General features: G+C 59.9%; 9 non-coding genes across 9 annotated transcripts; all 9 read left to right on the forward strand.

Annotated features, from left to right (window-relative positions):
- Window positions 1–28,369: 28,369 nt before the first annotated feature.
- Window positions 28,370–28,443, forward strand: TRNAN-GUU (transfer RNA asparagine (anticodon GUU)). Its single transcript has one exon. It is a non-coding gene; the product is annotated as a tRNA-Asn (tRNA).
- A 3,185-nt stretch (window positions 28,444–31,628) lies between these two features.
- TRNAN-GUU (transfer RNA asparagine (anticodon GUU)) lies at window positions 31,629–31,702 on the forward strand. Its single transcript has one exon. It is a non-coding gene; the product is annotated as a tRNA-Asn (tRNA).
- A 1,565-nt stretch (window positions 31,703–33,267) lies between these two features.
- TRNAN-GUU (transfer RNA asparagine (anticodon GUU)) lies at window positions 33,268–33,341 on the forward strand. The gene has a single exon. It is a non-coding gene; the product is annotated as a tRNA-Asn (tRNA).
- A 4,806-nt stretch (window positions 33,342–38,147) lies between these two features.
- TRNAN-GUU (transfer RNA asparagine (anticodon GUU)) lies at window positions 38,148–38,221 on the forward strand. Its single transcript has one exon. It is a non-coding gene; the product is annotated as a tRNA-Asn (tRNA).
- A 1,551-nt stretch (window positions 38,222–39,772) lies between these two features.
- On the forward strand, window positions 39,773–39,846 carry TRNAN-GUU (transfer RNA asparagine (anticodon GUU)). Its single transcript has one exon. It is a non-coding gene; the product is annotated as a tRNA-Asn (tRNA).
- Window positions 39,847–43,022: 3,176 nt separating this feature from the next.
- Window positions 43,023–43,096, forward strand: TRNAN-GUU (transfer RNA asparagine (anticodon GUU)). The gene has a single exon. It is a non-coding gene; the product is annotated as a tRNA-Asn (tRNA).
- A 1,560-nt stretch (window positions 43,097–44,656) lies between these two features.
- Window positions 44,657–44,730, forward strand: TRNAN-GUU (transfer RNA asparagine (anticodon GUU)). Its single transcript has one exon. It is a non-coding gene; the product is annotated as a tRNA-Asn (tRNA).
- A 1,551-nt stretch (window positions 44,731–46,281) lies between these two features.
- Window positions 46,282–46,355, forward strand: TRNAN-GUU (transfer RNA asparagine (anticodon GUU)). The gene has a single exon. It is a non-coding gene; the product is annotated as a tRNA-Asn (tRNA).
- A 19,480-nt stretch (window positions 46,356–65,835) lies between these two features.
- Window positions 65,836–65,909, forward strand: TRNAN-GUU (transfer RNA asparagine (anticodon GUU)). The gene has a single exon. It is a non-coding gene; the product is annotated as a tRNA-Asn (tRNA).
- Window positions 65,910–67,626: the final 1,717 nt, after the last annotated feature.

A 67,626-nucleotide genomic window follows, 5' to 3' on the forward strand; every position in this document is an offset into this window, starting at 1 on the left:
ATTCTATTTATTAAAGGATCTATTGCATTTTCCTCCCAATAAACTTATAAAAGCTCTTATTTCCCCTAACTTCTTTGCCTGTATCACCCACACCTGGTCATTACTGCCCTCTGTCTCCCTCTAGAGGTCATTAGACCACCTGTGACGATGCTCAGGTTACTCAGAGTTCTAAGGCATCTCGTTAATGCCTGCTATTACCATGAGGAATCTTCTCTCTGCCTGCTAGGGGTCAGCTGGCTGATCCTATCAGCCACAGGCAACCCATGTGGGCTCCAGTGTTTCTCAGAGAGGCAAGTGCCAGGCAAACTCCAAACCTGAGTACTCTGAGTGGGGCCCCTGTGACATTCAGCATCTTAACCACTTACAGAATTACCAGATCCCAAAGGCCCAGTACCCAGCAGCTTATAGTTACACCTGAGAACACAGCTCAGCATTGTACACAGCACTTAGTTCACGGGAAAAGCACCTGTGAGCTTATTTATCAAAGGAGAGAGATTCAATGGCAGCCGACAGAAATGCTGGAAAAAAGGGTTACATGTCCATCAAAACCAGCCAAAGTCCTTCTCACTGCATTTTAACCAAGATAGAAACTACACCCACTGGCACTTTGTCCCCTTCCCCTGGTAAAGGACCTTAGAGCATCTTTCTGCATTCCTAGATATCTCAGTCGAGTACTTCATTCTTCACCTGTAAAGCAGCCACCCCACCCCCGCTTTTAACATCATTCTCATAATTATCCCCCTGCCTTCTCTCCATGCACAGGTGACTCACTATGCGAATAGAGTACTACTGTAAGACACACGATGGTCAGCAAGGGAAAGAAGCATCTCCCACCTCCTTGCCTTGAGCTACAAGGTCTAAAGAACACAACTTCCAATAGACACATACCTCCTTCCGTATTCTCTGCACAGACATTTAGAGAAGATTATGAGGACCGGTGTGACACACACTTTCATGTGACACTGTTTGGCGAACTAGAAGGTAAACACCAGTCCCATGGGACCCCCGTAACTTTTATACCCCCGTGCCCTCTGCAGACGGCTGCAAGAGCCCATGGGTTACACCACCCTCCTGGTTAATAAATCTACTTTCCACTAGCTGAGGCTACACAAACTCCCAGTTTTAGATCCAGAAGTTCTATAGACAATCCCGACTGCAGGCAATTTCCTGAGGGATTGCACCCACGTTTTAGCCTTTGCCCATATAGCTCTTCTGCAGCCTTCACAGACTCATTTACACACTAACGTATGTGCCCTTTTTCCACAGGGCTCACAGCCCAGCGGAGACACAGCGGTGACCTGCACAACAGTAGGTCCTTGCACAGACCAGACAGCAGGTCTTTCGCCAGCTGGGGAAACAGATGACTTGCATCCTTATGGCACTGGTGAGCTCACCTGGCAAGTACGAACCCCTTTGAGGAGGGACCTAGGTCACACAGCTTAGGTTGGAGTTAAAGCTTCCCCAAAGTGCAGAGGCATTTGCATTTGACATTCTGGTTTGGACCCATCTTGGAGATGCTGTTTTAATCTATGTAGGTTCTTATCCCACCCACCCCATGACAGTACCCGTGCATTTTCCAGTAGCGCATTAAGCAAGACGACTAATGTCTGTCCCGTGGGGTTCATTCTCTCGTCTGGCTGGGGAAATGGATTTTCTGCCCCCAAAAACATTCAGAGCTTATCCAAGAATTTCACCCAGAAATCAGGACACGCGACCTACAATTTTGAATATTTTCCATGAGACAAAATGAAGAAAAGAATGTGGGGGGTGAAATGAAAACTTTTATTTTGATTAAACAAGAGGGCTTTGCACCCTGCTCGCTACACTAACCAAGCTCCATCACTGTGGGTAGGCAGCCCCAGCTCTCCCGCTGGGCCACTGGAGGCTTATGTCAAGGCTGACCCGGCTCTTTTCCTCCATCCACCAGGGCGTTGGCCTGGGCCAAGGCTACCTGGCTCTCTCCCTCTGGCTGCGAGGGATGAGGGTGTATGACTTCCAGATCACCCCACGTGATGTGGGAGGGAATGTGGCTCTGCCCCTCCTTCCCCCAGGAGGGTGCACAGGTCCCAGGCCCCTCCCCTGTGAAGGGGGAGGGCATGTGGATCCTGGCCCACCCCCACAAGGGGAAGGCCTCTGGTTCCCTTCTGGGAGGATACATGGCTCCTGGAGGCTCCAGGAATGGGGAGGGGAAAGGTTACATGGCTCCGGCCCGCCAGAGCACTAGGGAGGGCAGGAGGAGGTAGGGCAGCTGAGGGCAGAGGAGGGGCTGTGGGATACAGTGTCATCACATCACTCTGTCATCCCATAGGAAATTTTTTTTATATAGAGAGAGAGATTAAACTGTTTCCTTTTGATTTAGACCTTTTTTGGAGGGGGGGGGGGGGGGAGATTTTAATATAAAAGGAAGGACCTTTCCAAACAAAAATGTATTTGGAAGTGAAAAAAATTAAAACTTTTCTTTCCCAAAATATTGAAATAGAATTTTTCCCACGTTTTCTCATATTTTTTCTAATTTTTAAACAAAACTTCATCAACATTAAAACACGTGGAGTTAATCAGGAATACTGTTCTGGAAGGACTCCCCATGTGAAGAAGCTATAAGAGCAGAAGCTGGTCAAATGTTTTTGCAATAATACACATACTGAGAATAAAACCATTCCCCCCGTAACGTGTTTTATTCACATGAATATTCTCAATGCATTCAGTAGGGCTGCTTGTGAGAGCATGATCAGAATACCACCTGCAACCAGGTAGATGTAGAGATGACTGAGGAAGTGATTTTTGGATTCAGTGGCCAAATCAAAAAATCTGGGGAAAAATATGAGTTTAGCTCATGACCAAAACGGATTTTGTTGTTTTTTCTTGTGAAATATTTGGGTTGAATACATAGCTCATGTATTTGTGACTTCACGCATGAATGTCAGTTCAAATGAAAAGGCCAACATGAAATATTTTGATACTTCCCTCAAAAGAATCTGTGGGATGTATTTTGAAATATATGTAGGCACTTCCATTCAGGTTATCTCTGGTTCTAACATGTGATCTAGTCTGATGTTCTGCATGGCACAGGCCAGAGAACGGCCACAGAATAATTCCTACAACAGTGCTTAAAAAAACATTCAGTTTTGGCCTACCCCTCTGATGTTGCCATGACTATGAAATGAGCTAGGGTTTTTGTTAACAACCCTATATTCCCTCTGGATTTCAGGTAGTTCTCTTGAGTTGCTGTGAATGTTAATTTCTATGATGTTTCTCTCTCACACCTTTTTCAGATTTTGGCCTCTAACATGGATTCTCTGAGAACACTAGCCCAGGGCTCCACTGTTGCAAACTCTTTGGATTTGTTTTCCTTTTTGTGTATCTGATTTTTTTTTCTTTTGGGAACATATTCCAGCCCTGAGTGACAGATCTGCTTCAGAAGAGTAAGCAATCTGTTCCCAAGCCTCCACTAATTCAGATCATTCAACCACTAGCTATGCCTTTTTTGGAGCAAATGGTACATGAAGAACACAGATTTCAAGTAGATCAGAATTTCCATCTTTCCTGTTTAACATTCTATCAAACTGTTAATGCGGTGGGGGCTGGAGAGTGTCTACACTGGCATGTGCTTTTGCACAAGAGATGTGCTTTTGCACAAGAGCATCCATGCCAGTGTAAATGTTCTCTCTGAGCAAGAAAGCTCTGATGGCCATTTTAGCCTTTGGGCTTTCTTGCGCAAGAAATTCATGTTGCCTGATTCCACTGGCCTCTTGCGCAAGAACAGTTGCACAAAAGGGCTTATTCCTGAGCGGGAGCATCATAGCTCTTGCGCAAGAAGCCCCGATTTCTCACATTAGAACGTCAGTGTTCTTGCGCAAGAACTCCCCGGCAGTGTAGACAGGCAGCATGTTTTTGCGCAATGCCAATGTAGACACAGCTCTTGAGCTCAGCTCAGGCTGTAGAGCTCCCTTCTTCTTATCGCATGCTGTACGTGGTCCAAGTGCCAGGACATGGGACAGTGACCACACCCATTAGCTGTGTGGGTTACACTTGCAGATCTAAGGAGGAGAAGCTCTAGATAAAAGCCATCAGACCGGCTGACCTGGCAGTAACAGAGGCCCTGGGGTCTGGCAATTTAAAGGGGCAGGGCTTCCAGTCACCACTGCTTTTGTGGCAGTAGCCATGGCTAGAGCCCCAGCTCCTTTAATTCCCTGACAGAGCCCCGCACGGCGCCGTAGAGCCCTGGGCAATGTGCCTCAGATGGTGCCCGAGGCGCCGCAATCTGGGAGATGCTGAAGGCCGTTTTCCTCATCTCTGCCATCTATTGCTATGACTGATGGCCAGACGCTGCAGCCCTTCCTGCTAAGGGTGGCCTGCAACCCTCACTACTAACGCAGTCCCCTTGGAATCAGTGGGGCTTCTTGGAAGAAGATGCTGTGAAATGGGTGCATTCACTTCCTGCTGTGCGAGGCCTGTCCGTCACTAAACAGGGAGTATGAGGCACATAAGCAGTGAAGGCCCACAGCGCGTGAAGGGACACATCTTGTGAAGGCCCACAGCATGTGCAAGCATACACTGTGTGAAGGCAGACAGCCTGTGAAAGTACACAGCGTGGGAAGGCAGACAGCCTGTGAAAGTACACAGCGTGGGAAGGCAGACAGCCTGTGAAAGCACACAGCGTGGGAAGGCAGACAGCCTGTGAAAGTACACAGCGTGGGAAGGCAGACAGCCTGTGAAAGTACACAGCGTGGGAAGGCAGACAGCCTGTGAAAGCACACAGCGTGGGAAGGCAGACAGCCTGTGAAAGTACACAGCGTGGGAAGGCAGACAGCCTGTGAAGGTACACAGCGTGGGAAGGCAGACAGCCTGTGAAAGCACACAGCGTGGGAAGGCAGACAGCCTGTGAAAGCACACAGCGTGGGAAGGCAGACAGCCTGTGAAAGTACACAGCGTGGGAAGGCAGACAGCCTGTGAAAGTACACAGCGTGGGAAGGCAGACAGCCTGTGAAAGTACACAGCGTGGGAAGGCAGACAGCCTGTGAAAGTACACAGCGTGGGAAGGCAGACAGCCTGTGAAAGCACACAGCGTGTGAAGGCAGACAGCCTGTGAAAGTACACAGCGTGGGAAGGCAGACAGCCTGTGAAAGCACACAGCGTGGGAAGGCAGACAGCCTGTGAAAGCACACAGCGTGGGAAGGCAGACAGCCTGTGAAAGCACACAGCGTGGGAAGGCAGACAGCCTGTGAAAGTACACAGCGTGGGAAGGCAGACAGCCTGTGAAAGCACACAGCGTGTGAAGGCAGACAGCCTGTGAAAGCACACAGCGTGGGAAGGCAGACAGCCTGTGAAAGCACACAGCGTGGGAAGGCAGACAGCCTGTGAAAGTACACAGCGTGGGAAGGCAGACAGCCTGTGAAAGCACACAGCGTGGGAAGGCAGACAGCCTGTGAAAGCACACAGCGTGGGAAGGCAGACAGCCTGTGAAAGCACACAGCGTGGGAAGGCAGACAGCCTGTGAAAGTACACAGCGTGGGAAGGCAGACAGCCTGTGAAAGTACACAGCGTGGGAAGGCAGACAGCCTGTGAAAGTACACAGCGTGGGAAGGCAGACAGCCTGTGAAAGTACACAGCGTGGGAAGGCAGACAGCCTGTGAAAGCACACAGCGTGGGAAGGCAGACAGCATGTGAAAGTACACAGCGTGGGAAGGCAGACAGCCTGTGAAAGTACACAGCGTGGGAAGGCAGACAGCCTGTGAAAGTACACAGCGTGGGAAGGCAGACAGCATGTGAAAGTACACAGCGTGGGAAGGCAGACAGCCTGTGAAAGCACACAGCGTGGGAAGGCAGACAGCATGTGAAAGTACACAGCGTGGGAAGGCAGACAGCCTGTGAAAGTACACAGCGTGGGAAGGCAGACAGCATGTGAAAGTACACAGCGTGGGAAGGCAGACAGCCTGTGAAAGTACACAGCGTGGGAAGGCAGACAGCCTGTGAAAGTACACAGCGTGGGAAGGCAGACAGCCTGTGAAAGCACACAGCGTGGGAAGGCAGACAGCCTGTGAAGGTACACAGCGTGGGAAGGCAGACAGCCTGTGAAAGTACACAGCGTGGGAAGGCAGACAGCCTGTGAAGGTACACAGCGTGGGAAGGCAGACAGCCTGTGAAAGTACCCAGCGTGGGAAGGCAGACAGCCTGTGAAAGTACACAGCGTGGGAAGGCAGACAGCCTGTGAAAGTACCCAGCGTGGGAAGGCAGACAGCCTGTGAAAGTACACAGCGTGGGAAGGCAGACATTTCATCTCTTCCCCCAGTACACAGTAGCTTGCCAGCCTGCACTTTCATTTCCCTTTGTGTCTATTGCAGAGTGGATGATTTGGCCACTTGACTCCTCTGAAGGAGGGGCTATCCTCAGGCCAATACCCGCGTGAGGCACCACGTTGCAAGCTGCCACGTGCTGTTTGATGCTGCAGAAATGTCTCCACGAGTTGCAATGCAGCCATTTTGACTCTTCTTTTGCCCTTTGCATAATCATAGCCAGGGCCCGTTCATGGATGAGGCAGTTCTGCTGCGTAGGGCGCATGTGAACCACCCCAAATGGTCACGAGAGACGAGGGTAGTAAAAAGCTCATTTAATGTATAACCCATTTCAAGGGGTTCTTTGGATTAGGGATGTGAAAGGTTAACCAGTTAACCAGTAAGCAACCAGTTAACCAGGGGCCATGGGCAGGGGAGCTACTGCAGTCCCATGGGACCTGCCACAGACAGGGGCTTCTCCAGCCATCTCCTGCCACAGACAGGGGCTTCTCCTGCCACAGACAGGGGATCAGTGTCCTGCGATCCCAGGGACACTGACCAGCCCCAGTCCCTGTGTCCCATCCTCACTCCAGGGAATTGGCTCAGCCCATGGTGTATAGACACCCTGTCTAACTAGCCACAGATTCCGGCTTTCTCACACCCTCCCTGCCCCTGAGTGTCTTTGTTCCACAGATGCCCTCGTGGGCCAAGGGAAACTGCAAGATGTCTTTGTAAGTGCCCCCCAAAACTCCCCAGCTCTGTGCCTTGCCTCACCCCACACCAATGCACCATGCACCCCCTCACTGCATAGGAATACCCCCTGCTGTCTGGGATCAGGACTGTCTGGTGTGTGGCTCTGTGTGTTTGTGTGCTGGTTTTGACTCACACACATAGTGACTCTCTTCCCTCCCTACCCCAGGAGCCCAACCCCCGCGCTGAGGGACTCACCTATGCCGAACTGGACCCCCCAGCGCTGCAGACTAAGCGGGGGGCCCTGTCCCCAAACCCATCCTGTATGCCGCAGTCAGCACCTGTCCTCTGCCCCCATAGAGGAAGTCACTAGATCAATGGGGCGGGGAGGATGGTCCCCAGAGAGTGATGCAGTGACACCCCCCAGAGAACAGGCTCAGCTTATGGTCTCTCCTGAATCCCTTCCCCCGCCCGCATCTGGTACTGCCCCACCCAGTCATGCCTCACCCTCAGTCCCATGGGTACATGCGCTGGTCTCAGATTCCCTCCCCTCTCCCTGTGGGCCCCCCCCTGGTCTCAGACCCACCCCCATGGGCCCACCCCCTGGTCTCAGACCCACCCCCATGGGCCCACCCCCTGGTCTCAGACCCACCCCCATGGGCCCACCCCCTGGTCTCAGACCTACCCCAATGGGCCCACCCCCTGGTCTCAGACCCATCCCCATGGGCCCACCCCCTGGTCTCAGACCCACCCCCATGGGCCCACCCCCTGGTCTCAGACCCATCCCCATGGGCCCACCCCCTGGTCTCAGACCCACCCCCATGGGCCCACCCCCTGGTCTCAGACCCACCCCCATGGGCCCACCCCCTGGTCTCAGACCCACCCCCATGGGCCCACCCCCTGGTCTCAGACCCACCCCCATGGGCCCACCCCCTGGTCTCAGACCCACCCCAATGGGCCCACCCCCTGGTCTCAGACCCACCCCCATGGGCCCACCCCCTGGTCTCAGACCTACCCCAATGGGCCCACCCCCTGGTCTCAGACCCACCCCAATGGGCGCACCCCCTGGTCTCAGACCCACCCCAATGAGCCCACCCCCTGGTCTCAGACCCACCCTCATGGGCCCACCCCCTGGTCTCAGACCCACCCCCATGGGCCCACCCCCTGGTCTCAGACCCATCCCCATGGGCCCACCCCCTGGTCTCAGACCCACCCCCATGAGCCCATCCCCTGGTCTCAGACCCATCCCCATGGGCCCACCCCCTGGTCTCAGATCCGCCCCATTGAAACATGCCCTGGTCTCAGATCCCCCCTGTCCACTCCTGTCTATCTGCAATACTCACTGAGGAAGGCGATGGTGAGAGCAGATGCCATAATGGGCCAGTGAGGGGCACCAGCCACACCCCTTTTCCCAGCTCCACCCAGCCTCAAATAAGGAGTTCCACTGCATCCACCACCCCTTGTTTCTCATCTGCAGGCAAAATCTCATGTGGTCACAGTTACCAGAGGTCTCTGCAAAACCGAGGAAACCCTGAAATCATCAGCCTGGCCAAATGTCCAGCAGCCCCAGCTTGTCCATGTCTCTGTGGGGAGGGAGGAGGGAGGTCGTCTTCTTTGGGGAGGGTACACTAGGCTGGGAGCCGGGTTGTCATAATCAGCAGTGCTGACCAGTGTCTGGTGACTAAGGGGTTAACCCTGTAGCTAGCCAAGTATCAGGTGGTAAGTCAATAACAATGCAGGTAGAAAATTCAAACTGAAAAACAGGGGTTTTCTCTCTCTCTTCTGTGTTTGAGAGGTAGAGTAGTCTCCTCCAAGACTGAGGGAAATGGGAGAACGGGAAGCGACTGTCTAGGAAGGAGTACGGCAGAAAGGGATCTAGGGATTATAGTGGACCACAAGCTGAATATGAGTCAGCAGTGTGATGCTGTTGCAAAGAAAGCAAATATGATTCTGAGATGCATTAACAGGTGTGTTGTGAGCAAGACATGAGAAGTCATTCTTCTGCTCTACTCTGCGCTGGTTAGGCCTCAGTTGGAGTATTGTGTCCTGTTCTGGGCACCGCATTTCAAGAAAGATGTGAAGAAATTGGAGAGGGTCCAGAGAAGAGCAACAAGACTCATTAAAGGTCTAGAGAACAGGACCTATGAAGGAAGGCTGAAAGAATTGGGTTTGTTTAGTTTAGAAAAGAGAAGATTGAGAGGAGACATGATAGTCGTTTTCAGGTATCTGAAAGTGTGTCATAAGGGGGAGGGAGAAAACTTGTTCATCTTGGCCTCTGGGGATAGAACAAGAAGCAATGGGCTTAAACTGCAGCAAGGGAGGTTTAGGTTGGACATTAGGAAAAAGTTCCTAACTGTCAGAGTTGTCAAACACTGGAATAAATTGCCCAGGGAGGTTATGGAATCCCCATCTCTGGAGATATTTAAGAGTAGGTTAGATAAATGTCTATCAGGGATGGTCTAGACAGTATTTGGTCCTGCCAAGGGGGCAGGGGACAGGACTCGATGACCTCTCGGGGTCCCTTCCAGCCCTAGTATTCTATGATTCTATGATTCTCTCTCCAAGAACGGATTTCTTAGAATGTGTAAGTAGGGAAAAGTTTAGCTAGTCCGTCAGGATTTGTTGTTTTCCTTGTTTGGGGATTTGGAAATAATGTCTAAGCTGTTAATTGTGTTTTTCTTTTTTCTTTGTAACCAAGTTTTAGCCCATGAGGTTTCCCTGAGTATGTTTATCAATTAGGTGGCTCTTTCCATCTAACCACTTTACTGTGCTTGCTACTGTAGTTTTATTTTGATAATAAAGAATTGTTGTATCTTGTAATTAACCGGGATTGGTTGATTGTTGTGTCCTTAGGACTCAGTGCCTACTTACAAGGGCAGAGTTCATTGTTGTCTGTGAATCTCCTGTTTTCCCAACTCCAAGTAAAACAGAGCTTGGGGCATGGGGAGAGTTTTACCTTAGGTAGGAGGTTTCCCAAGTGATCTCTTCCCTGGTTTTCTTGGATTTACTTGGGTGATGGCAGCGGATTCCCCAAAATCTGGGTATTAGGATTTTTTTAGGGGGAGGTGTTGTACCAGAGCCTGCAGAGGCAAGATTCTGGAGTGCTTTTGAGGGACCCACTTCTGCATTCATCATGCCAGAGTTGGGGACAGCCTTGACACAGATGTGTACAGGATCTGAAATTCAGTCTTTGACTGACCATTTAAAGGAAGGTGTCATAAGGCATGTGCATGAGGGGGCAGAGTTAAGGGTGTTTGGGAAACAGTAAGTGGCATTTCTTGGTTCCGGAGAGTTTGACTTTTCAAAGCCTACTGCTTAGCCTGCAATCCTGCCCATGTGCAACATGAGCCCTGGCACCATGAGAAGAACAGGTGTGATGGGGAGAAAAGCAGGTGTGATGGGTTTGCTGCTCTTTCCTGCATAGCTGAGTGGGGATGGCAACTTTGCAGCTTTACACTCTTGCGCAATGCCGTTATTCCTGAAAATAATCGGCGTAACAGCATCGCGCAAGAGGGTTTTTCTTGCACAGAAAGGGGCCGTGCAGACAGCTCCTTCTGGCGCAAGAGCCTCTTCTGCAAAAATGGTGGCTCATTAGGTGATATTCCACGCTTAGCCTCATTTGCATATTTCTCAGGCAAGAAGCGGCGAGTGCAGACATAGCCTGACTCAGCCAGCCGCGAGTGCAACAGGGCCTCATTTATCCCATCAAATGCAGAGGGGCCAGATCAGAGCAGCACAAATCCAGATTCTCTGGGGAATGGGGCAGTGCAAGGCTGCAGCGCCACCTAGCGGCCACAGGAGGAATTGCCGGCCCTTGTCCCTGTGTGTGCTGGTTGGGAGGTTCCCATGGAAAGCAGCACAGTAGAAGGTTGGAAATAAAGGGCTCTAGTGCCCCCCAGGAGTGTGTGGCCCCAAGGACCATACGAGAAGGGGCTGTCGCCCTGAAGCGGGTTCCCCCAGGGCCAACGGGCCAAGTGTGGATGTGACCTGTGGGCCCATGAGAAGGGGAATGATGTTGGTCTCCAAGGGAGGGGAACACCTGGCCTGGGGCAAGTCCCTTCAGCTGAGCCTGCCCAGAGATGCTCTCAGCATCCGTATCGTTCTGCAGATGGCGGGGGGGGGGGGAGAGGGGGAGGGAAGGGGCTGTCTGTGTGTTGCTGGGGGAGGCTTATGAGCCTGGCTCCCCACAGCAGGTCTAAGGGCTGCCCAGGCCCAACCAGGATCTGCAAACAGAAAGGGCTTGGTCCTTAGCTGTTACATGGGAGTCCTAGTTCCCAACCTCCTCCTCTAACCCTTAGTCCCCACTCCCCTCCCAGAGCTGGGACCAGGGCCAAATGTGCCTGACTACTAGCTTACTCCTGCCAGGTAGCCAGCAGCTGCACAAACACAGCTTATGTCCCTCTCTAGGGGCCTAGCCACACACCCACTGGCAGCTCAGTGGGCAAGGTTTATGTGGCACATGCGAAAGTCCCTGAGTCTCTCCTGGTTGGTGACCCATTGGGTTGAATGGAATTTCTCTTGCTCCCATTTTCTTTTGAACCTGGCTGATTTAATTCACAGGCTGACTAAAGACCCTTAGAACCAAGCACTACAGTGTAAAGCCGCCAACACCGCTCAGCTATGGTGCAAGGGGCAGTGAACCCAGGTGTTCCCCTTCATGCCCATTCCTCGCATGGTGCCAGGGCCTGTGTTGCACGTGGGCAGGTTTGCAAGCTGAGCAGGAGGCTTTAAAGAATCAAAGCCTCCAAAGCCAGGAAATGCCACTTACTGTTCCCTAAACACCCTTAACTCTGTCCCTTCACTAACAGGCCTCACAACAGCTTCCTTTAATTGCATGATCACTTCCTGATTTTATTTACATGAGTCACCAACCACTTGGATCTAGAAACAAAGAAAGGGGGAGGGGAATCGTCATGGAAATAATGGTCAGTCAATGATTGAATTTCAGAACCTGTGGTCTCCTGGCTCCCCACAGACAGAGGAGACTTCCCTTTCTCCCCACAGGGATACGGACAAGCTGGAGCTGCAGGACACTGAGCCAGGCTGATCATTTCCTCGGTTTTGCAAAGACCTCTAATTAACTGTGATTGCACGAGATGTCGCCTGCCGATAAGAGGCAAGGGATACCAGAAGAGATGAAATATTATTGACTTCCTGTAGCTGCAACCACCAGCTGAGTACCTTATTTGAGGAGGGGTGGAGCTGTGCATTAGGGGATCGGTGGTACCCTTCACTGTCCCATTATGGGATCTGCTCTCACCATCCTTTTCCTCGGTGAGTATTGCAGAGAGCCAGGGGCATGCGCCTGTGGGGAGATCTGAGACCAGGGCATGTGCCCATTGGAGGGAAACTGAGGCATGTGTCCAATGGGGAGGGTATGGGTCTGAGCGGCTGGATGCGGCAGAACCAGCTGCAGGAGGGTTATGGGGAGACCATAAGCCGAGCCTATTCTCCCATGACAACATGCTTTACTTAAGAACCTTGGGTGAGGGACCTTGTCAGAGGCTTTCTGGAAATCTAAATGCACTATCTCCACTGGATCCCCCTTGACCACATGATAGTTGACTCCCTCAAAGAACTCTGGCTATTAGTAAGGCATGATTTCCCTTTACAGACACCATGTTGACTTTCCCCAACAAATTATGTTCATCCATATGTCTGACAATTTTATAATTGTCACAGACTGGCCTGACTGCATCCAAGCACACCGAGGTGGGGCAGAGTCCCTGGTCCCATGGTGCAGTGGGGGGAAACTGAGGCACAGAACAAGGCAGGGTCACCCAAAAGGTGCAGAGTGAGCCAAGGGTGAACCCCACATTAACATGCCCATCCCAGGACCCCACTCCTCTACCCTCTCCTCTGCTCCCAGTGGACATGCCTAACGTACACATTGCGGCTGCAGTGCGGGCATTTTGCCCAAGAACAACTGTTCTTGTGCAAAAACTTGTGGCGCGTCTACACTGCACGTGAATTCTTGTGCAAGTAAATTTGCAGTAAAGCATCAGAAAAGAGGGCTTCTTGCACAGGAGTTATTCCTCTCCCCACGAGGAATAAGCCCCTTTTGTGCAAGAGCTGTTGTGCAAGAAGGCAGCGTGGACGGGCACCAGGGGCTTCTTGAGCAAGACACTTTTATGGCTAAAATGGTCATCAGAGCTTTCTTGCACGAGAAAGCGTTCACAGTGCCATGGACACTCTTGTGCAAAAGCACATGGCAGGGTGGAGGTGCTCTTGCACGAGACTTTTTGCGCAAGAACTCCGGTGTGAAACAGTTCTTGTGCAAGAAGCCTGCAGTGTAGGGCAGGGAGCAGCCTATGGGGCTACTGGAGCTGCTGGCTGCAGGATGCCCAGTCAGGGAGTGGGGGGGACCCCTAGGAATGGCTCCAACTTCCCAGAGGGGTGGCCAGAGGCAGGACATTTGCCTGGCAGGGTGAGGTGGGGGGGGCAGTGACCTCACAGGGGCTTTGGGCAGCCCTCAGCAGATCAGGCAAAGGGCAGGTGGGGAGGTGGTGACCTCACAGAGGAGCCCACATCTCAGGCTGAGAAAAGGGGGGGGCGGGCCCAGGGGACTTTGGAGACCCCCGGTTGCTTTAGCTCTGGTGCGTCTCCTGCTCACAGTTGCTTTGTCCTCTGTGAGTTCCACATCCGGACAGCGTTTTGCAGAAGGTAAGAGCCCCCAGGGGTTTGGATCCCGCCCGGGGCCGGCTGGGTTCCAGGCAGGCCCAGCCCTCGGTCAAGGGCCAGAAGGTGATTCCTCACCTGGGCTGTGTTCTTAGCGCCACTGGGGCTTTCTCCTGGTTGGTTTCCCTTTTCCTCCATCCCGCCCACATTTCTGCTCTGTTCTTGCCTCTTCTGTGACCTTCCCCTGCTGCCCCCCCAGCTTGTGACCCAACAGACTAGCTGAAGGAGGGGGGGTGGTTTGCAGGAGCCGTGGGGCGGGGGATGCAGCCCCCATTGTGGGGACTGGGGAGGTGGGGCTGGACCAGGTCTATGCCGGTGTCTTTGGGGAGAAGGCTCCACCCCCCCCCCACACCTTAGACTCTCCCCTGATTGGCCGAGCAGGGGCTGTTGATGGGCAGGAGACTCAGGTCCTTGCAGTGCCTGTGCAAGACCGAGCCGATAAGCAAGGGGCCATTTGGGGGCTGGGGGCAGTCGCTCTGGGGAGCTGGAACCCCTGGATTTCGCTCTGCAGGCTGCGCCCCAAGCTCCCCTTTGCTCCCCTCATTTGCAGCATGGCCAAACACATCAGGCTGTGGTTCCGGAAAGCCCTGAAGATGGCCCCAGGGCCGGTGGGAAGCAGCTCCTCCGTCCCCGCGGGCGGGGAAGCTGAATCCCACCAGCTCGGGGCGACTCGCCCACCGGCCAGGCCCCTCCGGACCTGGCTCCAGAGGCGGCTGGGAAGGCGGGACCCAGCCCAGCGGGGCAGCCGGGTAGGGTGGCTCTGGGGCCTCCTCTGTGGAGAGAAACACCTGCCCCAGGAGCCCAGCCCCCATTACCACCAGGGGGCATCGCCCTGCCCGGCCCCCGGGGACCTGCCAGTCTCCGGGAGCCCCCAGCCTCTCCGCACCAGCCCCTGCAGCTGTGGGTCCAGCTCAGTGAGCAGCAGCGCCTGGGCCTCCAGCTGCAGCCGGGCCACCTCCTGCAGCCGCTCAGACCCAGGTGAGGGGCCGTGAACATGCTGGGCCCAGGGGCTCACCCAGTACACGGGCGGGCAGCCCCAGTGTCTGCCCCGCAGCCAGGGCAATGGATGGGGGCGGGAGCTGCTGCTTGGCTCTCTTGTTCCTGGCGGGGGCTCTGCTGAGGGCGTTGGCAGATGTGAGGGTGGAAGGGGGATGGGTCCCTGCGAGGGGCGTGTGGGGCCCAACCTGCCCTGGGTCCCTGACATGGGGGCGCGTGACCCCTGCTGGCCGCTGGAGTCACCCTGGTCCCTTCCCTCCCGCACAGAGCCCCCCTGCGCCTCGGCGGAGCTCTGCCAGGAGCGGATGGACTCCCGGGTGGAGGAAGGGGCCATCTATGATATTGAAGAGCAGCTCCACACCCGGGACACGGTAGGAACCTTCTCCACACGGGGGGGACCCGAGATTGTCCGGCCCCTTCCCAGCACGTCCCCCCCTCCGGGAGGGGCTTGTCCCTGGGGATCCCCCTGGGGCCCCTTCTCCTGCATGACCTGGGCCCCCCAAGCTGAGGTCTCTTGTCATGCACCAGCTGGGCCCCCACAAGCCTGAGGAAGCAGTTGGGGGGGGAGTGTGGGTGCTTGGACAACCGGCAGCTCCCACCTCCACTCCTGGGAGGCCTGAGCCCTGCAGCTGTCCGTGGGGGGCAGGCAGGCCCCAGGCTCACAGACTCTCTCTGGGGTGCAGAGCCCAGCCGCCCTGCAGCGGTTCCTCCTGGCCGTCCCCCCCGCCTGCCTCGCCGCCCTCCAAAGGGGCAAGGACACCCTGGCGCCGCGCTGCTGCAAGGACACCATGATGGCCAGGATCGTGGTGAGCGAGTCGCGGCGGCCGGGAGGAGGGGAGGGGATACGTGGGGTGGACAGGGGTCTGCCTGGGCCATGGCGGCGGGTGGGGGTGCTGGAAATGGGATGGGTGGGGCCAGGAGTGCTGGAGGGGGAGGGGGAGGTGGACATGGGGAGGGTGGGTGGGGATGCTGGAGGAGGGAGGGACACAGAAATGGGGCAGCTCTGGGGTGCTGGACAGGGAGGGGGATTCGGAACAGGGAGGGGTCTCCCCGGGCCATGGGGGGGGGAGCTGGAAGGTTAGCAGAGCGGGCTGCTGAGGATGCGCCTGGGGAGCAGGGATGAGGAGCTTCAGAGGCTGGTCACCAGGGCAGTGAGGGGCAGGAGACGGCCTGGGGACAAGGATTGAGCTGGTCCCGGTTTGGGAGGGGGGTGCTGGGAGGGGCCCTGTGCCGGGCAGGGGGGCTACAGGCCAGCGGGAGGCAGTGGGGTTGGATCCTGCTGGGTGGGGGCGCTGGCCGTGTGAGCGTCTCTTGGGGGCCCCAGCCTCACACGCCCCTTTGTCTCCTTGGGTCTCACAGGAGATCATGGAGGACTCCCCCCCCCCACTGGTCTTGGCCGACTGCCTCAACGCCGCCTGCAGCCTCAGGTACCGACCCCCCCCCGCCGACTCCCCCCCAGAGCAGATCCCCTGACCAGGGAGTGGGAAAGTCTCTGTCTCCTGGGCTATGTCTAGACTGCAAGCCTCTTTCGAAAGAGAGCACCCAGTGAGTCTGGATGCTCTCTTTGGAAGAAGCCCTAGTTCCATTCAAGAACGCCTTCGTTCGAAAGAAGCACTTTCCAAAGAAGGCGTTCTTCCTCGTGAAATGAGGTTTACCGCCGTGGAAAGAAAAGCCGCGTTCTTTCGATTTAATTTCGAAAGAACGCGACTGCAGTCTAGACGCAGGTGATGTTTTTTCGGAAAAAGGCTACTTTTCCCGAAAAACCCCCTGAGTCTGGACACAGCCCTGCTGCTGAATGAACAGTCTCTGCCCCTCTCTCCTGCCAGCACCTTGCAGCCTCCCCTACAGGCCCAGCTCCTGAGCCCCCTGCTGAGGGCGGCCGTGGGACAGACTGTGTCTGGGGACTGGCAGCAGGAGCCCATCCACACACAGGTACGTCCCTCCGGGCCCTGCTCCCGGGCTGGGCTGGAGCTCCAGAGAGGAGTGGGGGTGGGGGCAGAGGGAGAGAAGAAGCTGCAGGTTTGGATCCTTCCCTCCAGGTTTCCCGTTGCTCTCCCTGGGGGCCCGTCCCTTCCATGCCCAGCCTGGGCTCCTCCCTGCTCTGCGAGGCAGCTCAGACCCTGCTCAAGGCTGCACCCCGGGGCCAGCGGGTGGCCTGGATTCCCCAACCCCCCTCTGACCCAGGGCTCCCCCTTGTCTTGCAGTAGTTCATCCGGGCCCCTCCCGTCGACCTCCAGGCCCTACTGGCAAGCCTCCTCGCCGAGTCCCCAGACACCGCCAGGCTGCAGCTGATCATGGAGGTGAGCCCCGTGGGGGGGACGGGGCCATTGGCCCTGCTTCCTCGGGGGGCCGAGAGAGGAGCTGTGTCAGTGGCTGGGGGGGGGGCACAGTCTGAGAGGAGCCCCAGGCTCTGCCCAGAACCGGCGCCTCCCTACGGGTCCTGACCTGCCTCTTTCCCCCCCAGCACCTGAGCCCGTGGCTGGAGTCCCGCCTGCCCCAGGAGCGAGCCAGGGCCCTTGGCAGCACCACGGCCCTGCTGGGAGTCGCCACCACCCTCCCGGGGTTTGAGGTAAGTGACCTCGGAGCCGGGGGGTCTGGGGCTGCAGGGCGCGGGGCTGGGAGCGTCCCCGGGAGGCAGAGCTGGGAATGGGCCGGGAATGGGCCGCGTTCTCCTTTCCCCGGGGAGGGGCGACCCTGGGCCTTTCCGGGGGGCACCTGGGCCCCAGACTGGGGAGTGGCCGTCAGTGGATCCCCTTGTTCCACCCCCGGAGTGACCCTTCAGTCGGGGCCATTGCTCAGGTTTGTCTCCTCGCAAGGCCGGCCCCGCCCCGCCCCGCCCCGCCCCGCCCCGCCCCGCCCCGCCCCGCCCCGCCCCGCCCCGGGAGGTGTCTCTGTCCGTCCCCGAGCTCAGAACCGCCTCGGCGGCCGTTAGCATGGGACGTGCAGCCCCAGGATGCTGAGGGACCCCCCCTCTTCTCTCCCCTCAGAACTCCGCCGACTGGCCGAGGATGGGTCACCACGTGGCCCAGCTGGGCCTTTTTATTTCGGACCCATCCGAAGACGTCAGCCGGCTGGCCCGGAAGGGGGTGCACAGCCTGTACCGACTCCTCCTGCACCACAGGGGTAAGGAACCCAGCCGGGACCTGGGCCCCAGGGACACCCTGAGGGTGCCGGCGGCGGGGGGAGGGGACCCAGCCCTTTTCCCCCAGACTGGCCCAAGGGGGGATGCGTCCCTCTGTGTTCCCCTTCTGCCCCCTGTGCCCCTCCATTTGCCCAGGGATGCCTGCAGGGACCCGTGGGAGGGGAAGGGCTCAGACCTGCCAGCAGAATCACCCTGGTTTGTCTCTTGCAGGCCTCAACATCCACCAGGCAGAGGACCTGTGGTGCAGGCACTACTATAAGGAGAGATGGGTCCTGGCGCACAGCAACACCGTGCGGGTGGGAGAGGTAAGGACGCGCTGCCAGGGCAGGGCAGGGCTCGGGGGTGGGGCTGGCTGGGGCCCTCGTGCGGGTAGGACGCGGGGTGGGAGCGGGGAGTCGCTGATCGAATGGTCGATGCATTTTCCCTCGACTATTCGAGCCGTGGACAGGGCGGCGCTGCCCCTTTGTGACGCTGTCCCGGCGTTTCAAAGGGGCGGCGCTTCCTAGGGGCAGCGCCGCACCTTGCCCCGGATCTCCCGTAGGAGGGGAAGCAGGGCGGGGGGGGGCAACACTTTTTGATGGAGGTCGCTCCAAGATGTTGGCCAGTGGCCTAGGGCTGCTCTGTTGTGCGGAGGGGGGTGAGGTCTGGGAGGGTCTTGGGGGCAGGAGGAAGGTGTGACCTGGGGCAGGGGTTAGGGTGCAGGGTGAGGAGAGCGTCTGGGTGCAGGGTCTGGAAGGGAGTTTGCAGAAGGAGGAAGCTGTTTTAGCCCCAGGAGTTGGGGCCGGGCTCTGGGCCGTCAGCTGAAACCTCCCGTGCTCTTGATTTCAGGTCTTTGGGCAGCTCTTCACGCCAGAGCAGGAGAACTGCTTTTTAGACAAGGCTCTGCTCGCTGCCCGCTCCCCCCTGAGGCGCCCCAGCCAGGCCGGGCTGGTCCTGGCCCACGCCCTGCATGGGCAGGCCCATCAGCTCCTGGGATACATGGTGAGCAGCCGGAGCAGATGCAGGAGAGCGGGGCAGGGCCAGGGTCTCCTTCCCATCCCCTCAGGGAGTCCCCCGCCCCTTTCCTCATGCTGCCCCCACCCCACGTCCCTGCTGGGTGGGTCAGAAGCTCACCCTGCGGGCCTGACGGGGGGTGACCAGAGAGCAGAACAAGTCTCAGCGCAGGGGGGAGGAGGGTGGAAATGCTGGGGGGGCCCAGTACCCCTGAGTCCCCAGGGATGAATGTGACGGATTCTGCTTCCCTTGCAGCAGGAAGACAGCCAGTGAGAGCACAAGGAGCTGAGGAGCCAGCAGCTGCGTCCCCCTCCCCCCAACCCTCCCAATTGTATAGAATGTATTTAAATTCGGATTAAATAACGTTTCAAAAAACATTTGGATCAGGCTTTGTCAATAATTTTTAATGGGGGGGGGCATTTTGGCAAGTGGTCAAGGGCCACATTTCTACCGAGGAGTTTGGGGTCTGGGACGGGGCGGTTGGGTGCAGAAGAGAGCTGAGGGGAGGAGCCTGGGTGCGCACCGTCCATTGCATCATCACGCGGCGCCATTGTGCTACTGCTGGAGCTTGGGTGACTGGTTTAATTTGAATGTTTACACAGATTAGGTGTTTTAACTTTAGGAAACTTCATTTTCAATAAGGTCAAATGTTAATTTCTGTCTACCACAAAGGGTTTCAAAGTTTTCTTTCTTAAAGGCAGGGATGAGGAACCTTTTTTGTCTCCAGGGCCACTGACCCCCAGAAAAACCAGTTGGGGACCACACACGAGAAAAGCAAAATACAAAAACCCTTCTTCCAAAACCCACAAGCCTCACTGAGGTGAGGGGAAGGGACAGGGAGGACTGAGGTTCGGGGATCCCTCATTTTTGGCCCCCCCTCAGATTGAGAGGGACCCGCAAATGCCACTCTCCCTGGAACCCAGGAGAGTTAATCTGTGCTGGGGCTGGAGTGCCAGGGGAGTGAGATGTCTCAGTCGGGGCCACATTCGTGAGGCTTGGGGGGGTTGGAGGCGCCAGGGACGCATTCAGATAGAGCAGGGGAGCCGGCAGGGACCCTGAGAGGAGAAGTGGGAGTGAGAGCCCAGCCGGGGAGACACAAGGAAACCAGAGTCAGTCTAGTATCTCTCAGGCAGCTGGGGTAGACACCCCCCACCCCAAACCCCAGCCTCCTGTTGGATCCTCCTCCCACAGTTAACTGCCTCTGAGTCTGCACCCAAACTCCCATCGCTGCCCTGAACCTGTCCCAGAGCCTGCAACCCGCAGCCTCTCCCGCGCCCCACTCCCCAGCCATCCTGCACCGTAAACCCAGCCTCAGGCCAGCGAACCTGAGTGAGGGTGGGGGAGCCCAAGCAGCAGAGGGAGGGGGGAGTGGAATGAGTGGGGGCGTGGCCTCAGAACAGGGGCAGGGGTAGGTGCGGGGAAGGGGGCGGAGCAATGGTAGTGGCCTCTAATGCCCACACCCCTCCCTTCGGCATCGCTTATGTCCCATGTCCGCCCCCTCCTGAGCCCACAGCCGGTGCCAAGGCCTCGTGCCCAGGGCGGGGTCGCCCCTGCGAGCTGCCAGCCATACTGGGGAGAGGCGAGAGGGTCTGGGCTGCTGTGTCCGTTGCTGGCTCCTGTCAGGCCTTTGCACCAAGTCCTGGTGCAGCCTGAGCAAACCTGGGTCCTTCCCTGCTCCTCCAACACCACCTGGGCAAAGGGAGGAGAGTCCCCAACAGCCTCTGTCACTTCGGCCTCCTGTCGGGGGAACATGCCCCCTGCAGCATGATCCCCTGTAGATCTAGCCCTCTGGGCACTCACCCAAGGTCTCTACACGGCAGCTGCTCTGTGCCTAGTGCTGGCACTGCAGAGCCATTTGCCACTTTGCACCCGACTGTCACCAGGTCCTTTCCATTTGCAGGGCCGGCCACATCTCCTGCCCGCTAGGCCATTGGCTGCACCCTCGTCTCGCTCCTCCTGGTGTCTGTATCCGTCATCACCTTGGTGCTGGAGAGATGGGGCCTGCCCCAGCCTGCCGGGCTGCAAGGGACTCCTGTTGGGAGCAGCTGCATGGGAACCAGAGGCCCAAGAATGGGAGAACCCTATTGACCTGCTGTGAGCAGGAGACGGGGGTGGGGAGGGGGCTGGGGAGGTACCTGTACTCAGCTCTGAATGGGGGCTGGGGAGACACAGACACTGCTGATGATTGCTGCACTGTGGGCCCCTGGGTTACAGTCTATGCCCAGGCAGCTCCTCCAGTCACTGCCTGTCACATTACTGGATCTTGAGGGGAGCAGCCAGATCACTGCTGCACCCATAGGTGGGGGTGTTGGCCCCAGAAAATGGTAGAAAAGGGGGCCATGTGGGGTGCTGAATAGAAGCTTATTATCTGATAGTCCTATGTAAGCTATTTATGTGGTTGTATAACGTCTGTGTGTGTAGTTAGGAATCTGTAGTCTGTGTGGATCCTGAATATTTCTCTGCATGTGGTTGAGCATTGGGCAGAGCCCGGCCTGTGGACATGCTAATTAGCGAGGCCCTGTGGGACAATGGCACTGAATGGGCCAAGGACACACCTAAAGCATGAGGGCGGACACCTAAGAGCGGCCAGCAGAGAGAGGCTGAGGACCAGGTGATCTCCTGCAGCCAAGAAGAGGCCAGGAAGGAGGGATAAATAGGCCATGTGGTCGATGCCATCTTGGTTCTCAGCTCAGCACTTCATCCCAGAGGCAGCATTGCAGGGATCGAAGAGCCCGAGAGACCTGTGAACCCATCCTGACCCTAGGATGTGCAACAAGAACTCTTAAACCAGCAGCTGTAACATCTCTGCTAGAGGCTGCATCGAGAACTGGGAGATTCGGTGCATGTAATATACTATTCCTTTAACAACCTTACTCTCATGCTTTTCTTTATTGTAATAATAAACCTTTAGGTGTTAGATGCTAAAGGATTGGCTCAGCATGATTTGTGGGTAAGATCCAGAGGGTAAATTGACCAGGGATCTGTGGCTGGTTTCTTGGGACCAGACAGAACTTGTTCGGGGTAGGTGGGATTGGGTGCTAGGACCCCCACCGGTGTATGAGGCCCGGGGCCATCGGGGGCATGGATATTGCTGGGGTGCCGGAGGGGTTTTGCTCGTGAGGCTTCAGGCAGGCAGCTGAAGCGCTCTGTGAGACTGGTTTGTGGCCTGTTTGGAGAGGTAACCAGTCTGGGGACTGTAAGGAGCCCCGAAGTTGAGCAATTCGCCCTGAGCGGAAGCCCTCAGCTGTGCCCAGACACGGCCCAGTCCGTCACACTGCCCCTCAGCCTGCAGGCCTCTCCTCGCTCTCAGCCAGGCCAAGGGCTGAGCCCTGCTGTGGCCTGCCCCACCCAGCCAGCCAGCCAGCCCGGCTCCTCCTCCTGCACAAACAGTCCCGCCTGCTCCTTTAGCAAAGCAGAGCGGGCTGGTTGTGGAACTTCTGGGAGACTGAGGTTCAAGTCCCAGGTCTGCTGCAGAGCCCTTGGCCCTGCCACTCCCCTGAGTGGGCCTCAGCTCCCGTCTGTGAAACGGGGACACTGATTCTAACTCGTCTAAGGGGAGCATTTTCAAAGCCCTAAGGGAGTTGGGAGCACAAGTGTGTGACTGTGCTTTGTGCCCACTGCTTGGTGCTCCTAAATCCCCCAGGTGCTTAGCTTGGGAGCTTTTCCGGGCAGGGGCTGCGGCTAGGGTTGCCAGGTGTCCCGTTTGAACCGGACAGTCCAGTATTTGAGCTTTCTGTCCAGGAGATAAATTGAGAAAATATCTCAGTTTTCTAAATAAGATGTACTCTAGGTTGTGATGCAATGGCAAGTATGTCTGGTATTTTTATTGACCATCTGGCAACCCTGGCTGCGGCTGCCTCTCACTACTCTGGTGTGGACAAAGCACTGCAGTCATCCGGGGACAACGCCCCCAGAGACGCTCTCCCTCTGGGGCAGGGTCCTTTAATGCTTTTCACACTGACATAGGCTACGGGACAGCCCCTTGGACACGGGCATGAGTGTCCCCGCGGGGCGGTATCCCCCGGACGCTGCGCAATGCAGAGAAGAGGGGTGAGTCCTGGGGGATTGGTGGGACAAGAGACGTTCCGTTATTTTAACCCCACCCGCTATAAAGCAGCAAAACCCTGGGTCCAGGTACTCAAAAGTGCAGGGCTCTGCTTCTGCGGGATTAGCCGCCCCTTCTCGGCTGGGAACACGCAGGCGAAGCATCAAAGGGCTCCCACCCCACTGAGATGGTGACTGCATGTCTCGGGAAGGGAAGAATCCAGCCATGGGGGGGGGGGGGATCCCCTCTGGCACTGACAGAGAGGCCCAGAGACATGCAGAAGGAAAGTTCGGGAGGGAGGGGGCAGAGATACCAGGTAGGGAGTAGGACGGAGGTGCAGCTAACTCTGGTACTCGTGACACCCAGACCCCATCTCTCCCCACCTCCTTGGACCCAGGCAGCACCTGCTCCTTTTTGTCTCCTCTCCCATTGACTGCCGCCCTCCTCACCACCAGGTCTCCCAAAGGTTCCTCTCCCCAAATGTTTCCCACTCCCCTCCCACTGTTCCTCGCTCCCAAATCCCTGGGGTCCTGTCAAACAAACGTCTCTTCCTCCCTCCTGTGGCTGGCACCTCCATGTCCTGTAGCCTGGCCCCCCTCCCTTTACTCCATCCTTCACCAACCCTTCCAGCTCCTTGAGTTCCATTTCTTCCAGCCTCCACCCCAACTCCCTACATCTGCATCTTCACCCCAGCCCTGCCTCCCAGCCCCGCCTCTTAGCCCCCGGCCCCAAACCTTCCCTTCCCTGGTTCTTCCCTCCCCAAACTGCCTGTTCTGCTTATTTCTAGGCCAGGGGTGAAGCAGGAGCCATTCTGCTGGGCACTCTGCAAACACAGAACAAGGACAGTCCCAGCCCCACGCGTCTGGCCCTTGAAGAACAAACCCAGAGGCAGAGGGACCTGGACAGACGGGATGGTGAGGGGCAATTTCCCTCAGCAGCTTGGGCCGTCCTGGCAGAATGGTGTCTCAGTCTCCCAGGAGATCACGGTAGTGGGAACCAACTGTCCATGTTGTGCTAGACAAGGGCGATAGGAAGCCGCTCTGGGGTGCCCCACTAAGCCTGGCGGGCTGGGGGCGGGGCTTTGGGTGCTGTCAGCACGCTGGGCTGCACAGCCACAGTGTACTCCAGGGATCTGGTGGCCAAGTAGTGTAGTGGCTGCACTCCCAGTCCCCTGCCCTGAGCCTCCAAACACCCCCCCCCCCACCTACCCCTGACTCCTGCACCACAATCCCTGCACTACGCCCCCCCTCACTCCTGGACTCCCTGCCCTGAGCTCCCCACACCCATACACTCCCCAGCCCCCTGTCCTGAGCTCCACCATACCCCTTCCCTGAGCTCCCCATCCTCCCACACTCCCCACCCCCTGCCCTGAGCTCCCCCACATCCTCACACTCCTCATCCCCCGCCCTGAGCTCCCCATACTCCCACATTCCCCATCCCACTGTTCACCAGGTCCTGATGAAATGCATCCCAGGATACTCAAGGAGCTGATAGAGGAGCTATCTGAGCCTTTAGCTATGATTTTTGAAAAATCATGGCAGACAGGGGAGATTCCAGAAGACTGGAAAAGGGCAAATATTGTGCCCATCTATAAAAAGGGGAATAAGAACAACCCAGGAAACTACAGACCGGTCAGTTTAACGTCTGTCCCAGGGAAGATAATGGAGCAGGTAATTAAGGAAATCATATGCAAACACTTGGAAGGTAATAAAGTGATAGGGAATAGCCAGCATGGGTTTGTGAAGAACAAGTCATGCCAAACTAATCTGATAGCTTTCTTTGATAGGATAACGAGCCTTGTGGATAAGGGAGAAGCGGTGGATGTCATATACCTAGACTTTAGTAAGGCATTTGATACGGTCTCGCATGATATTCTTATTGATAAACTAGGCAAATATAACTTAGATAGGGCCACGATAAGGTGGGTGCATAATTGGCTGGATAACCGTAGTCAGAGAGTTGTTGTTAACGGTTCTAAATCCTGCTGGAAAGGGATAACAAGTGGAGTTCCTCAAGGGTCTGTTTTGGGACCCGTACTGTTCAATATCTTCATCAATGATGTAGATATTGGGATAGAGAGTACGCTTATTAAGTTTGCAGATGATACCAAACTGGGTGGGGTTGCAACTTCTTTGGAGGAGAGGGACATAATTCAAAATGACCTTAGCAAGTTAGTGAAATGGTCAGAGGAAAACAGGATGAGGTTTAATAAAGAGAAATGCAAAGTGCTCCACTTAGGAAGGAACAATCAGTTCCATACATACAAGATGGGATGCGACTGTCTAGGAAGGAGCATGGTGGAAAGGGATCTAGGGGTCACAGTGGACCACAAGTTGAATATGAGTCAACAGTGTGATGCTGTTGCAAAAAAAGCAAATATGATCCTAGGTTGTATCAACAGGTGTGTTGTAAGCAAAACTCGTGAAGTTGTGGTACCGCCCCAGGGTCAGGAGCATGTCAGGTCTCTTCAGACATGCATGTGCCTATTGGGCCACGGCCCCTGGGTGTCACGCAGCTGGAGCGTGGCATGGCATGTGCTTGCACGTGCACAGGTGTCTGTGTGATCCGTGGGAGGCATGGCCCACGTGCGCGGTCCCTGGTCTCCCTCCCGCCTCCTCCCCCGAACTACTTAATTCGAACTACTTCCCCGGTACGGTCTCCCTGGATGACCCTGCCGACTCCAGTGCTGGAACTCCTTGTGGTGGCCCCTCCGGTGTGCCCAGGTCAGGGCCCTCCAGTCCCGGCTCGCTGCCTCCCGGGCTGGCACGGACCGCCCCGCCCCCCAAGAGTCGGTCGAGGGCAGGGAAGTAGGGGCAGGTGGCACCCCTGCTGCGGCGCCGCCCCTGGTGGCCATGGCGTACGCCTGCCGCAGCTGTTTTACTTTCAGGTGCTCCCACGGCAGAAGATGCAAAAGGCCCTGGAAGGAAAGCCCTCCTGCTTTTTTACCTCGGGAGGATGTGGGCTACCAACCGAAGCTCTGAGCCAAGGACTGAAGGACCCGTCCAAGCCGTGGCCGTACTCCCGAGACTTGACCGAAGCCAGCTCTCTCTTCCATGACTGCTGCAAGCCTCAACCGAGAACGTGGCGAGTGCTGCCCGTGCTCCCACAATTCCCTCTCCCCCTTTCCATTGAGGATTCTGAAGGACCGTCAGCTGGTGATTTTTGGCTCTGACTGTAAGGGATGAATTGAGCCGGGAACGTAGCTGGTCCTCTTGGGCTGGGCAGAAGCTTTTGATGGGATGAGATGGGTTTTGGTCAGCCGGCGTGTGCCTAAAGAGCGTGGGTGGTGGCGATGCGGGAGAAGCGGCGCGTCGGAGGGAATTGCTCGTGTGTCCTGTTGTTGAGCAGTATGGCGAAGGCAGAAGTTCTCTTTGTGAGGGGTTTGGCGTGCCTGGGAGTAGTAGAGCAAGGCCAGTGTTGATGCTGTGGCAGCTCTTTGTCTAGGCGTTTTGTCTAGACCTGAATGAAGGCTCTGGGTAGCGTGGTCCAGAAGTGCTTTGTTCCACGAGCGTCTGGAGAGCCTCCCTGGCGCGCTCCCTGAGCGGGTCCCGGCGGCCCTTGTGGGTGGGAAAAGGGCAGGAGGAAGCCCTGTTGCCTGAGGACAGAAGAGGAGGCCTCCGTGCCTCCCACACAGGAAGCGGGGGGCTGCCGAGAGCTTCCCCGCAGGCGGCATCCTGGCCTGGCCTTTAGCTACTTGCAGCCTGGAGTGAAGGCGCGGAGTCAAAAGAGGCCGGCCCACACGTAGCAGAGGATGGTTTCGATCCATCGACCTCTGGGTTATGGGCCCAGCACGCTTCCGCTGCGCCACTCTGCTCCCTTTGGGCTAGATTGCCCGCAATCCACTCTATCACCTGGGCTGCACTGGCACGGCCAGGCAGAGGAGCAGGCTGCTAGGCAGCGTTTCGAAAAGCCCTTCGAGGTCTCTGTGGCGCAATGGGTCAGCGCGTAGAGCTGTTAACCAAAAGGATGGTGGTTCGAGCCCACCCAGGGACGTGGCTACGCTCGGCCTCCTGGCGCTTGCTAGCGGGCTCCCTTTTGCCACCTCCAAGCCATCCCTCTCGGCCTCGGTGAGGTCACCTTGTGGCCGGCAAGGTTCAGGGGCCGTGCCGTGCCACAGGAGCCCGTCTCCCAGCAACCGCGCCGGGGCCTCGGCCTCGGGGCTTAAGCCCCGAGCCCAAGCGCGAAAGCTCCAGCCGGGCAGGTGTCGTTCCCCTCCCGCCTCTACGCCAGCTGAGAGGGAGAAACGCACGAGCCGCGCGGGTTCTTAGCCGCCTCCCTCCTGCGGGCCTGTTTGCTGCGCAGACCTCTGGGCCTGTCTCATGCCTCCCCTGGGAAGCGTGGCCGCGCGAACTGAGCCCCAGTCGCAGCTCCTGAGGTTTCCTGTGCAGCCTTGGACTTGCATGGCTGCCATGGTTTCTCTTTGGAAGGGACTCGGTCCCGCTTGGACAGGCGACTCGCCCGTGTGACTCCAAACGCCATCTTGTGGCTGTCTTTTTCCCCCACAGCCAGAACACCAGGATTCGCCTCCCACGGCAGAAGATGCAAAAGGCCCTGGAAGGAAAGCCCTCCTGCTTTTTTACCTCGGGAGGATGTGGGCTACCAACCGAAGCTCTGAGCCAAGGACTGAAGGACCCGTCCAAGCCGTGGCCGTACTCCCGAGACTTGACCGAAGCCAGCTCTCTCTTCCATGACTGCTGCAAGCCTCAACCGAGAACGTGGCGAGTGCTGCCCGTGCTCCCACAATTCCCTCTCCCCCTTTCCATTGAGGATTCTGAAGGACCGTCAGCTGGTGATTTTTGGCTCTGACTGTAAGGGATGAATTGAGCCGGGAACGTAGCTGGTCCTCTTGGGCTGGGCAGAAGCTTTTGATGGGATGAGATGGGTTTTGGTCAGCCGGCGTGTGCCTAAAGAGCGTGGGTGGTGGCGATGCGGGAGAAGCGGCGCGTCGGAGGGAATTGCTCGCGTGTCCTGTTGTTGAGCAGTATGGCGAAGGCAGAAGTTCTCTTTGTGAGGGGTTTGGCGTGCCTGGGAGTAGTAGAGCAAGGCCAGTGTTGATGCTGTGGCAGCTCTTTGTCTAGGCGTTTTGTCTAGGCCTGAATGAAGGCTCTGGGTAGCGTGGTCCAGAAGTGCTTTGTTCCACGAGCGTCTGGAGAGCCTCCCTGGCGCGCTCCCTGAGCGGGTCCCGGCGGCCCTTGTGGGTGGGAAAAGGGCAGGAGGAAGCCCTGTTGCCTGAGGACAGAAGAGGAGGCCTCCGTGCCTCCCACACAGGAAGCGGGGGGCTGCCGAGAGCTTCCCCGCAGGCGGCATCCTGGCCTGGCCTTTAGCTACTTGCAGCCTGGAGTGAAGGCGCGGAGTCAAAAGAGGCCGGTCCACACGTAGCAGAGGATGGTTTCGATCCATCGACCTCTGGGTTATGGACCCAGCACGCTTCCGCTGCGCCACTCTGCTCCTTTTGGGCTAGACTGCCCGCAATCCACTCTAGCACCTGGGCTGCACTGGCACGGCCAGGCAGAGGAGCAGGCTGCTAGGCAGCGTTTCGGAAAGGCCTTCGAGGTCTCTGTGGCGCAATGGGTCAGCGCGTTCGGCTGTTAACCGAAAGGATGGTGGTTCGAGCCCACCCAGGGACGTGGCTACGCTCGGCCTCCTGGCGCTTGCTAGCGGGCTCCCTTTTGCCACCTCCAAGCCATCCCTCTCGGCCTCGGTGAGGTCACCTTGTGGCCGGCAAGGTTCAGGGGCCGTGCCGTGCCACGGGAGCCCGTCTCCCAGCAACCGCGCCGGGGCCTCGGCCTCAGGGCTTAAGCCCCGAGCCCAAGCGCGAAAGCTCCAGCCGGGCAGGTGTCGCTCCCCTCCCGCCTCTACGCCAGCTGAGAGGGAGAAACGCACGAGCCGCGCGGGTTCTTAGCCGCCTCCCTCCTGCGGGCCTGTTTGCTGCGCAGACCTCTGGGCCTGTCTCATGCCTCCCCTGGGAAGCGTGGCCGCGCGAACTGAGCCCCAGTCGCAGCTCCTGAGGTTTCCTGTGCAGCCTTGGACTTGCATGGCTGCCATGGTTTCTCTTTGGAAGGGACTCGGACCCGCTTGGACAGGCGACTCGCCCGTGTGACTCCAAACGCCATCTTGTGGCTGTCTTTTTCCCCCACAGCCAGAACACCAGGATTCGCCTCCCACGGCAGAAGATGCAAAATGCCCTGGAAGGAAAGCCCTCCTGCTTTTTTACCTCGGGAGGATGTGGGCTACCAACCGAAGCTCTGAGCCAAGGACTGAAGGACCCGTCCAAGCCGTGGCCGTACTCCCGAGACTTGACCGAAGCCAGCTCTCTCTTCCATGACTGCTGCAAGCCTCAACCGAGAACGTGGCGAGTGCTCCCACAATTCCCTCTCCCCCTTTCCATTGAGGATTCTGAAGGACCGTCAGCTGGTGATTTTTGGCTCTGACTGTAAGGGATGAATTGAGCCGGGAACGTAGCTGGTCCTCTTGGGCTGGGCAGAAGCTTTTGATGGGATGAGATGGGTTTTGGTCAGCCGGCGTGTGCCTAAAGAGCGTGGGTGGTGGCGATGCGGGAGAAGCGGCGCGTCGGAGGGAATTGCTCGCGTGTCCTGTTGTTGAGCAGTATGGCGAAGGCAGAAGTTCTCTTTGTGAGGGGTTTGGCGTGCCTGGGAGTAGTAGAGCAAGGCCAGTGTTGATGCTGTGGCAGCTCTTTGTCTAGGCGTTTTGTCTAGGCCTGAATGAAGGCTCTGGGTAGCGTGGTCCAGAAGTGCTTTGTTCCACGAGCGTCTGGAGAGCCTCCCTGGCGCGCTCCCTGAGCGGGTCCCGGCGGCCCTTGTGGGTGGGAAAAGGGCAGGAGGAAGCCCTGTTGCCTGAGGACAGAAGAGGAGGCCTCCGTGCCTCCCACACAGGAAGCGGGGGGCTGCCGAGAGCTTCCCCGCAGGCGGCATCCTGGCCTGGCCTTTAGCTACTTGCAGCCTGGAGTGAAGGCGCGGAGTCAAAAGAGGCCGGTCCACACGTAGCAGAGGATGGTTTCGATCCATCGACCTCTGGGTTATGGGCCCAGCACGCTTCCGCTGCGCCACTCTGCTCCCTTGGGGCTAGACTGCCCGCAATCCACTCTAGCACCTGGGCTGCACTGGCACGGCCAGGCAGAGGAGCAGGCTGCTAGGCAGCGTTTCAGAAAGCCCTTCGAGGTCTCTGTGGCGCAATGGGTCAGCGCGTACGGCTGTTAACCGAAAGGATGGTGGTTCGAGCCCACCCGGGGACGTGGCTACGCTCGGCCTCCTGGCGCTTGCTAGCGGGCTCCCTTTTGCCACCTCCAAGCCATCCCTCTCGGCCTCGGTGAGGTCACCTTGTGGCCGGCAAGGTTCAGGGGCCGTGCCGTGCCACAGGAGCCCGTCTCCCAGCAACCGCGCCGGGGCCTCGGCCTCAGGGCTTAAGCCCGGAGCCAAAGCGCGAAAGCTCCAGCCGGGCAGGTGTCGTTCCCCTCCCGCCTCTACGCCAGCTGAGAGGGAGAAACGCACGAGCCGCGCGGGTTCTTAGCCGCCTCCCTCCTGCGGGCCTGTTTGCTGCGCAGACCTCTGGGCCTGTCTCATGCCTCCCCTGGGAAGCGTGGCCGCGCGAACTGAGCCCCAGTCGCAGCTCCTGAGGTTTCCTGTGCAGCCTTGGACTTGCATGGCTGCCATGGTTTCTCTTTGGAAGGGACTCGGTCCCGCTTGGACAGGCGACTCGCCCGTGTGACTCCAAACGCCATCTTGTGGCTGTCTTTTTCCCCCACAGCCAGAACACCAGGATTCGCCTCCCACGGCAGAAGATGCAAAAGGCCCTGGAAGGAAAGCCCTCCTGCTTTTTTACCTCGGGAGGATGTGGGCTACCAACCGAAGCTCTGAGCCAAGGACTGAAGGACCCGTCCAAGCCGTGGCCGTACTCCCGAGACTTGACCGAAGCCAGCTCTCTCTTCCATGACTGCTGCAAGCCTCAACCGAGACCGTGGCGAGTGCTGCCCGTGCTCCCACAATTCCCTCTCCCCCTTTCCATTGAGGATTCTGAAGGACCGTCAGCTGGTGATTTTTGGCTCTGACTGTAAGGGATGAATTGAGCCGGGAACGTAGCTGGTCCTCTTGGGCTGGGCAGAAGCTTTTGATGGGATGAGATGGGTTTTGGTCAGCCGGCGTGTGCCTAAAGAGCGTGGGTGGTGGCGATGCGGGAGAAGCGGCGCGTCGGAGGGAATTGCTCGCGTGTCCTGTTGTTGAGCAGTATGGCGAAGGCAGAAGTTCTCTTTGTGAGGGGTTTGGCGTGCCTGGGAGTAGTAGAGCAAGGCCAGTGTTGATGCTGTGGCAGCTCTTTGTCTAGGCGTTTTGTCTAGGCCTGAATGAAGGCTCTGGGTAGCGTGGTCCAGAAGTGCTTTGTTCCACGAGCGTCTGGAGAGCCTCCCTGGCGCGCTCCCTGAGCGGGTCCCGGCGGCCCTTGTGGGTGGGAAAAGGGCAGGAGGAAGCCCTGTTGCCTGAGGACAGAAGAGGAGGCCTCCGTGCCTCCCTCACAGGAAGCGGGGGGCTGCCGAGAGCTTCCCCGCAGGCGGCATCCTGGCCTGGCCTTTAGCTACTTGCAGCCTGGAGTGAAGGCGCGGAGTCAAAAGAGGCCAGCCCACACGTAGCAGAGGATGGTTTCGATCCATCGACCTCTGGGTTATGGGACCAGCACGCTTCCGCTGCGCCACTCTGCTCCCTTGGGGCTAGACTGCCCGCAATCCACTCTAGCACCTGGGCTGCACTGGCACGGCCAGGCAGAGGAGCAGGCTGCTAGGCAGCGTTTCGGAAGCCCCTTCGAGGTCTCTGTGGCGCAATGGGTCAGCGCGTTCGGCTGTTAACCGAAAGGATGGTGGTTCGAGCCCACCCAGGGACGTGGCTACGCTCGGCCTCCTGGCGCTTGCTAGCGGGCTCCCTTTTGCCACCTCCAAGCCATCCCTCTCGGCCTCGGTGAGGTCACCTTGTGGCCGGCAAGGTTCAGGGGCCGTGCCGTGCCGTGCCACAGGAGCCCGTCTCCCAGCAACCGCGCCGGGGCCTCGGCCTCGGGGCTTAAGCCCCGAGCCCAAGCGCGAAAGCTCCAGCCGGGCAGGTGTCGTTCCCCTCCCGCCTCTACGCCAGCTGAGAGGGAGAAACGCACGAGCCGCGCGGGTTCTTAGCCGCCTCCCTCCTGCGGGCCTGTTTGCTGCGCAGACCTCTGGGCCTGTCTCATGCCTCCCCTGGGAAGCGTGGCCGCGCGAACTGAGCCCCAGTCGCAGCTCCTGAGGTTTCCTGTGCAGCCTTGGACTTGCATGGCTGCCATGGTTTCTCTTTGGAAGGGACTCGGTCCCGCTTGGACAGGCGACTCGCCCGTGTGACTCCAAACGCCATCTTGTGGCTGTCTTTTTCCCCCACAGCCAGAACACCAGGATTCGCCTCCCACGGCAGAAGATGCAAAAGGCCCTGGAAGGAAAGCCCTCCTGCTTTTTTACCTCGGGAGGATGTGGGCTACCAACCGAAGCTCTGAGCCAAGGACTGAAGGACCCGTCCAAGCCGTGGCCGTACTCCCGAGACTTGACCGAAGCCAGCTCTCTCTTCCATGACTGCTGCAAGCCTCAACCGAGACCGTGGCGAGTGCTGCCCGTGCTCCCACAATTCCCTCTCCCCCTTTCCATTGAGGATTCTGAAGGACCGTCAGCTGGTGATTTTTGGCTCTGACTGTAAGGGATGAATTGAGCCGGGAACGTAGCTGGTCCTCTTGGGCTGGGCAGAAGCTTTTGATGGGATGAGATGGGTTTTGGTCAGCCGGCGTGTGCCTAAAGAGCGTGGGTGGTGGCGATGCGGGAGAAGCGGCGCGTCGGAGGGAATTGCTCACGTGTCCTGTTGTTGAGCAGTATGGCGAAGGCAGAAGTTCTCTTTGTGAGGGGTTTGGCGTGCCTGGGAGTAGTAGAGCAAGGCCAGTGTTGATGCTGTGGCAGCTCTTTGTCTAGGCGTTTTGTCTAGGCCTGAATGAAGGCTCTGGGTAGCGTGGTCCAGAAGTGCTTTGTTCCACGAGCGTCTGGAGAGCCTCCCTGGCGCGCTCCCTGAGCGGGTCCCGGCGGCCCTTGTGGGTGGGAAAAGGGCAGGAGGAAGCCCTGTTGCCTGAGGACAGAAGAGGAGGCCTCCGTGCCTCCCACACAGGAAGCGGGGGGCTGCCGAGAGCTTCCCCGCAGGCGGCATCCTGGCCTGGCCTTTAGCTACTTGCAGCCTGGAGTGAAGGCGCGGAGTCAAAAGAGGCCGGTCCACACGTAGCAGAGGATGGTTTTGATCCATCGACCTCTGGGTTATGGGCCCAGCACGCTTCCGCTGCGCCACTCTGCTCCCTTGGGGCTAGACTGCCCGCAATCCACTCTAGCACCTGGGCTGCACTGGCACGGCCAGGCAGAGGAGCAGGCTGCTAGGCAGCGTTTCGGAAAGCCCTTCGAGGTCTCTGTGGCGCAATGGGTCAGCGCGTTCGGCTGTTAACCGAAAGGATGGTGGTTCGAGCCCACCCAGGGACGTGGCTATGCTCGGCCTCCTGGCGCTTGCTAGCGGGCTCCCTTTTGCCACCTCTCGGCCTCGGTGAGGTCACCTTGTGGCCGGCAAGGTTCAGGGGCCGTGCCGTGCCACAGGAGCCCGTCTCCCAGCAACCGCGCCGGGGCCTCGGCCTCAGGGCTTAAGCCCGGAGCCAAAGCGCGAAAGCTCCAGCCGGGCAGGTGTCGTTCCCCTCCCGCCTCTACGCCAGCTGAGAGGGAGAAACGCACGAGCCGCGCGGGTTCTTAGCCGCCTCCCTCCTGCGGGCCTGTTTGCTGCGCAGACCTCTGGGCCTGTCTCATGCCTCCCCTGGGAAGCGTGGCCGCGCGAACTGAGCCCCAGTCGCAGCTCCTGAGGTTTCCTGTGCAGCCTTGGACTTGCATGGCTGCCATGGTTTCTCTTTGGAAGGGACTCGGTCCCGCTTGGACAGGCGACTCGCCCGTGTGACTCCAAACGCCATCTTGTGGCTGTCTTTTTCCCCCACAGCCAGAACACCAGGATTCGCCTCCCACGGCAGAAGATGCAAAAGGCCCTGGAAGGAAAGCCCTCCTGCTTTTTTACCTCGGGAGGATGTGGGCTACCAACCGAAGCTCTGAGCCAAGGACTGAAGGACCCGTCCAAGCCGTGGCCGTACTCCCGAGACTTGACCGAAGCCAGCTCTCTCTTCCATGACTGCTGCAAGCCTCAACCGAGACCGTGGCGAGTGCTGCCCGTGCTCCCACAATTCCCTCTCCCCCTTTCCATTGAGGATTCTGAAGGACCGTCAGCTGGTGATTTTTGGCTCTGACTGTAAGGGATGAATTGAGCCGGGAACGTAGCTGGTCCTCTTGGGCTGGGCAGAAGCTTTTGATGGGATGAGATGGGTTTTGGTCAGCCGGCGTGTGCCTAAAGAGCGTGGGTGGTGGCGATGCGGGAGAAGCGGCGCGTCGGAGGGAATTGCTCGCGTGTCCTGTTGTTGAGCAGTATGGCGAAGGCAGAAGTTCTCTTTGTGAGGGGTTTGGCGTGCCTGGGAGTAGTAGAGCAAGGCCAGTGTTGATGCTGTGGCAGCTCTTTGTCTAGGCGTTTTGTCTAGGCCTGAATGAAGGCTCTGGGTAGCGTGGTCCAGAAGTGCTTTGTTCCACGAGCGTCTGGAGAGCCTCCCTGGCGCGCTCCCTGAGCGGGTCCCGGCGGCCCTTGTGGGTGGGAAAAGGGCAGGAGGAAGCCCTGTTGCCTGAGGACAGAAGAGGAGGCCTCCGTGCCTCCCACACAGGAAGCGGGGGGCTGCCGAGAGCTTCCCCGCAGGCGGCATCCTGGCCTGGCCTTTAGCTACTTGCAGCCTGGAGTGAAGGCGCGGAGTCAAAAGAGGCCAGCCCACACGTAGCAGAGGATGGTTTCGATCCATCGACCTCTGGGTTATGGGCCCAGCACGCTTCCGCTGCGCCACTCTGCTCCCTTGGGGCTAGACTGCCCGCAATCCACTCTAGCACCTGGGCTGCACTGGCACGGCCAGGCAGAGGAGCAGGCTGCTAGGCAGCGTTTCGGAAGCCCCTTTGAGGTCTCTGTGGCGCAATGGGTCAGCGCGTTCGGCTGTTAACCGAAAGGATGGTGATTCGAGCCCACCCAGGGACGTGGCTACGCTCGGCCTCCTGGCGCTTGCTAGCGGGCTCCCTTTTGCCACCTCCAAGCCATCCCTCTCGGCCTCGGTGAGGTCACCTTGTGGCCGGCAAGGTTCAGGGGCCGTGCCGTGCCACAGGAGCCCGTCTCCCAGCAACCGCGCCGGGGCCTCGGCCTCGGGGCTTAAGCCCCGAGCCCAAGCGCGAAAGCTCCAGCCGGGCAGGTGTCGTTCCCCTCCCACCTCTACGCCAGCTGAGAGGGAGAAACGCACGAGCCGCGCGGGTTCTTAGCCGCCTCCCTCCTGCGGGCCTGTTTGCTGCGCAGACCTCTGGGCCTGTCTCATGCCTCCCCTGGGAAGCGTGGCCGCGCGAACTGAGCACCAGTCGCAGCTCCTGAGGTTTCCTGTGCAGCCTTGGACTTGCATGGCTGCCATGGTTTCTCTTTGGAAGGGACTCGGTCCCGCTTGGACAGGCGACTCGCCCGTGTGACTCCAAACGCCATCTTGTGGCTGTCTTTTTCCCCCTCAGCCAGAACACCAGGATTCGCCTCCCACGGCAGAAGATGCAAAAGGCCCTGGAAGGAAAGCCCTCCTGCTTTTTTACCTCGGGAGGATGTGGGCTACCAACCGAAGCTCTGAGCCAAGGACTGAAGGACCCGTCCAAGCCGTGGCCGTACTCCCGAGACTTGACCGAAGCCAGCTCTCTCTTCCATGACTGCTGCAAGCCTCAACCGAGAACGTGGCGAGTGCTCCCACAATTCCCTCTCCCCCTTTCCATTGAGGATTCTGAAGGACCATCAGCTGGTGATTTTTGGCTCTGACTGTAAGGGATGAATTGAGCCGGGAACGTAGCTGGTCCTCTTGGGCTGGGCAGAAGCTTTTGATGGGATGAGATGGGTTTTGGTCAGCCGGCGTGTGCCTAAAGAGCGTGGGTGGTGGCGATGCGGGAGAAGCGGCGCGTCGGAGGGAATTGCTCGTGTGTCCTGTTGTTGAGCAGTATGGCGAAGGCAGAAGTTCTCTTTGTGAGGGGTTTGGCGTGCCTGGGAGTAGTAGAGCAAGGCCAGTGTTGATGCTGTGGCAGCTCTTTGTCTAGGCGTTTTGTCTAGGCCTGAATGAAGGCTCTGGGTAGCGTGGTCCAGAAGTGCTTTGTTCCACGAGCGTCTGGAGAGCCTCCCTGGCGCGCTCCCTGAGCGGGTCCCGGCGGCCCTTGTGGGTGGGAAAAGGGCAGGAGGAAGCCCTGTTGCCTGAGGACAGAAGAGGAGGCCTCCGTGCCTCCCACACAGGAAGCGGGGGGCTGCCGAGAGCTTCCCCGCAGGCGGCATCCTGGCCTGGCCTTTAGCTACTTGCAGCCTGGAGTGAAGGCGCGGAGTCAAAAGAGGCCAGCCCACACGTAGCAGAGGATGGTTTCGATCCATCGACCTCTGGGTTATGGGCCCAGCACGCTTCCGCTGCGCCACTCTGCTCCCTTGGGGCTAGACTGCCCGCAATCCACTCTAGCACCTGGGCTGCACTGGCACGGCCAGGCAGAGGAGCAGGCTGCTAGGCAGCGTTTCGGAAAGCCCTTCGATGTCTCTGTGGCGCAATGGGTCAGTGCGTTCGGCTGTTAACCGAAAGGATGGTGGTTCGAGCCCACCCAGGGACGTGGCTACGCTCGGCCTCCTGGCGCTTGCTAGTGGGCTCCCTTTTGCCACCTCCAAGACATCCCTCTCGGCCTCGGTGAGGTCACCTTGTGGCCGGCAAGGTTCAGGGGCCGTGCCGTGCCACAGGAGCCCGTCTCCCAGCAACCGCGCCGGGGCCTCGGCCTCGGGGCTTAAGCCCGGAGCCCAAGCGCGAAAGCTCCAGCCGGGAAGGTGTCGTTCCCCTCCCGCCTCTACGCCAGCTGAGAGGGAGAAACGCACGAGCCGCGCGGGTTCTTAGCCGCCTCCCTCCTGCGGGCCTGTTTGCTGCGCAGACCTCTGGGCCTGTCTCATGCCTCCCCTGGGAAGCGTGGCCGCGCGAACTGAGCCCCAGTCGCAGCTCCTGAGGTTTCCTGTGCAGCCTTGGACTTGCATGGCTGCCATGGTTTCTCTTTGGAAGGGACTCGGTCCCGCTTGGACAGGCGACTCGCCCGTGTGACTCCAAACGCCATCTTGTGGCTGTCTTTTTCCCCCACAGCCAGAACACCAGGATTCGCCTCCCACGGCAGAAGATGCAAAAGGCCCTGGAAGGAAAGCCCTCCTGCTTTTTTACCTCGGGAGGATGTGGGCTACCAACCGAAGCTCTGAGCCAAGGACTGAAGGACCCGTCCAAGCCGTGGCCGTACTCCCGAGACTTGACCGAAGCCAGCTCTCTCTTCCATGACTGCTGCAAGCCTCAACCGAGAACGTGGCGAGTGCTGCCCGTGCTCCGACAATTCCCTCTCCCCCTTTCCATTGAGGATTCTGAAGGACCGTCAGCTGGTGATTTTTGGCTCTGACTGTAAGGGATGAATTGAGCCGGGAACGTAGCTGGTCCTCTTGGGCTGGGCAGAAGCTTTTGATGGGATGAGATGGGTTTTGGTCAGCCGGCGTGTGCCTAAAGAGCGTGGGTGGTGGCGATGCGGGAGAAGCGGCGCGTCGGAGGGAATTGCTCGCGTGTCCTGTTGTTGAGCAGTATGGCGAAGGCAGAAGTTCTCTTTGTGAGGGGTTTGGCGTGCCTGGGAGTAGTAGAGCAAGGCCAGTGTTGATGCTGTGGCAGCTCTTTGTCTAGGCGTTTTGTCTAGGCCTGAATGAAGGCTCTGGGTAGCGTGGTCCAGAAGTGCTTTGTTCCACGAGCGTCTGGAGAGCCTCCCTGGCGCGCTCCCTGAGCGGGTCCCGGCGGCCCTTGTGGGTGGGAAAAGGGCAGGAGGAAGCCCTGTTGCCTGAGGACAGAAGAGGAGGCCTCCGTGCCTCCCACACAGGAAGCGGGGGGCTGCCGAGAGCTTCCCCGCAGGCGGCATCCTGGCCTGGCCTTTAGCTACTTGCAGCCTGGAGTGAAGGCGCGGAGTCAAAAGAGGCCGGCCCACACGTAGCAGAGGATGGTTTCGATCCATCAACCTCTGGGTTATGGGCCCAGCACGCTTCCGCTGCGCCACTCTGCTCCCTTGGGGCTAGACTGCCCGCAATCCACTCTAGCACCTGGGCTGCACTGGCACGGCCAGGCAGAGGAGCAGGCTGCTAGGCAGCGTTTCGGAAGCCCCTTCGAGGTCTCTGTGGCGCAATGGGTCAGCGCGTTCGGCTGTTAACCGAAAGGATGGTGGTTCGAGCCCACCCAGGGACGTGGCTACGCTCGGCCTCCTGGCGCTTGCTAGCGGGCTCCCTTTTGCCACCTCCAAGCCATCCCTCTCGGCCTCGGTGAGGTCACCTTGTGGCCGGCAAGGTTCAGGGGCCGTGCCGTGCCACAGGAGCCCGTCTCCCAGCAACCGCGCCGGGGCCTCGGCCTCGGGGCTTAAGCCCCGAGCCCAAGCGCGAAAGCTCCAGCCGGGCAGGTGTCGCTCCCCTCCCGCCTCTACGCCAGCTGAGAGGGAGAAACACACGAGCCGCGCGGGTTCTTAGCCGCCTCCCTCCTGCGGGCCTGTTTGCTGCGCAGACCTCTGGGCCTGTCTCATGCCTCCCCTGGGAAGCGTGGCCGCGCGAACTGAGCCCCAGTCGCAGCTCCTGAGGTTTCCTGTGCAGCCTTGGACTTGCATGGCTGCCATGGTTTCTCTTTGGAAGGGACTCGGTCCCGCTTGGACAGGCGACTCGCCCGTGTGACTCCAAACGCCATCTTGTGGCTGTCTTTTTCCCCCACAGCCAGAACACCAGGATTCGCCTCCCACGGCAGAAGATGCAAAAGGCCCTGGAAGGAAAGCCCTCCTGCTTTTTTACCTCGGGAGGATGTGGGCTACCAACCGAAGCTCTGAGCCAAGGACTGAAGGACCCGTCCAAGCCGTGGCCGTACTCCCGAGACTTGACCGAAGCCAGCTCTCTCTTCCATGACTGCTGCAAGCCTCAACCGAGAACGTGGCGAGTGCTCCCACAATTCCCTCTCCCCCTTTCCATTGAGGATTCTGAAGGACCGTCAGCTGGTGATTTTTGGCTCTGACTGTAAGGGATGAATTGAGCCGGGAACGTAGCTGGTCCTCTTGGGCTGGGCAGAAGCTTTTGATGGGATGAGATGGGTTTTGGTCAGCCGGCGTGTGCCTAAAGAGCGTGGGTGGTGGCGATGCGGGAGAAGCGGCGCGTCGGAGGGAATTGCTCGCGTGTCCTGTTGTTGAGCAGTATGGCGAAGGCAGAAGTTCTCTTTGTGAGGGGTTTGGCGTGCCTGGGAGTAGTAGAGCAAGGCCAGTGTTGATGCTGTGGCAGCTCTTTGTCTAGGCGTTTTGTCTAGGCCTGAATGAAGGCTCTGGGTAGCGTGGTCCAGAAGTGCTTTGTTCCACGAGCGTCTGGAGAGCCTCCCTGGCGCGCTCCCTGAGCGGGTCCCGGCGGCCCTTGTGGGTGGGAAAAGGGCAGGAGGAAGCCCTGTTGCCTGAGGACAGAAGAGGAGGCCTCCGTGCCTCCCACACAGGAAGCGGGGGGCTGCCGAGAGCTTCCCCGCAGGCGGCATCCTGGCCTGGCCTTTAGCTACTTGCAGCCTGGAGTGAAGGCGCCGAGTCAAAAGAGGCCGGCCCACACGTAGCAAAGGATGGTTTCGATCCATCGACCTCTGGGTTATGGGCCCAGCACACTTCCGCTGCGCCACTCTGCTCCCTTGGGGCTAGACTGCCCGCAATCCACTCTAGCACCTGGGCTGCACTGGCACGGCCAGGCAGAGGAGCAGGCTGCTAGGCAGCGTTTCGGAAAGCCCTTCGAGGTCTCTGTGGCACAATGGGTCAGCGCGTTCGGCTGTTAACCGAAAGGATGGTGGTTCGAGCCCACCCAGGGACGTGGCTACGCTTGGCCTCCTGGCGCTTGCTAGCGGGCTCCCTTTTGCCACCTCCAAGCCATCCCTCTCGGCCTCGGTGAGGTCACCTTGTGGCCGGCAAGGTTCAGGGGCCGTGCCGTGCCACGGGAGCCCGTCTCCCAGCAACCGCGCCGGGGCCTCGGCCTCAGGGCTTAAGCCCGGAGCCCAAGCGCGAAAGCTCCAGCCGGGCAGGTGTCGTTCCCCTCCCGCCTCTACGCCAGCTGAGAGGGAGAAACGCACGAGCCGCGTGGGTTCTTAGCCGCCTCCCTCCTGCGGGCCTGTTTGCTGCGCAGACCTCTGGGCCTGTCTCATGCCTCCCCTGGGAAGCGTGGCCGCGCGAACTGAGCCCCAGTCGCAGCTCCTGAGGTTTCCTGTGCAGCCTTGGACTTGCATGGCTGCCATGGTTTCTCTTTGGAAGGGACTCGGTCCCGCTTGGACAGGCGACTCACCCGTGTGACTCCAAACGCCATCTTGTGGCTGTCTTTTTCCCCCACAGCCAGAACACCAGAATTCGCCTCCCACGGCAGAAGATGCAAAAGGCCCTGGAAGGAAAGCCCTCCTGCTTTTTTACCTCGGGAGGATGTGGGCTACCAACCGAAGCTCTGAGCCAAGGACTGAAGGACCCGTCCAAGCCGTGGCCGTACTCCCGAGACTTGACCGAAGCCAGCTCTCTCTTCCATGACTGCTGCAAGCCTCAACCGAGACCGTGGTGAGTGCTCCCACAATTCCCTCTCCCCCTTTCCATTGAGGATTCTGAAGGACCGTCAGCTGGTGATTTTTGGCTCTGACTGTAAGGGATGAATTGAGCCGGGAACGTAGCTGGTCCTCTTGGGCTGGGCAGAAGCTTTTGATGGGATGAGATGGGTTTTGGTCAGCCGGCGTGTGCCTAAAGAGCGTGGGTGGTGGCGATGCGGGAGAAGCGGCGCGTCGGAGGGAATTGCTCGCGTGTCCTGTTGTTGAGCAGTATGGCGAAGGCAGAAGTTCTCTTTGTGAGGGGTTTGGCGTGCCTGGGAGTAGTAGAGCAAGGCCAGTGTTGATGCTGTGGCAGCTCTTTGTCTAGGCGTTTTGTCTAGGCCTGAATGAAGGCTCTGGGTAGCGTGGTCCAGAAGTGCTTTGTTCCACGAGCGTCTGGAGAGCCTCCCTGGCGCGCTCCCTGAGCGGGTCCCGGCGGCCCTTGTGGGTGGGAAAAGGGCAGGAGGAAGCCCTGTTGCCTGAGGACAGAAGAGGAGGCCTCCGTGCCTCCCACACAGGAAGCGGGGGGCTGCCGAGAGCTTCCCCGCAGGCGGCATCCTGGCCTGGCCTTTAGCTACTTGCAGCCTGGAGTGAAGGCGCGGAGTCAAAAGAGGCCGGCACACACGTAGCAGAGGATGGTTTCGATACATCGACCTATGGGTTATGGGCCCAGCACGCTTCCGCTGCGCCACTCTGCTCCCTTGAGGCTAGACTGCCCGCAATCCACTCTAGCACCTGGGCTGCACTGGCACGGCCAGGCAGAGGAGCAGGCTGCTAGGCAGCGTTTCGGAAAGCCCTTCGAGGTCTCTGTGGCGCAATGGGTCAGCGAGTTCGGCTGTTAACCGAAAGGATGGTGGTTCGAGCCCACCCAAGGACGTGGCTACGCTCGGCCTCCTGGCGCTTGCTAGCGGGCTCCCTTTTGCCACCTCCAAGCCATCCCTCTCGGCCTCGGTGAGGTCACCTTGTGGCCGGCAAGGTTCAGGGGCCGTGCCGTGCCACGGGAGCCCGTCTCCCAGCAACCGCGCCGGGGCCTCGGCCTCGGGGCTTAAGCCCCGAGCCCAAGCGCGAAAGCTCCAGCCGGGCAGGTGTCGTTCCCCTCCCGCCTCTACGCCAGCTGAGAGGGAGAAACGCACGAGCCGCGCGGGTTCTTAGCCGCCTCCCTCCTGCGGGCCTGTTTGCTGCGCAGACCTCTGGGCCTGTCTCATGCCTCCCCTGGGAAGCGTGGCCGCGCGAACTGAGCACCAGTCGCAGCTCCTGAGGTTTCCTGTGCAGCCTTGGACTTGCATGGCTGCCATGGTTTCTCTTTGGAAGGGACTCGGTCCCGCTTGGACAGGCGACTCGCCCGTGTGACTCCAAACGCCATCTTGTGGCTGTCTTTTTCCCCCTCAGCCAGAACACCAGGATTCGCCTCCCACGGCAGAAGATGCAAAAGGCCCTGGAAGGAAAGCCCTCCTGCTTTTTTACCTCGGGAGGATGTGGGCTACCAACCGAAGCTCTGAGCCAAGGACTGAAGGACCCGTCCAAGCCGTGGCCGTACTCCCGAGACTTGACCGAAGCCAGCTCTCTCTTCCATGACTGCTGCAAGCCTCAACCGAGAACGTGGCGAGTGCTCCCACAATTCCCTCTCCCCCTTTCCATTGAGGATTCTGAAGGACCATCAGCTGGTGATTTTTGGCTCTGACTGTAAGGGATGAATTGAGCCGGGAACGTAGCTGGTCCTCTTGGGCTGGGCAGAAGCTTTTGATGGGATGAGATGGGTTTTGGTCAGCCGGCGTGTGCCTAAAGAGCGTGGGTGGTGGCGATGCGGGAGAAGCGGCGCGTCGGAGGGAATTGCTCGTGTGTCCTGTTGTTGAGCAGTATGGCGAAGGCAGAAGTTCTCTTTGTGAGGGGTTTGGCGTGCCTGGGAGTAGTAGAGCAAGGCCAGTGTTGATGCTGTGGCAGCTCTTTGTCTAGGCGTTTTGTCTAGGCCTGAATGAAGGCTCTGGGTAGCGTGGTCCAGAAGTGCTTTGTTCCACGAGCGTCTGGAGAGCCTCCCTGGCGCGCTCCCTGAGCGGGTCCCGGCGGCCCTTGTGGGTGGGAAAAGGGCAGGAGGAAGCCCTGTTGCCTGAGGACAGAAGAGGAGGCCTCCGTGCCTCCCACACAGGAAGCGGGGGGCTGCCGAGAGCTTCCCCGCAGGCGGCATCCTGGCCTGGCCTTTAGCTACTTGCAGCCTGGAGTGAAGGCGCGGAGTCAAAAGAGGCCAGCCCACACGTAGCAGAGGATGGTTTCGATCCATCGACCTCTGGGTTATGGGCCCAGCACGCTTCCGCTGCGCCACTCTGCTCCCTTGGGGCTAGACTGCCCGCAATCCACTCTAGCACCTGGGCTGCACTGGCACGGCCAGGCAGAGGAGCAGGCTGCTAGGCAGCGTTTCGGAAAGCCCTTCGACGTCTCTGTGGCACAATGGGTCAGTGCGTTCGGCTGTTAACCGAAAGGATGGTGGTTCGAGCCCACCCAGGGACGTGGCTACGCTCGGCCTCCTGGCGCTTGCTAGTGGGCTCCCTTTTGCCACCTCCAAGACATCCCTCTCGGCCTCGGTGAGGTCACCTTGTGGCCGGCAAGGTTCAGGGGCCGTGCCGTGCCACAGGAGCCCGTCTCCCAGCAACCGCGCCGGGGCCTCGGCCTCGGGGCTTAAGCCCGGAGCCCAAGCGCGAAAGCTCCAGCCGGGAAGGTGTCGTTCCCCTCCCGCCTCTACGCCAGCTGAGAGGGAGAAACGCACGAGCCGCGCGGGTTCTTAGCCGCCTCCCTCCTGCGGGCCTGTTTGCTGCGCAGACCTCTGGGCCTGTCTCATGCCTCCCCTGGGAAGCGTGGCCGCGCGAACTGAGCCCCAGTCGCAGCTCCTGAGGTTTCCTGTGCAGCCTTGGACTTGCATGGCTGCCATGGTTTCTCTTTGGAAGGGACTCGGTCCCGCTTGGACAGGCGACTCGCCCGTGTGACTCCAAACGCCATCTTGTGGCTGTCTTTTTCCCCCACAGCCAGAACACCAGGATTCGCCTCCCACGGCAGAAGATGCAAAAGGCCCTGGAAGGAAAGCCCTCCTGCTTTTTTACCTCGGGAGGATGTGGGCTACCAACCGAAGCTCTGAGCCAAGGACTGAAGGACCCGTCCAAGCCGTGGCCGTACTCCCGAGACTTGACCGAAGCCAGCTCTCTCTTCCATGACTGCTGCAAGCCTCAACCGAGAACGTGGCGAGTGCTGCCCGTGCTCCGACAATTCCCTCTCCCCCTTTCCATTGAGGATTCTGAAGGACCGTCAGCTGGTGATTTTTGGCTCTGACTGTAAGGGATGAATTGAGCCGGGAACGTAGCTGGTCCTCTTGGGCTGGGCAGAAGCTTTTGATGGGATGAGATGGGTTTTGGTCAGCCGGCGTGTGCCTAAAGAGCGTGGGTGGTGGCGATGCGGGAGAAGCGGCGCGTCGGAGGGAATTGCTCGCGTGTCCTGTTGTTGAGCAGTATGGCGAAGGCAGAAGTTCTCTTTGTGAGGGGTTTGGCGTGCCTGGGAGTAGTAGAGCAAGGCCAGTGTTGATGCTGTGGCAGCTCTTTGTCTAGGCGTTTTGTCTAGGCCTGAATGAAGGCTCTGGGTAGCGTGGTCCAGAAGTGCTTTGTTCCACGAGCGTCTGGAGAGCCTCCCTGGCGCGCTCCCTGAGCGGGTCCCGGCGGCCCTTGTGGGTGGGAAAAGGGCAGGAGGAAGCCCTGTTGCCTGAGGACAGAAGAGGAGGCCTCCGTGCCTCCCACACAGGAAGCGGGGGGCTGCCGAGAGCTTCCCCGCAGGCGGCATCCTGGCCTGGCCTTTAGCTACTTGCAGCCTGGAGTGAAGGCGCGGAGTCAAAAGAGGCCGGCCCACACGTAGCAGAGGATGGTTTCGATCCATCAACCTCTGGGTTATGGGCCCAGCACGCTTCCGCTGCGCCACTCTGCTCCCTTGGGGCTAGACTGCCCGCAATCCACTCTAGCACCTGGGCTGCACTGGCACGGCCAGGCAGAGGAGCAGGCTGCTAGGCAGCGTTTCAGAAGCCCCTTCGAGGTCTCTGTGGCGCAATGGGTCAGCGCGTTCGGCTGTTAACCGAAAGGATGGTGGTTCGAGCCCACCCAGGGACGTGGCTACGCTCGGCCTCCTGGCGCTTGCTAGCGGGCTCCCTTTTGCCACCTCCAAGCCATCCCTCTCGGCCTCGGTGAGGTCACCTTGTGGCCGGCAAGGTTCAGGGGCCGTGCCGTGCCACAGGAGCCCGTCTCCCAGCAACCGCGCCGGGGCCTCGGCCTCGGGGCTTAAGCCCCGAGCCCAAGCGCGAAAGCTCCAGCCGGGCAGGTGTCGCTCCCCTCCCGCCTCTACGCCAGCTGAGAGGGAGAAACACACGAGCCGCGCGGGTTCTTAGCCGCCTCCCTCCTGCGGGCCTGTTTGCTGCGCAGACCTCTGGGCCTGTCTCATGCCTCCCCTGGGAAGCGTGGCCGCGCGAACTGAGCCCCAGTCACAGCTCCTGAGGTTTCCTGTGCAGCCTTGGACTTGCATGGCTGCCATGGTTTCTCTTTGGAAGGGACTCGGTCCCGCTTGGACAGGCGACTCGCCCGTGTGACTCCAAACGCCATCTTGTGGCTGTCTTTTTCCCCCACAGCCAGAACACCAGGATTCGCCTCCCACGGCAGAAGATGCAAAAGGCCCTGGAAGGAAAGCCCTCCTGCTTTTTTACCTCGGGAGGATGTGGGCTACCAACCGAAGCTCTGAGCCAAGGACTGAAGGACCCGTCCAAGCCGTGGCCGTACTCCCGAGACTTGACCGAAGCCAGCTCTCTCTTCCATGACTGCTGCAAGCCTCAACCGAGAACGTGGCGAGTGCTCCCACAATTCCCTCTCCCCCTTTCCATTGAGGATTCTGAAGGACCGTCAGCTGGTGATTTTTGGCTCTGACTGTAAGGGATGAATTGAGCCGGGAACGTAGCTGGTCCTCTTGGGCTGGGCAGAAGCTTTTGATGGGATGAGATGGGTTTTGGTCAGCCGGCGTGTGCCTAAAGAGCGTGGGTGGTGGCGATGCGGGAGAAGCGGCGCGTCGGAGGGAATTGCTCGCGTGTCCTGTTGTTGAGCAGTATGGCGAAGGCAGAAGTTCTCTTTGTGAGGGGTTTGGCGTGCCTGGGAGTAGTAGAGCAAGGCCAGTGTTGATGCTGTGGCAGCTCTTTGTCTAGGCGTTTTGTCTAGGCCTGAATGAAGGCTCTGGGTAGCGTGGTCCAGAAGTGCTTTGTTCCACGAGCGTCTGGAGAGCCTCCCTGGCGCGCTCCCTGAGCGGGTCCCGGCGGCCCTTGTGGGTGGGAAAAGGGCAGGAGGAAGCCCTGTTGCCTGAGGACAGAAGAGGAGGCCTCCGTGCCTCCCACACAGGAAGCGGGGGGCTGCCGAGAGCTTCCCCGCAGGCGGCATCCTGGCCTGGCCTTTAGCTACTTGCAGCCTGGAGTGAAGGCGCCGAGTCAAAAGAGGCCGGCCCACACGTAGCAAAGGATGGTTTCGATCCATCGACCTCTGGGTTATGGGCCCAGCACACTTCCGCTGCGCCACTCTGCTCCCTTGGGGCTAGACTGCCCGCAATCCACTCTAGCACCTGGGCTGCACTGGCACGGCCAGGCAGAGGAGCAGGCTGCTAGGCAGCGTTTCGGAAAGCCCTTCGAGGTCTCTGTGGCACAATGGGTCAGCGCGTTCGGCTGTTAACCGAAAGGATGGTGGTTCGAGCCCACCCAGGGACGTGGCTACGCTTGGCCTCCTGGCGCTTGCTAGCGGGCTCCCTTTTGCCACCTCCAAGCCATCCCTCTCGGCCTCGGTGAGGTCACCTTGTGGCCGGCAAGGTTCAGGGGCCGTGCCGTGCCACGGGAGCCCGTCTCCCAGCAACCGCGCCGGGGCCTCGGCCTCAGGGCTTAAGCCCGGAGCCCAAGCGCGAAAGCTCCAGCCGGGCAGGTGTCGTTCCCCTCCCGCCTCTACGCCAGCTGAGAGGGAGAAACGCACGAGCCGCGTGGGTTCTTAGCCGCCTCCCTCCTGCGGGCCTGTTTGCTGCGCAGACCTCTGGGCCTGTCTCATGCCTCCCCTGGGAAGCGTGGCCGCGCGAACTGAGCCCCAGTCGCAGCTCCTGAGGTTTCCTGTGCAGCCTTGGACTTGCATGGCTGCCATGGTTTCTCTTTGGAAGGGACTCGGTCCCGCTTGGACAGGCGACTCACCCGTGTGACTCCAAACGCCATCTTGTGGCTGTCTTTTTCCCCCACAGCCAGAACACCAGAATTCGCCTCCCACGGCAGAAGATGCAAAAGGCCCTGGAAGGAAAGCCCTCCTGCTTTTTTACCTCGGGAGGATGTGGGCTACCAACCGAAGCTCTGAGCCAAGGACTGAAGGACCCGTCCAAGCCGTGGCCGTACTCCCGAGACTTGACCGAAGCCAGCTCTCTCTTCCATGACTGCTGCAAGCCTCAACCGAGACCGTGGTGAGTGCTCCCACAATTCCCTCTCCCCCTTTCCATTGAGGATTCTGAAGGACCGTCAGCTGGTGATTTTTGGCTCTGACTGTAAGGGATGAATTGAGCCGGGAACGTAGCTGGTCCTCTTGGGCTGGGCAGAAGCTTTTGATGGGATGAGATGGGTTTTGGTCAGCCGGCGTGTGCCTAAAGAGCGTGGGTGGTGGCGATGCGGGAGAAGCGGCGCGTCGGAGGGAATTGCTCGCGTGTCCTGTTGTTGAGCAGTATGGCGAAGGCAGAAGTTCTCTTTGTGAGGGGTTTGGCGTGCCTGGGAGTAGTAGAGCAAGGCCAGTGTTGATGCTGTGGCAGCTCTTTGTCTAGGCGTTTTGTCTAGGCCTGAATGAAGGCTCTGGGTAGCGTGGTCCAGAAGTGCTTTGTTCCACGAGCGTCTGGAGAGCCTCCCTGGCGCGCTCCCTGAGCGGGTCCCGGCGGCCCTTGTGGGTGGGAAAAGGGCAGGAGGAAGCCCTGTTGCCTGAGGACAGAAGAGGAGGCCTCCGTGCCTCCCACACAGGAAGCGGGGGGCTGCCGAGAGCTTCCCCGCAGGCGGCATCCTGGCCTGGCCTTTAGCTACTTGCAGCCTGGAGTGAAGGCGCGGAGTCAAAAGAGGCCGGCACACACGTAGCAGAGGATGGTTTCGATACATCGACCTATGGGTTATGGGCCCAGCACGCTTCCGCTGCGCCACTCTGCTCCCTTGAGGCTAGACTGCCCGCAATCCACTCTAGCACCTGGGCTGCACTGGCACGGCCAGGCAGAGGAGCAGGCTGCTAGGCAGCGTTTCGGAAAGCCCTTCGAGGTCTCTGTGGCGCAATGGGTCAGCGCGTTCGGCTGTTAACCGAAAGGATGGTGGTTCGAGCCCACCCAAGGACGTGGCTACGCTCGGCCTCCTGGCGCTTGCTAGCGGGCTCCCTTTTGCCACCTCCAAGCCATCCCTCTCGGCCTCGGTGAGGTCACCTTGTGGCCGGCAAGGTTCAGGGGCCGTGCCGTGCCACGGGAGCCCGTCTCCCAGCAACCGCGCCGGGGCCTCGGCCTCGGGGCTTAAGCCCCGAGCCCAAGCGCGAAAGCTCCAGCCGGGCAGGTGTCGTTCCCCTCCCGCCTCTACGCCAGCTGAGAGGGAGAAACGCACGAGCCGCGCGGGTTCTTAGCCGCCTCCCTCCTGCGGGCCTGTTTGCTGCGCAGACCTCTGGGCCTGTCTCATGCCTCCCCTGGGAAGCGTGGCCGCGCGAACTGAGCCCCAGTCGCAGCTCCTGAGGTTTCCTGTGCAGCCTTGGACTTGCATGGCTGCCATGGTTTCTCTTTGGAAGGGACTCGGTCCCGCTTCGACAGGCGACTCGCCCGTGTGACTCCAAACGCCATCTTGTGGCTGTCTTTTTCCCCCACAGCCAGAACACCAGGATTCGCCTCCCACGGCAGAAGATGCAAAAGGCCCTGGAAGGAAAGCCCTCCTGCTTTTTTACCTCGGGAGGATGTGGGCTACCAACCGAAGCGCTGAGCCAAGGACTGAAGGACCCGTCCAAGCCGTGGCCGTACTCCCGAGACTTGACCGAAGCCAGCTCTCTCTTCCATGACTGCTGCAAGCCTCAACCGAGACCGTGGTGAGTGCTCCCACAATTCCCTCTCCCCCTTTCCATTGAGGATTCTGAAGGACCGTCAGCTGGTGATTTTTGGCTCTGACTGTAAGGGATGAATTGAGCCGGGAACGTAGCTGGTCCTCTTGGGCTGGGCAGAAGCTTTTGATGGGATGAGATGGGTTTTGGTCAGCCGGCGTGTGCCTAAAGAGCGTGGGTGGTGGCGATGCGGGAGAAGCGGCGCGTCGGAGGGAATTGCTCGCGTGTCCTGTTGTTGAGCAGTATGGCGAAGGCAGAAGTTCTCTTTGTGAGGGGTTTGGCGTGCCTGGGAGTAGTAGAGCAAGGCCAGTGTTGATGCTGTGGCAGCTCTTTGTCTAGGCGTTTTGTCTAGGCCTGAATGAAGGCTCTGGGTAGCGTGGTCCAGAAGTGCTTTGTTCCACGAGCGTCTGGAGAGCCTCCCTGGCGCGCTCCCTGAGCGGGTCCCGGCGGCCCTTGTGGGTGGGAAAAGGGCAGGAGGAAGCCCTGTTGCCTGAGGACAGAAGAGGAGGCCTCCGTGCCTCCCACACAGGAAGCGGGGGGCTGCCGAGAGCTTCCCCGCAGGCGGCATCCTGGCCTGGCCTTTAGCTACTTGCAGCCTGGAGTGAAGGCGCGGAGTCAAAAGAGGCCGGCCCACACGTAGCAGAGGATGGTTTCGATCCCTCGATCTCTGGGTTATGGGCCCAGCACGCTTCCGCTGCACCACTCTGCTCCCTTGGGGCTAGACTGCCCGCAATCCACTCTAGCACCTGGGCTGCACTGGCACGGCCAGGCAGAGGAGCAGGCTGCTAGGCAGCGTTTCGGAAAGCCCTTCGAGGTCTCTGTGGCGCAATGGGTCAGCGCGTTCGGCTGTTAACCGAAAGGATGGTGGTTCGAGCCCACCCAAGGACGTGGCTACGCTCGCCCTCCTGGCGCTTGCTAGCGGGCTCCCTTTTGCCACCTCCAAGCCATCCCTCTCGGCCTCGGTGAGGTCACCTTGTGGCCGGCAAGGTTCAGGGGCCGTGCCGTGCCACGGGAGCCCGTCTCCCAGCAACCGCGCCGGGGCCTCGGCCTCGGGGCTTAAGCCCCGAGCCCAAGCGCGAAAGCTCCAGCCGGGCAGGTGTCGTTCCCCTCCCGCCTCTACGCCAGCTGAGAGGGAGAAACGCACGAGCCGCGCGGGTTCTTAGCCGCCTCCCTCCTGCGGGCCTGTTTGCTGCGCAGACCTCTGGGCCTGTCTCATGCCTCCCCTGGGAAGCGTGGCCGCGCGAACTGAGCCCCAGTCGCAGCTCCTGAGGTTTCCTGTGCAGCCTTGGACTTGCATGGCTGCCATGGTTTCTCTTTGGAAGGGACTTGGTCCCGCTTGGACAGGCGACTCGCCCGTGTGACTCCAAACGCCATCTTGTGGCTGTCTTTTTCCCCCACAGCCAGAACACCAGGATTCGCCTCCCACGGCAGAAGATGCAAAAGGCCCTGGAAGGAAAGCCCTCCTGCTTTTTTACCTCGGGAGGATGTGGGCTACCAACCGAAGCTCTGAGCCAAGGACTGAAGGACCCGTCCAAGCCGTGGCCGTACTCCCGAGACTTGACCGAAGCCAGCTCTCTCTTCCATGACTGCTGCAAGCCTCAACCGAGAACGTGGCGAGTGCTGCCCGTGCTCCCACAATTCCCTCTCCCCCTTTCCATTGAGGATTCTGAAGGACCGTCAGCTGGTGATTTTTGGCTCTGACTGTAAGGGATGAATTGAGCCGGGAACGTAGCTGGTCCTCTTGGGCTGGGCAGAAGCTTTTGATGGGATGAGTTGGGTTTTGGTCAGCCGGCGTGTGCCTAAAGAGCGTGGGTGGTGGCGATGCGGGAGAAGCGGCGCGTCGGAGGGAATTGCTCGCGTGTCCTGTTGTTGAGCAGTATGGCGAAGGCAGAAGTTCTCTTTGTGAGGGGTTTGGCGTGCCTGGGAGTAGTAGAGCAAGGCCAGTGTTGATGCTGTGGCAGCTCTTTGTCTAGGCGTTTTGTCTAGGCCTGAATGAAGGCTCTGGGTAGCGTGGTCCAGAAGTGCTTTGTTCCACGAGCGTCTGGAGAGCCTCCCTGGCGCGCTCCCTGAGCGGGTCCCGGCGGCCCTTGTGGGTGGGAAAAGGGCAGGAGGAAGCCCTGTTGCCTGAGGACAGAAGAGGAGGCCTCCGTGCCTCCCACACAGGAAGCGGGGGGCTGCCGAGAGCTTCCCCGCAGGCGGCATCCTGGCCTGGCCTTTAGCTACTTGCAGCCTGGAGTGAAGGCGCGGAGTCAAAAGAGGCCGGCCCACACGTAGCAGAGGATGGTTTCGATCCATCGACCTATGGGTTATGGGCCCAGCACGCTTCCGCTGCGCCACTCTGCTCCCTTGGGGCTAGACTGCCCGCAATCCACTCTAGCACCTGGGCTGCACTGGCACGGCCAGGCAGAGGAGCAGGCTGCTAGGCAGCGTTTCGAAAAGCCCTTTGAGGTCTCAGTGGCGCAATGGGTCAGCGTGTTCGGCTGTTAACCGAAAGGATGGTGGTTCGAGCCCACCCGGGGACGTGGCTATGCTCGGCCTCCTGGCGCTTGCTAGCGGGCTCCCTTTTGCCACCTCCAAGCCATCCCTCTCGGCCTCGGTGAGGTCACCTTGTGGCCGGCAAGGTTCAGGGGCCGTGCCGTGCCACGGGAGCCCGTCTCCCAGCAACCGCGCCGGGGCCTCGGCCTCGGGGCTTAAGCCCCGAGCCCAAGCGCGAAAGCTCCAGCCGGGCAGGTGTCGTTCCCCTCCCGCCTCTACGCCAGCTGAGAGGGAGAAACGCACGAGCCGCGCGGGTTCTTAGCCGCCTCCCTCCTGCGGGCCTGTTTGCTGCGCAGACCTCTGGGCCTGTCTCATGCCTCCCCTGGGAAGCGTGGCCGCGCGAACTGAGCCCCAGTCGCAGCTCCTGAGGTTTCCTGTGCAGCCTTGGACTTGCATGGCTGCCATGGTTTCTCTTTGGAAGGGACTCGGTCCCGCTTGGACAGGCGACTCGCCCGTGTGACTCCAAACGCCATCTTGTGGCTGTCTTTTTCCCCCACAGCCAGAACACCAGGATTCGCCTCCCACGGCAGAAGATGCAAAAGGCCCTGGAAGGAAAGCCCTCCTGCTTTTTTACCTCGGGAGGATGTGGGCTACCAACCGAAGCTCTGAGCCAAGGACTGAAGGACCCGTCCAAGCCGTGGCCGTACTCCCGAGACTTGACCGAAGCCAGCTCTCTCTTCCATGACTGCTGCAAGCCTCAACCGAGACCGTGGCGAGTGCTGCCCGTGCTCCCACAATTCCCTCTCCCCCTTTCCATTGAGGATTCTGAAGGACCGTCAGCTGGTGATTTTTGGCTCTGACTGTAAGGGATGAATTGAGCCGGGAACGTAGCTGGTCCTCTTGGGCTGGGCAGAAGCTTTTGATGGGATGAGATGGGTTTTGGTCAGCCGGCGTGTGCCTAAAGAGCGTGGGTGGTGGCGATGCGGGAGAAGCGGCGCGTCGGAGGGAATTGCTCGCGTGTCCTGTTGTTGAGCAGTATGGCGAAGGCAGAAGTTCTCTTTGTGAGGGGTTTGGCGTGCCTGGGAGTAGTAGAGCAAGGCCAGTGTTGATGCTGTGGCAGCTCTTTGTCTAGGCGTTTTGTCTAGGCCTGAATGAAGGCTCTGGGTAGCGTGGTCCAGAAGTGCTTTGTTCCACGAGCGTCTGGAGAGCCTCCCTGGCGCGCTCCCTGAGCGGGTCCCGGCGGCCCTTGTGGGTGGGAAAAGGGCAGGAGGAAGCCCTGTTGCCTGAGGACAGAAGAGGAGGCCTCCGTGCCTCCCACACAGGAAGCGGGGGGCTGCCGAGAGCTTCCCCGCAGGCGGCATCCTGGCCTGGCCTTTAGCTACTTGCAGCCTGGAGTGAAGGCACGGAGTCAAAAGAGGCCGGCCCACACGTAGCAGAGGATGGTTTCGATCCATCGACCTCTGGGTTATGGGCCCAGCACGCTTCCGCTGCGCCACTCTGCTCCCTTGGGGCTAGACTGCCCGCAATCCACTCTAGCACCTGGGCTGCACTGGCACGGCCAGGCAGAGGAGCAGGCTGCTAGGCAGCGTTTCGGAAACCCCTTCGAGGTCGCTGTGGCGCAATGGGTCAGCGCGTTCGGCTGTTAACCGAAAGGATGGTGGTTCGAGCCCACCCGGGGACGTGGCTACGCTCGGCCTCCTGGCGCTTGCTAGCGGGCTCCCTTTTGCCACCTCCAAGCCATCCCTCTCGGCCTCGGTGAGGTCGCCTTGTGGCCGGCAAGGTTCAGGGGCCGTGCCGTGCCACGGGAGCCCGTCTCCCAGCAACCGCGCCGGGGCCTCGGCCTCAGGGCTTAAGCCCCGAGCCCAAGCGCGAAAGCTCCAGCCGGGCAGGTGTCGTTCCCCTCCCGCCTCTACGCCAGCTGAGAGGGAGAAACGCACGAGCCGCGCGGGTTCTTAGCCGCCTCCCTCCTGCGGGCCTGTTTGCTGCGCAGACCTCTGGGCCTGTCTCATGCCTCCCCTGGGAAGCGTGGCCGCGCGAACTGAGCCCCAGTCGCAGCTCCTGAGGTTTCCTGTGCAGCCTTGGACTTGCATGGCTGCCATGGTTTCTCTTTGGAAGGGACTCGGTCCCGCTTGGACAGGCGACTCGCCCGTGTGACTCCAAACGCCATCTTGTGGCTGTCTTTTTCCCCCACAGCCAGAACACCAGGATTCGCCTCCCACGGCAGAAGATGCAAAAGGCCCTGGAAGGAAAGCCCTCCTGCTTTTTTACCTCGGGAGGATGTGGGCTACCAACCGAAGCTCTGAGCCAAGGACTGAAGGACCCGTCCAAGCCGTGGCCGTACTCCCGAGACTTGACCGAAGCCAGCTCTCTCTTCCATGACTGCTGCAAGCCTCAACCGAGACCGTGGCGAGTGCTCCCACAATTCCCTCTCCCCCTTTCCATTGAGGATTCTGAAGGACCGTCAGCTGGTGATTTTTGGCTCTGACTGTAAGGGATGAATTGAGCCGGGAACGTAGCTGGTCCTCTTGGGCTGGGCAGAAGCTTTTGATGGGATGAGATGGGTTTTGGTCAGCCGGCGTGTGCCTAAAGAGCGTGGGTGGTGGCGATGCGGGAGAAGCGGCGCGTCGGAGGGAATTGCTCGCGTGTCCTGTTGTTGAGCAGTATGGCGAAGGCAGAAGTTCTCTTTGTGAGGGGTTTGGCGTGCCTGGGAGTAGTAGAGCAAGGCCAGTGTTGATGCTGTGGCAGCTCTTTGTCTAGGCGTTTTGTCTAGGCCTGAATGAAGGCTCTGGGTAGCGTGGTCCAGAAGTGCTTTGTTCCACGAGCGTCTGGAGAGCCTCCCTGGCGCGCTCCCTGAGCGGGTCCCGGCGGCCCTTGTGGGTGGGAAAAGGGCAGGAGGAAGCCCTGTTGCCTGAGGACAGAAGAGGAGGCCTCCATGCCTCCCACACAGGAAGCGGGGGGCTGCCGAGAGCTTCCCCGCAGGCGGCATCCTGGCCTGGCCTTTAGCTACTTGCAGCCTGGAGTGAAGGCGCGGAGTCAAAAGAGGCCGGCCCACACGTAGCAGAGGATGGTTTCGATCCATCGACCTATGGGTTATGGGCCCAGCACGCTTCCGCTGCGCCACTCTGCTCCCTTGGGGCTAGACTGCCCGCAATCCACTCTAGCACCTGGGCTGCACTGGCACGGCCAGGCAGAGGAGCAGGCTGCTAGGCAGCGTTTCGAAAAGCCCTTTGAGGTCTCAGTGGCGCAATGGGTCAGCGTGTTCGGCTGTTAACCGAAAGGATGGTGGTTCGAGCCCACCCGGGGACGTGGCTACGCTCGGCCTTCTGGCGCTTGCTAGCGGGCTCCCTTTTGCCACCTCCAAGCCATCCCTCTCGGCCTCGGTGAGGTCACCTTGTGGCCGGCAAGGTTCAGGGGCCGTGCCGTGCCACGGGAGCCCGTCTCCCAGCAACCGCGCCGGGGCCTCGGCCTCGGGGCTTAAGCCCCGAGCCCAAGCGCGAAAGCTCCAGCCGGGCAGGTGTCGTTCCCCTCCCGCCTCTACGCCAGCTGAGAGGGAGAAACGCACGAGCCGCGCGGGTTCTTAGCCGCCTCCCTCCTGCGGGCCTGTTTGCTGCGCAGACCTCTGGGCCTGTCTCATGCCTCCCCTGGGAAGCGTGGCCGCGCGAACTGAGCCCCAGTCGCAGCTCCTGAGGTTTCCTGTGCAGCCTTGGACTTGCATGGCTGCCATGGTTTCTCTTTGGAAGGGACTCGGTCCCGCTTGGACAGGCGACTCGCCCGTGTGACTCCAAACGCCATCTTGTGGCTGTCTTTTTCCCCCACAGCCAGAACACCAGGATTCGCCTCCCACGGCAGAAGATGCAAAAGGCCCTGGAAGGAAAGCCCTCCTGCTTTTTTACCTCGGGAGGATGTGGGCTACCAACCGAAGCTCTGAGCCAAGGACTGAAGGACCCGTCCAAGCCGTGGCCGTACTCCCGAGACTTGACCGAAGCCAGCTCTCTCTTCCATGACTGCTGCAAGCCTCAACCGAGACCGTGGCGAGTGCTGCCCGTGCTCCCACAATTCCCTCTCCCCCTTTCCATTGAGGATTCTGAAGGACCGTCAGCTGGTGATTTTTGGCTCTGACTGTAAGGGATGAATTGAGCCGGGAACGTAGCTGGTCCTCTTGGGCTGGGCAGAAGCTTTTGATGGGATGAGATGGGTTTTGGTCAGCCGGCGTGTGCCTAAAGAGCGTGGGTGGTGGCGATGCGGGAGAAGCGGCGCGTCGGAGGGAATTGCTCGCGTGTCCTGTTGTTGAGCAGTATGGCGAAGGCAGAAGTTCTCTTTGTGAGGGGTTTGGCGTGCCTGGGAGTAGTAGAGCAAGGCCAGTGTTGATGCTGTGGCAGCTCTTTGTCTAGGCGTTTTGTCTAGGCCTGAATGAAGGCTCTGGGTAGCGTGGTCCAGAAGTGCTTTGTTCCACGAGCGTCTGGAGAGCCTCCCTGGCGCGCTCCCTGAGCGGGTCCCGGCGGCCCTTGTGGGTGGGAAAAGGGCAGGAGGAAGCCCTGTTGCCTGAGGACAGAAGAGGAGGCCTCCGTGCCTCCCACACAGGAAGCGGGGGGCTGCCGAGAGCTTCCCCGCAGGCGGCATCCTGGCCTGGCCTTTAGCTACTTGCAGCCTGGAGTGAAGGCGCGGAGTCAAAAGAGGCCGGCCCACACGTAGCAGAGGATGGTTTCGATCCATCGACCTATGGGTTATGGGCCCAGCACGCTTCCGCTGCGCCACTCTGCTCCCTTGGGGCTAGACTGCCCGCAATCCACTCTAGCACCTGGGCTGCACTGGCACGGCCAGGCAGAGGAGCAGGCTGCTAGGCAGCGTTTCGGAAAGCCCTTCGAGGTCTCAGTGGCGCAATGGGTCAGCGTGTTCGGCTGTTAACCGAAAGGATGGTGGTTCGAGCCCACCCGGGGACGTGGCTACGCTCGGCCTTCTGGCGCTTGCTAGCGGGCTCCCTTTTGCCACCTCCAAGCCATCCCTCTCGGCCTCGGTGAGGTCACCTTGTGGCCGGCAAGGTTCAGGGGCCGTGCCGTGCCACGGGAGCCCGTCTCCCAGCAACCGCGCCGGGGCCTCGGCCTCGGGGCTTAAGCCCCGAGCCCAAGCGCGAAAGCTCCAGCCGGGCAGGTGTCGTTCCCCTCCCGCCTCTACGCCAGCTGAGAGGGAGAAACGCACGAGCCGCGCGGGTTCTTAGCCGCCTCCCTCCTGCGGGCCTGTTTGCTGCGCAGACCTCTGGGCCTGTCTCATGCCTCCCCTGGGAAGCGTGGCCGCGCGAACTGAGCCCCAGTCGCAGCTCCTGAGGTTTCCTGTGCAGCCTTGGACTTGCATGGCTGCCATGGTTTCTCTTTGGAAGGGACTCGGTCCCGCTTGGACAGGCGACTCGCCCGTGTGACTCCAAACGCCATCTTGTGGCTGTCTTTTTCCCCCACAGCCAGAACACCAGGATTCGCCTCCCACGGCAGAAGATGCAAAAGGCCCTGGAAGGAAAGCCCTCCTGCTTTTTTACCTCGGGAGGATGTGGGCTACCAACCGAAGCTCTGAGCCAAGGACTGAAGGACCCGTCCAAGCCGTGGCCGTACTCCCGAGACTTGACCGAAGCCAGCTCTCTCTTCCATGACTGCTGCAAGCCTCAACCGAGACCGTGGCGAGTGCTCCCACAATTCCCTCTCCCCCTTTCCATTGAGGATTCTGAAGGACCGTCAGCTGGTGATTTTTGGCTCTGACTGTAAGGGATGAATTGAGCCGGGAACGTAGCTGGTCCTCTTGGGCTGGCCAGAAGCTTTTGATGGGATGAGATGGGTTTTGGTCAGCCGGCGTGTGCCTAAAGAGCGTGGGTGGTGGCGATGCGGGACAAGCGGCGCGTCGGAGGGAATTGCTCGCGTGTCCTGTTGTTGAGCAGTATGGCGAAGGCAGAAGTTCTCTTTGTGAGGGGTTTGGCGTGCCTGGGAGTAGTAGAGCAAGGCCAGTGTTGATGCTGTGGCAGCTCTTTGTCTAGGCGTTTTGTCTAGGCCTGAATGAAGGCTCTGGGTAGCGTGGTCCAGAAGTGCTTTGTTCCACGAGCGTCTGGAGAGCCTCCCTGGCGCGCTCCCTGAGCGGGTCCCGGCGGCCCTTGTGGGTGGGAAAAGGGCAGGAGGAAGCCCTGTTGCCTGAGGACAGAAGAGGAGGCCTCCGTGCCTCCCACACAGGAAGCGGGGGGCTGCCGAGAGCTTCCCCGCAGGCGGCATCCTGGCCTGGCCTTTAGCTACTTGCAGCCTGGAGTGAAGGCGCGGAGTCAAAAGAGGCCGGCCCACACGTAGCAGAGGATGGTTTCGATCCATCGACCTATGGGTTATGGGCCCAGCACGCTTCCGCTGCGCCACTCTGCTCCCTTGGGGCTAGACTGCCCGCAATCCACTCTAGCACCTGGGCTGCACTGGCACGGCCAGGCAGAGGAGCAGGCTGCTAGGCAGCGTTTCGGAAACCCCTTCGAGGTCTCTGTGGCGCAATGGGTCAGCGCGTTCGGCTGTTAACCGAAAGGATGGTGGTTCGAGCCCACCCAAGGACGTGGCTACGCTCGGCCTCCTGGCGCTTGCTAGCGGGCTCCCTTTTGCCACCTCCAAGCCATCCCTCTCGGCCTCGGTGAGGTCACCTTGTGGCCGGCAAGGTTCAGGGGCCGTGCCGTGCCACGGGAGCCCGTCTCCCAGCAACCGCGCCGGGGCCTCGGCCTCGGGGCTTAAGCCCCGAGCCCAAGCGCGAAAGCTCCAGCCGGGCAGGTGTCGTTCCCCTCCCGCCTCTACGCCAGCTGAGAGGGAGAAACGCACGAGCCGCGCGGGTTCTTAGCCGCCTCCCTCCTGCGGGCCTGTTTGCTGCGCAGACCTCTGGGCCTGTCTCATGCCTCCCCTGGGAAGCGTGGCCGCGCGAACTGAGCCCCAGTCGCAGCTCCTGAGGTTTCCTGTGCAGCCTTGGACTTGCATGGCTGCCATGGTTTCTCTTTGGAAGGGACTCGGTCCCGCTTCGACAGGCGACTCGCCCGTGTGACTCCAAACGCCATCTTGTGGCTGTCTTTTTCCCCCACAGCCAGAACACCAGGATTCGCCTCCCACGGCAGAAGATGCAAAAGGCCCTGGAAGGAAAGCCCTCCTGCTTTTTTACCTCGGGAGGATGTGGGCTACCAACCGAAGCTCTGAGCCAAGGACTGAAGGACCCGTCCAAGCCGTGGCCGTACTCCCGAGACTTGACCGAAGCCAGCTCTCTCTTCCATGACTGCTGCAAGCCTCAACCGAGACCGTGGCGAGTGCTCCCACAATTCCCTCTCCCCCTTTCCATTGAGGATTCTGAAGGACCGTCAGCTGGTGATTTTTGGCTCTGACTGTAAGGGATGAATTGAGCCGGGAACGTAGCTGGTCCTCTTGGGCTGGGCAGAAGCTTTTGATGGGATGAGATGGGTTTTGGTCAGCCGGCGTGTGCCTAAAGAGCGTGGGTGGTGGCGATGCGGGAGAAGCGGCGCGTCGGAGGGAATTGCTCGCGTGTCCTGTTGTTGAGCAGTATGGCGAAGGCAGAAGTTCTCTTTGTGAGGGGTTTGGCGTGCCTGGGAGTAGTAGAGCAAGGCCAGTGTTGATGCTGTGGCAGCTCTTTGTCTAGGCGTTTTGTCTAGGCCTGAATGAAGGCTCTGGGTAGCGTGGTCCAGAAGTGCTTTGTTCCACGAGCGTCTGGAGAGCCTCCCTGGCGCGCTCCCTGAGCGGGTCCCGGCGGCCCTTGTGGGTGGGAAAAGGGCAGGAGGAAGCCCTGTTGCCTGAGGACAGAAGAGGAGGCCTCCGTGCCTCCCACACAGGAAGCGGGGGGCTGCCGAGAGCTTCCCCGCAGGCGGCATCCTGGCCTGGCCTTTAGCTACTTGCAGCCTGGAGTGAAGGCGCGGAGTCAAAAGAGGCCGGCCCACACGTAGCAGAGGATGGTTTCGATCCATCGACCTATGGGTTATGGGCCCAGCACGCTTCCGCTGCGCCACTCTGCTCCCTTGGGGCTAGACTGCCCGCAATCCACTCTAGCACCTGGGCTGCACTGGCACGGCCAGGCAGAGGAGCAGGCTGCTAGGCAGCGTTTCGAAAAGCCCTTTGAGGTCTCAGTGGCGCAATGGGTCAGCGTGTTCGGCTGTTAACCGAAAGGATGGTGGTTCGAGCCCACCCGGGGACGTGGCTACGCTCGGCCTTCTGGCGCTTGCTAGCGGGCTCCCTTTTGCCACCTCCAAGCCATCCCTCTCGGCCTCGGTGAGGTCACCTTGTGGCCGGCAAGGTTCAGGGGCCGTGCCGTGCCACGGGAGCCCGTCTCCCAGCAACCGCGCCGGGGCCTCGGCCTCGGGGCTTAAGCCCCGAGCCCAAGCGCGAAAGCTCCAGCCGGGCAGGTGTCGTTCCCCTCCCGCCTCTACGCCAGCTGAGAGGGAGAAACGCACGAGCCGCGCGGGTTCTTAGCCGCCTCCCTCCTGCGGGCCTGTTTGCTGCGCAGACCTCTGGGCCTGTCTCATGCCTCCCCTGGGAAGCGTGGCCGCGCGAACTGAGCCCCAGTCGCAGCTCCTGAGGTTTCCTGTGCAGCCTTGGACTTGCATGGCTGCCATGGTTTCTCTTTGGAAGGGACTCGGTCCCGCTTGGACAGGCGACTCGCCCGTGTGACTCCAAACGCCATCTTGTGGCTGTCTTTTTCCCCCACAGCCAGAACACCAGGATTCGCCTCCCACGGCAGAAGATGCAAAAGGCCCTGGAAGGAAAGCCCTCCTGCTTTTTTACCTCGGGAGGATGTGGGCTACCAACCGAAGCTCTGAGCCAAGGACTGAAGGACCCGTCCAAGCCGTGGCCGTACTCCCGAGACTTGACCGAAGCCAGCTCTCTCTTCCATGACTGCTGCAAGCCTCAACCGAGACCGTGGCGAGTGCTGCCCGTGCTCCCACAATTCCCTCTCCCCCTTTCCATTGAGGATTCTGAAGGACCGTCAGCTGGTGATTTTTGGCTCTGACTGTAAGGGATGAATTGAGCCGGGAACGTAGCTGGTCCTCTTGGGCTGGGCAGAAGCTTTTGATGGGATGAGATGGGTTTTGGTCAGCCGGCGTGTGCCTAAAGAGCGTGGGTGGTGGCGATGCGGGAGAAGCGGCGCGTCGGAGGGAATTGCTCGCGTGTCCTGTTGTTGAGCAGTATGGCGAAGGCAGAAGTTCTCTTTGTGAGGGGTTTGGCGTGCCTGGGAGTAGTAGAGCAAGGCCAGTGTTGATGCTGTGGCAGCTCTTTGTCTAGGCGTTTTGTCTAGGCCTGAATGAAGGCTCTGGGTAGCGTGGTCCAGAAGTGCTTTGTTCCACGAGCGTCTGGAGAGCCTCCCTGGCGCGCTCCCTGAGCGGGTCCCGGCGGCCCTTGTGGGTGGGAAAAGGGCAGGAGGAAGCCCTGTTGCCTGAGGACAGAAGAGGAGGCCTCCGTGCCTCCCACACAGGAAGCGGGGGGCTGCCGAGAGCTTCCCCGCAGGCGGCATCCTGGCCTGGCCTTTAGCTACTTGCAGCCTGGAGTGAAGGCGCGGAGTCAAAAGAGGCCGGCCCACACGTAGCAGAGGATGGTTTCGATCCATCGACCTATGGGTTATGGGCCCAGCACGCTTCCGCTGCGCCACTCTGCTCCCTTGGGGCTAGACTGCCCGCAATCCACTCTAGCACCTGGGCTGCACTGGCACGGCCAGGCAGAGGAGCAGGCTGCTAGGCAGCGTTTCGTAAAGCCCTTCGAGGTCTCAGTGGCGCAATGGGTCAGCGTGTTCGGCTGTTAACCGAAAGGATGGTGGTTCGAGCCCACCCGGGGACGTGGCTACGCTCGGCCTTCTGGCGCTTGCTAGCGGGCTCCCTTTTGCCACCTCCAAGCCATCCCTCTCGGCCTCGGTGAGGTCACCTTGTGGCCGGCAAGGTTCAGGGGCCGTGCCGTGCCACGGGAGCCCGTCTCCCAGCAACCGCGCCGGGGCCTCGGCCTCGGGGCTTAAGCCCCGAGCCCAAGCGCGAAAGCTCCAGCCGGGCAGGTGTCGTTCCCCTCCCGCCTCTACGCCAGCTGAGAGGGAGAAACGCACGAGCCGCGCGGGTTCTTAGCCGCCTCCCTCCTGCGGGCCTGTTTGCTGCGCAGACCTCTGGGCCTGTCTCATGCCTCCCCTGGGAAGCGTGGCCGCGCGAACTGAGCCCCAGTCGCAGCTCCTGAGGTTTCCTGTGCAGCCTTGGACTTGCATGGCTGCCATGGTTTCTCTTTGGAAGGGACTCGGTCCCGCTTGGACAGGCGACTCGCCCGTGTGACTCCAAACGCCATCTTGTGGCTGTCTTTTTCCCCCACAGCCAGAACACCAGGATTCGCCTCCCACGGCAGAAGATGCAAAAGGCCCTGGAAGGAAAGCCCTCCTGCTTTTTTACCTCGGGAGGATGTGGGCTACCAACCGAAGCTCTGAGCCAAGGACTGAAGGACCCGTCCAAGCCGTGGCCGTACTCCCGAGACTTGACCGAAGCCAGCTCTCTCTTCCATGACTGCTGCAAGCCTCAACCGAGACCGTGGCGAGTGCTCCCACAATTCCCTCTCCCCCTTTCCATTGAGGATTCTGAAGGACCGTCAGCTGGTGATTTTTGGCTCTGACTGTAAGGGATGAATTGAGCCGGGAACGTAGCTGGTCCTCTTGGGCTGGCCAGAAGCTTTTGATGGGATGAGATGGGTTTTGGTCAGCCGGCGTGTGCCTAAAGAGCGTGGGTGGTGGCGATGCGGGACAAGCGGCGCGTCGGAGGGAATTGCTCGCGTGTCCTGTTGTTGAGCAGTATGGCGAAGGCAGAAGTTCTCTTTGTGAGGGGTTTGGCGTGCCTGGGAGTAGTAGAGCAAGGCCAGTGTTGATGCTGTGGCAGCTCTTTGTCTAGGCGTTTTGTCTAGGCCTGAATGAAGGCTCTGGGTAGCGTGGTCCAGAAGTGCTTTGTTCCACGAGCGTCTGGAGAGCCTCCCTGGCGCGCTCCCTGAGCGGGTCCCGGCGGCCCTTGTGGGTGGGAAAAGGGCAGGAGGAAGCCCTGTTGCCTGAGGACAGAAGAGGAGGCCTCCGTGCCTCCCACACAGGAAGCGGGGGGCTGCCGAGAGCTTCCCCGCAGGCGGCATCCTGGCCTGGCCTTTAGCTACTTGCAGCCTGGAGTGAAGGCGCGGAGTCAAAAGAGGCCGGCCCACACGTAGCAGAGGATGGTTTCGATCCATCGACCTATGGGTTATGGGCCCAGCACGCTTCCGCTGCGCCACTCTGCTCCCTTGGGGCTAGACTGCCCGCAATCCACTCTAGCACCTGGGCTGCACTGGCACGGCCAGGCAGAGGAGCAGGCTGCTAGGCAGCGTTTCGAAAAGCCCTTTGAGGTCTCAGTGGCGCAATGGGTCAGCGTGTTCGGCTGTTAACCGAAAGGATGGTGGTTCGAGCCCACCCGGGGACGTGGCTACGCTCGGCCTTCTGGCGCTTGCTAGCGGGCTCCCTTTTGCCACCTCCAAGCCATCCCTCTCGGCCTCGGTGAGGTCACCTTGTGGCCGGCAAGGTTCAGGGGCCGTGCCGTGCCACGGGAGCCCGTCTCCCAGCAACCGCGCCGGGGCCTCGGCCTCGGGGCTTAAGCCCCGAGCCCAAGCGCGAAAGCTCCAGCCGGGCAGGTGTCGTTCCCCTCCCGCCTCTACGCCAGCTGAGAGGGAGAAACGCACGAGCCGCGCGGGTTCTTAGCCGCCTCCCTCCTGCGGGCCTGTTTGCTGCGCAGACCTCTGGGCCTGTCTCATGCCTCCCCTGGGAAGCGTGGCCGCGCGAACTGAGCCCCAGTCGCAGCTCCTGAGGTTTCCTGTGCAGCCTTGGACTTGCATGGCTGCCATGGTTTCTCTTTGGAAGGGACTCGGTCCCGCTTGGACAGGCGACTCGCCCGTGTGACTCCAAACGCCATCTTGTGGCTGTCTTTTTCCCCCACAGCCAGAACACCAGGATTCGCCTCCCACGGCAGAAGATGCAAAAGGCCCTGGAAGGAAAGCCCTCCTGCTTTTTTACCTCGGGAGGATGTGGGCTACCAACCGAAGCTCTGAGCCAAGGACTGAAGGACCCGTCCAAGCCGTGGCCGTACTCCCGAGACTTGACCGAAGCCAGCTCTCTCTTCCATGACTGCTGCAAGCCTCAACCGAGACCGTGGCGAGTGCTGCCCGTGCTCCCACAATTCCCTCTCCCCCTTTCCATTGAGGATTCTGAAGGACCGTCAGCTGGTGATTTTTGGCTCTGACTGTAAGGGATGAATTGAGCCGGGAACGTAGCTGGTCCTCTTGGGCTGGGCAGAAGCTTTTGATGGGATGAGATGGGTTTTGGTCAGCCGGCGTGTGCCTAAAGAGCGTGGGTGGTGGCGATGCGGGAGAAGCGGCGCGTCGGAGGGAATTGCTCGCGTGTCCTGTTGTTGAGCAGTATGGCGAAGGCAGAAGTTCTCTTTGTGAGGGGTTTGGCGTGCCTGGGAGTAGTAGAGCAAGGCCAGTGTTGATGCTGTGGCAGCTCTTTGTCTAGGCGTTTTGTCTAGGCCTGAATGAAGGCTCTGGGTAGCGTGGTCCAGAAGTGCTTTGTTCCACGAGCGTCTGGAGAGCCTCCCTGGCGCGCTCCCTGAGCGGGTCCCGGCGGCCCTTGTGGGTGGGAAAAGGGCAGGAGGAAGCCCTGTTGCCTGAGGACAGAAGAGGAGGCCTCCGTGCCTCCCACACAGGAAGCGGGGGGCTGCCGAGAGCTTCCCCGCAGGCGGCATCCTGGCCTGGCCTTTAGCTACTTGCAGCCTGGAGTGAAGGCGCGGAGTCAAAAGAGGCCGGCCCACACGTAGCAGAGGATGGTTTCGATCCCTCGATCTCTGGGTTATGGGCCCAGCACGCTTCCGCTGCACCACTCTGCTCCCTTGGGGCTAGACTGCCCGCAATCCACTCTAGCACCTGGGCTGCACTGGCACGGCCAGGCAGAGGAGCAGGCTGCTAGGCAGCGTTTCGGAAAGCCCTTCGAGGTCTCTGTGGCGCAATGGGTCAGCGCGTTCGGCTGTTAACCGAAAGGATGGTGGTTCGAGCCCACCCAAGGACGTGGCTACGCTCGCCCTCCTGGCGCTTGCTAGCGGGCTCCCTTTTGCCACCTCCAAGCCATCCCTCTCGGCCTCGGTGAGGTCACCTTGTGGCCGGCAAGGTTCAGGGGCCGTGCCGTGCCACAGGAGCCCGTCTCCCAGCAACCGCGCCGGGGCCTCGGCCTCGGGGCTTAAGCCCCGAGCCCAAGCGCGAAAGCTCCAGCCGGGCAGGTGTCGTTCCCCTCCCGCCTCTACGCCAGCTGAGAGGGAGAAACGCACGAGCCGCGCGGGTTCTTAGCCGCCTCCCTCCTGCGGGCCTGTTTGCTGCGCAGACCTCTGGGCCTGTCTCATGCCTCCCCTGGGAAGCGTGGCCGCGCGAACTGAGCCCCAGTCGCAGCTCCTGAGGTTTCCTGTGCAGCCTTGGACTTGCATGGCTGCCATGGTTTCTCTTTGGAAGGGACTTGGTCCCGCTTGGACAGGCGACTCGCCCGTGTGACTCCAAACGCCATCTTGTGGCTGTCTTTTTCCCCCACAGCCAGAACACCAGGATTCGCCTCCCACGGCAGAAGATGCAAAAGGCCCTGGAAGGAAAGCCCTCCTGCTTTTTTACCTCGGGAGGATGTGGGCTACCAACCGAAGCTCTGAGCCAAGGACTGAAGGACCCGTCCAAGCCGTGGCCGTACTCCCGAGACTTGACCGAAGCCAGCTCTCTCTTCCATGACTGCTGCAAGCCTCAACCGAGAACGTGGCGAGTGCTGCCCGTGCTCCCACAATTCCCTCTCCCCCTTTCCATTGAGGATTCTGAAGGACCGTCAGCTGGTGATTTTTGGCTCTGACTGTAAGGGATGAATTGAGCCGGGAACGTAGCTGGTCCTCTTGGGCTGGGCAGAAGCTTTTGATGGGATGAGTTGGGTTTTGGTCAGCCGGCGTGTGCCTAAAGAGCGTGGGTGGTGGCGATGCGGGAGAAGCGGCGCGTCGGAGGGAATTGCTCGCGTGTCCTGTTGTTGAGCAGTATGGCGAAGGCAGAAGTTCTCTTTGTGAGGGGTTTGGCGTGCCTGGGAGTAGTAGAGCAAGGCCAGTGTTGATGCTGTGGCAGCTCTTTGTCTAGGCGTTTTGTCTAGGCCTGAATGAAGGCTCTGGGTAGCGTGGTCCAGAAGTGCTTTGTTCCACGAGCGTCTGGAGAGCCTCCCTGGCGCGCTCCCTGAGCGGGTCCCGGCGGCCCTTGTGGGTGGGAAAAGGGCAGGAGGAAGCCCTGTTGCCTGAGGACAGAAGAGGAGGCCTCCGTGCCTCCCACACAGGAAGCGGGGGGCTGCCGAGAGCTTCCCCGCAGGCGGCATCCTGGCCTGGCCTTTAGCTACTTGCAGCCTGGAGTGAAGGCGCGGAGTCAAAAGAGGCCGGCCCACACGTAGCAGAGGATGGTTTCGATCCCTCGACCTCTGGGTTATGGGCCCAGCATGCTTCTGCTGCGCCACTCTGCTCCCTTGGGGCTAGACTGCCCGCAATCCACTCTAGCACCTGGGCTGCACTGGCACGGCCAGGCAGAGGAGCAGGCTGCTAGGCAGCGTTTCGGAAAGCCCTTCGAGGTCTCTGTGGCGCAATGGGTCAGCGTGTTCGGCTGTTAACCGAAAGGATGGTGGTTCGAGCCCACCCAGGGACGTGGCTACGCTCGCCCTCCTGGCGCTTGCTAGCGGGCTCCCTTTTGCCACCTCCAAGCCATCCCTCTCGGCCTCGGTGAGGTCACCTTGTGGCTGGCAAGGTTCAGGGGCCGTGCCGTGCCACGGGAGCCCGTCTCCCAGCAACCGCGCCGGGGCCTCGGCCTCAGGGCTTAAGCCCCGAGCCCAAGCGCGAAAGCTCCAGCCGGGCAGGTGTCGTTCCCCTCCCGCCTCTACGCCAGCTGAGAGGGAGAAACGCACGAGCCGCGCGGGTTCTTAGCCGCCTCCCTCCTGCGGGCCTGTTTGCTGCGCAGACCTCTGGGCCTGTCTCATGCCTCCCCTGGGAAGCGTGGCCGCGCGAACTGAGCCCCAGTCGCAGCTCCTGAGGTTTCCTGTGCAGCCTTGGACTTGCATGGCTGCCATGGTTTCTCTTTGGAAGGGACTCGGTCCCGCTTCGACAGGCGACTCGCCCGTGTGACTCCAAACGCCATCTTGTGGCTGTCTTTTTCCCCCACAGCCAGAACACCAGGATTCGCCTCCCACGGCAGAAGATGCAAAAGGCCCTGGAAGGAAAGCCCTCCTGCTTTTTTACCTCGGGAGGATGTGGGCTACCAACCGAAGCTCTGAGCCAAGGACTGAAGGACCCGTCCAAGCCGTGGCCGTACTCCCGAGACTTGACCGAAGCCAGCTCTCTCTTCCATGACTGCTGCAAGCCTCAACCGAGACCGTGGCGAGTGCTGCCCGTGCTCCCACAATTCCCTCTCCCCCTTTCCATTGAGGATTCTGAAGGACCGTCAGCTGGTGATTTTTGGCTCTGACTGTAAGGGATGAATTGAGCCGGGAACGTAGCTGGTCCTCTTGGGCTGGGCAGAAGCTTTTGATGGGATGAGATGGGTTTTGGTCAGCCGGCGTGTGCCTAAAGAGCGTGGGTGGTGACGATGCGGGAGAAGCGGCGCGTCGGAGGGAATTGCTCGCGTGTCCTGTTGTTGAGCAGTATGGCGAAGGCAGAAGTTCTCTTTGTGAGGGGTTTGGCGTGCCTGGGAGTAGTAGAGCAAGGCCAGTGTTGATGCTGTGGCAGCTCTTTGTCTAGGCGTTTTGTCTAGGCCTGAATGAAGGCTCTGGGTAGCGTGGTCCAGAAGTGCTTTGTTCCACGAGCGTCTGGAGAGCCTCCCTGGCGCGCTCCCTGAGCGGGTCCCGGCGGCCCTTGTGGGTGGGAAAAGGGCAGGAGGAAGCCCTGTTGCCTGAGGACAGAAGAGGAGGCCTCCGTGCCTCCCACACAGGAAGCGGGGGGCTGCCGAGAGCTTCCCCGCAGGCGGCATCCTGGCCTGGCCTTTAGCTACTTGCAGCCTGGAGTGAAGGCGCGGAGTCAAAAGAGGCCGGCCCACACGTAGCAGAGGATGGTTTCGATCCATCGACCTATGGGTTATGGGCCCAGCACGCTTCCGCTGCGCCACTCTGCTCCCTTGGGGCTAGACTGCCCGCAATCCACTCTAGCACCTGGGCTGCACTGGCACGGCCAGGCAGAGGAGCAGGCTGCTAGGCAGCGTTTCGAAAAGCCCTTTGAGGTCTCAGTGGCGCAATGGGTCAGCGTGTTCGGCTGTTAACCGAAAGGATGGTGGTTCGAGCCCACCCGGGGACGTGGCTACGCTCGGCCTTCTGGCGCTTGCTAGCGGGCTCCCTTTTGCCACCTCCAAGCCATCCCTCTCGGCCTCGGTGAGGTCA

Source organism: Pelodiscus sinensis, chromosome 25, assembly GCF_049634645.1.
Source record: "Pelodiscus sinensis isolate JC-2024 chromosome 25, ASM4963464v1, whole genome shotgun sequence".
Taxonomy (NCBI): Eukaryota; Metazoa; Chordata; order Testudines; family Trionychidae; genus Pelodiscus; species Pelodiscus sinensis.